Source organism: Hemibagrus wyckioides, linkage group LG13, assembly GCF_019097595.1.
Source record: "Hemibagrus wyckioides isolate EC202008001 linkage group LG13, SWU_Hwy_1.0, whole genome shotgun sequence".
NCBI lineage: Eukaryota > Metazoa > Chordata > Actinopteri > Siluriformes > Bagridae > Hemibagrus > Hemibagrus wyckioides.
In genome coordinates this window covers 11,741,925-11,814,013 of record NC_080722.1, presented here as the reverse complement: position 1 = coordinate 11,814,013, position 72,089 = coordinate 11,741,925, and the positions used below count along the sequence as shown (strand labels likewise).

At 37.8% G+C, this 72,089-nt stretch overlaps 3 protein-coding genes across 4 annotated transcripts in view; 2 read left to right on the top strand and 1 right to left on the bottom strand.

The window, feature by feature from the left end:
• Positions 1 to 17,700: 17,700 nt before the first annotated feature.
• map3k8 (mitogen-activated protein kinase kinase kinase 8) lies at positions 17,701 to 27,302 on the bottom strand. Its single transcript, XM_058406717.1, has 8 exons — positions 27,134 to 27,302; positions 25,809 to 26,165; positions 25,034 to 25,204; positions 23,896 to 24,157; positions 22,372 to 22,478; positions 21,454 to 21,606; positions 19,500 to 19,746; positions 17,701 to 19,417 (listed from the first exon to the last, which is right to left on the bottom strand). Exons 2-8 carry the CDS (start codon positions 26,136 to 26,138, stop codon positions 19,290 to 19,292), a joined length of 1,398 nt encoding a protein of 465 aa, XP_058262700.1. The 5' UTR covers positions 26,139 to 26,165; positions 27,134 to 27,302; the 3' UTR covers positions 17,701 to 19,289.
• A 381-nt stretch (positions 27,303 to 27,683) lies between these two features.
• Positions 27,684 to 35,575, top strand: mtpap (mitochondrial poly(A) polymerase). Its single transcript, XM_058407315.1, has 9 exons — positions 27,684 to 27,855; positions 28,288 to 28,454; positions 29,013 to 29,246; positions 29,498 to 29,722; positions 30,489 to 30,697; positions 32,539 to 32,765; positions 32,922 to 33,014; positions 34,389 to 34,462; positions 35,006 to 35,575. The coding sequence occupies exons 1-9, from the start codon at positions 27,702 to 27,704 to the stop codon at positions 35,375 to 35,377; spliced, it is 1,755 nt and encodes a 584-aa protein (XP_058263298.1). The 5' UTR covers positions 27,684 to 27,701; the 3' UTR covers positions 35,378 to 35,575.
• Positions 35,576 to 64,431: 28,856 nt separating this feature from the next.
• Positions 64,432 to 72,089, top strand: part of jcada (junctional cadherin 5 associated a) — a 19,813-nt gene continuing 12,155 nt past the window's right edge. Inside the window, exon 1 of one of the 2 annotated variants that reach the window (XM_058406347.1) lies at positions 64,432 to 64,622. The gene's annotated coding sequence lies outside the window, so the exon portion shown is untranslated. Of the gene's footprint in view, positions 64,623 to 64,773; positions 65,165 to 72,089 lie in introns of those variants that run through there. The other variant, XM_058406348.1, reaches the window with a different exon arrangement.

Genomic DNA, 72,089 nt, shown 5'->3' with positions numbered 1-72,089 from the left:
AGATAGAGGGAGTATAACAGACCACAAGAGGATAAAATCTAATGTGTGAGAAAGTCATTTGTAATGGTAGATTAAGACTACCATCATTTTTAAGTGGAACTGTTGTATAAATATCTATAATATTCGTCCCTTTTTGTGACACATTTCCCTGTACTGAAAAAAAAGGAAAACAAAGCTTATTCACTCAACACTCCCTTATAATGGAAGTGTATGAGAATTTGGCACAGTCAAAATGCATTTATGTGAAGCAAAAAACATTTTTAAATATTCTTCTTCACTTCATAGATTAATTAGACGCAACATGTGCAATGTATAGTGATAATAGGTTTAAAAATATTCCAACATATTAACGGATATCTGAAGGGTTAATCCATGACAAACCTTTTACATATATAAAAACTGTATAATGTCCAGTATCATTAAACAGCATAAATAGTGTATCTTCATGGACACACGATGAACATACATGACAAGTCCATAGAGTATTACACTCTATTACATCATATACAATAAAGTAAAAGTGTAATCAGTATGGTTGCCTGTGTTGTTCTTGTCAAAAAAGTTGCTTTTGTACTGAGAATTGGCATGAGTAAAGTCGATACAGAACACATATCGGACTCCTCTCTGCTCACAGCATGGCTCATAAGATGCATGTGGGCATGTCTATTTGTTCCTTGTGTATATTGAGGAAGAGAAGTGCAAATCAGCATGTGGGTGTGTTTGGTCTCTTTTTACTCTTTTGAGACCTGTGGAGAGTTTGACCTCTGCCCTTTCTTTTCTGTTCTCACTCTAGTGGCTAAATAAATAAGTGCAATCATCCTATGTTCAACCGGCTGCATGATCTTGACTAAGCTGTGGTGACAATTCTGGTGCAGATGAGCCCTTTTATACGATAAATAATTGGGGTTTATTAGGGATTAATCATTATATTAATTACTAACAATGATGTGATTTACATTCATTTTTAAGAATGCTTAAGAATGGTATATTCCTTGTGCTAAAATTATAAGGGAAACTACAACTGAAAGTTTATAATTAAGAAGTTCACTCATGTTTTGAGGATAATTGGGTCAGTTTCTGTGTTTTACATAGTGACAGTGCAGTAGGTTATGGGGTTAGAGCACTCTTCCAAACTTGTCGAGACACGTGGCAGAGAATCGATGGCTTAAAATGATGTTTTGACAGTGAAAGTGTGTGTAGGTTTCATCTGCTTAGATTGTTTGAAAAGACAAAACCTACACACACAAAGAGAATAACATGAGATTAAAAGCTGTAAATGACTGTGTATCGTAAGTAAAAATTTGAAAATGATTTAAAATGAAATGAAATACATCTAGATTTACTAGATTCCCACTCCATTTACAAGACCTTTGCCATGACCCTTAACCTGAGCAACTCCTAACCCAAACACGTCCTGGATTGAGTTTCATGTTTATTAGGCTAGGGAAGGGAGAGCGAGCGAGCGAGAGAGAGAGAGAGAGAGAGAGAGGAAGAGAGAGAGAACACAGAGAAAGGGAGGGAGGGAGAACACACAGATCAAACGTACTGTCCTAAATGTCCACAGTCACGACTGTGCTGTTTGAAGCTGTATGACTCGCTTGCTCAAGCTGCAGTACTCACTCACACACTCACTTCAAAGAGGGGGAAAGTCGTCTGCCTCTTACATCCTGCCAACACGCAGACCACCAGGGGAAGTGAGAGAGCGAGAGAAGAGAGAGGAAGAGAGAGATGGCAGCAGAGATTTGCCTGTCGGGGGCTTTTGAAAGGAAGAATGAATGGATCCTGTTCAGAGGCCACTGATAACGAGTGTAAGGGGCACCGGAGGGGGCAGCTGTGTTATAGGAAGGAGGAAGTCCGTTTTAGAAAATAGCCAAGTTGTGTTTGTGTGTGTTTGTGTATGTTTCTTTTTTTTGTGTGTGTGTGTGTAGTTTAATGCGAAATATTATAAATGCTAAAAAACCACTGCATTAGTTTGATCTACATCAGAGATGTGTTCATAAAGATGGCCAGCACATGAAAACTACAAAAAATATGTTTAGAAACATATTTCACTTAAGTGGGTAATTCCCATATAGATTTAAATATGTTCCCTAAATAAAATTATCATTTGGTAAAACAATAATTTTTATGTAAATTTAATCTAATAAAAAGTTATTGTACAAAGGCACTATCTATCTATCTATCTATCTATCTATCTATCTATCTATCTATCTATCTATCTATCTATCTATCTATCTATCTATCTATCTATCTATCTATCTATCTATCTAGTTGATGGATGCACCTCTATGGTTCATGAACACCATGAACAATATTTGGTGGAGAAAGGTGGAGGTGGAGAAAATCTTTACTGGTTACTTCTATGAAGCCTTCTCTGCTTCTTCACAGAACTGTAATAAATAAAGCTCAATGATGGCACAATTATTTGTCTGAATGAAATATTAATTATAAATATTGTTGTGTTGTAAAATATGAAAGTGTGTGTGTGTGTGTGTGTGTGTGTGTGGAGGGGTTGTGGTGTGGGGTGAATGATAGATTGTGGGGTTAGGAGGCTGTTTCCCATGAACATTTTTGCATTTTACGAATTATATTATAAGTCTAGTATCCACCATTCCTGGCCCCTTCTGTAGTCTTCTGCATATAGTCATCCCCTTCTAACTCTAACTCTCTCTCTCTCTCTCTCTCTCTCTCTCTTTCTCTTTCATTCTCTGCATGGTGGGATTTAATCTACTCTCACCCCTGGTGTCTTCAGAGAGATTATATCTAATAAGTCAGTTTCCTGCTGTTAGTAAGTCAGTCTGCATCAAATCTCGTTTTTTTCCTCTTCTTTTTTTCTCAGTCTATGAGGACAGATGACAAATGACAGAAGTAGAACTAAAAGAATTTATTAAACTTCTCTGAAAGTCACAAAGCTTTTTTTTTAAATACTGTTCTTGGGTATTGGTCATAATAATAAATTGATGAGCATTTTCCTTTGCAAATTATTTTGGCTGAATTTTTTCTTTAGATTTTAGTACCATCCTAAATGTCCTTTGTCATTATTGTGCTGCTTGGAGCTATCTTCATGTTGCAGCATGGACAGAGAGAGAGAGAGAGAGAGAGAGAGAGAGAGAGAGAGCGGAAGTGGAAAAAAAAAAAGGAAAAATGGTCTTCTGTACAAGGAGTGGCATCTCAAACCCCATTCTGTTCAGTTAAACGAGTCTCCAGGAGTCTTCTCATCCTGTTTCCATCCCTCTGCTCCTAACTCCCATTACCGTTCACAACTCCCCCTCTCTCTCTCAACCTCTCTTCAGCCCTCTGCTTTATCCTGTTGTCCGGGCAACACAGACTGTAGGGAACTTTGGTTAAGAAGTGGTCCCTCGTTGACGGACATTACTTGGGTTGGGCCTGGACTTTTAGATTCCTCTGAGCTAAAAAAAAGACCATAAACACACTCACATATAACAAACTTACCTACACTGGCACACAGAATGACATAACTTCAACAAAAGTCCCTTTAATGGTATCAAATGTTGCTTCAGGCTTGGAAAAAGAGACCAATAACTGGAGCGTAGAAGTATTCATAACAGAACATCATTGAAAAGAAGAACAAACAATGTGCTTAAATGAACACTTTAGAAAAAAGAAAATCAGCACTGGTAAACAGAAGTTGAAAAGTCACATCACCAACTTCATTAATTCCAGAGCTAGATTTCAAAATGCATAGAAAAAAGCTTCATGTAGTACCCTAGAGGTGTTTCCCATTTGTTACTCATAAAAATCAAGTTGGTTGAAAAGAAATATCAAAACTATGATCTCTTATTTTAATTCTTTCTGACAGATTTGAAGTTCCACTACTAGTGTGTTGTGTTCTGCTCAGATCTCAGCTCAGAAATACAGAAATGTATTAACTACATAAATGTATTTCCTAATCATATCAAATACTTCAATATTTGCTGTGTGAAAGCATGGTCAGTGAAATAAAAATGCCTTGGTAGCTTGTTTGCTTCTCTTCTACACATTTACTTTGCATTTGGAGAATACATGCAATGCACACATATACATCCTGTACAGAGAGACATTTTCTAGTGGGTTGCTGTTTGTAGTTCTTCCCAGTTTGAGGTTAGTATTTGTGTAAAAGCCTATGTATACTAACCCGACTAACAGCTTCTGAATGTTAAACATTCCCGAGGCTTCCGGCTTTCCGTCTCTTGATCAAAAGTCGCATTAATATGCCATGTTTTTTTTATTTAGAGTTTGACCTTCCTGTCTGATTTTATCACCTGACTCCTATGAAGCACCTTTGTGTCTCGGCGTGCCCCTCCTGCAGGCTTCAGGTGGTATCGTAAACGGTGCCGTCCACTTCTTGTCGGATGCCAGGCCCAGGATGTGGGGAACAAAGTTGACAGGAGGGAAGAAGGAAATAAAAGGATGCTAAGTGAATATGTGGAAGTGTGTAGGCCATTTTTTGGCTGGGATGGAAGTGTGTATCTGTGTGGCATCCCCGAGTTTCACACACTAAATCACACTAATAAATGGTGTCTGTGTTTATGTCTCTTCAATACACACCCACACACAAAAAAACACACAGCTAGGGGCAGTGAATAGCCACACACTTCATCCCTAAAGGTTTGTGTCTAGGAGAAAGAGAGGTTGCGTGTATGTATTTATGTGTGTGTGTGCGTGTGTGTGTGTGTTTAGTCAGTGAATGAAGAAGAAGACAGGCGCCACTGTTTATTGTGTGCATGTTTGAGGAGTGTCGCTAAAGTCTGAAAAGAGAATAAATGCCTTAGTGACACACACTGAATGCAGTGCAGTGTATTCTGCCCACATAAAGCCTCGCTCTCAGACGGGTATTCAAAAACCCTGCATTATGTATATGTGTGTCCACTTCTGTCAAAATCAGTTTGTAGATGGACATACAGCCTGTTATTGTGTGTGTGCGTGTGTGTGTGTGTGTGCGTGTGTGTGTGTGTGTGTGTGTGTTTTCTTTCAAGCAAACTTTCCTCAGTTTCAAAATTAAAACCATACACACACACTTCACACACACTAACACCTTCAATTAGTGACACACTGAACATTAGTGACACACTGAACAGCTACAAAATAACTTGATTATAATAAATAAATGCAATAAACCTAGAAAAAAAGTCATGATAAATAGAGTATGTATTCTAGAATGTTAGAGAATCTTACAATATATAGTAGCATATGCTGCACTTGAGATAAAGGATGTGCATTACACTTTGTTTAGTACATTGTTTATTACATATCTGGAATTGTTTAAGCACATTACTCCACCCCATCATTCTTCCCTTTCTTATAATTGTTTTATTTTAATTTAGAAATGAAGGAAATGTCATGTTTTTATAGCAGCACAGGACATCAAGTTTTTCTCCTTACTTGTAAGGCATTACAAGTAATATTCTCAGCACATTATAATATTTCTGGTAAGCCAGAGCTCTGTATACCCACTGAACCCTTTCCTCCCTGTCAGCACACTGTTTTAATTATTACTGTAATTTTCCTTCCATTTTTCTGAGGTTTGCTCCACTTCACTTGCTTTCCCACATGGTGCAGTGGCCAGTACAACATCCGCTGCAACACCAAGCTTCCATGGCTCATTTTCCACGACGTCTTTCCTCTGTTTTGCACCTGTGTGCATTTAACCAGACGTGGGATGTACTTTAGCCTAATTTATACACAAACACCATCTTAAAAATCATCCACTAACATAACTGAGAGAATCGTAAACAATAAACTCTGTGGTGATCTGTTTATGTGTATTCCAGCACATGAATAGGAATGTAACATTCTGGTCCATTTACAAACCCTAGGAGAAATACAGCATGTTTAAGCTTATATTATAAAGCAAAAACGTGGAAACACTGAAAGTTAACAGGAGTTATAATGTAATGTACATAATTGAATGTTTACAGTTATTTCATTAACACAATATTTTAAAGGTACTTACACAGAGACATCATAAATGATTCATAAGAGCTTTAATGAGCATGGGGATATTTTTGAAGACATACTCAATGATTTGTGATGAGTTTTATATCAAAACCTGTGTGATGAGACATTTTATGGAATATATTTCTTGTTTTTACATTAGTGAGTCATTAGAGAAAACATTTATTTAACTTTATAAGTCAACTGTTCTGTTGTTTTTAATTATTATACATTCTAAGAAACTTTAGAGGCCTTAGAGGTTGTTATCTCACAGCACATTCCTCTGCTCTAAAGTGTTCATCTCTCATCTACAAGAGTTGCATTAACGTTATATATATCTAGAGTGGGGGGGTATCGAGAACTTTACACAAGATACAGAAACCCTAGATGGCTGAAAACCTGGTATTAAGGCACAGAGATGGACGTGCTTTGGGAAAAATCAGCTTACTGTGTATTGTGAAGTTGTGCATTGTGAAATGGACAAAAGATCTGATTTTGAATCAAATTTCTCCTCAAATCCAAGCTGCCCCTTTAATATAAGAGACTAGGATGTGTTTTAAAAACATGAAAAGCATGGAAACTTAATTTTGTAAGGAATGAGGTTTAGGAGACTTATAACACACACCCACACACACACACACACACACACACAACCGATCTTGTTTACATGCACCCGTCACTTAAAATATTTTGAACAACAATTTAACTATTATAACTAAAATAACTTTTTCTGCTGCTATCACTCACTGTCCCTAACCCCTGTTTCTTTTACACTCACCGCAACTAACACTGTTTTTTTGGCGTTGGCGTTATGAGTCTTGTTTGTCTGCACTGTCTCGTCATTCTCTGTTCTTATGTTGTATATTTAGTTTAAAATAATTCTGCACCTTGGAAGTATAGTTTAGCTCTATGTTTGTCCACGTCACCCTGTATTTTTGTTTTTGTTGTGTGTAGCACCTCTGGTCCAGGAGGAACGTTCTTTCATTTCACCGTGTACTGCATCAGCTATATATGGTTGAAGTGACAATAAAACTTCTTTGACTTTTGACTTTGACTTTTGAAATTTCATCATGGATAGAAGAAAACTTCGAGGGCAGTAGTAATTGCAGTCTGAAATGGGGTATGGCTGGTGTTTGTATAGGACAGATGGGGGATCAGCAGCAGTGTGGAGTGCTGCTCTAATCTGCCTCTTTCAGTAAACAGCATGTCAGAGTAATGGCTCTTAAAACAAATGAGTAGCCTGCCACTGTTGGGGCCCTCCAAAGTGCTTTAACACACACATCAGGCAAAAGAATGAGACAGATCAGAGAAGGGTTTCCTTTAAAGGGTTTCCTTTAGTTGTACTATTTTCAGCTATGAGGAATAAAACTGACTAGAAATTTCACACACACACACATTCAGGAATAAATTTCACACTAACAAAGCAATCATTAGTTTAAAGAGTCTGGCCTATGCACATGCTACCATTAACACACACACACATACACATACACATATTATTTTAAGGCTCTTGTCTGAGACAGTCAGACCACTATGAGGTGAAGGACCATCTTCCTGCATCCCATCTTAAATATATGTGTTGTTTTTGGTTGCATGTGTCTAGGGAGTAGAGGCAGACACAAGAGAGTCATAGAATCAGGATCGCCAGAACGATAAGGAAGTCAGCAGGAAGGAGACATCCCAGACCCCTCTAGCGCCCAGACTGATGGACTCCCCCAAAACACATATGCACACTATGATTTCCCGTGCAGCAACACACACACACACACACATTCCACTCCCCTCTCCCCACCCTTAAATGACAGAGGGACTTTTCATGGTGTGTTTCATTAAAAAGAGAAAAATAACTTCAGCAATATCCGATGGCTTGATAAGAGGGTTGAGAAGGGGCCAGGGCTTTGAGAGAGAGCAAGTGGGTTGCAGGCCATCTTGACTTAATTAGTCTATGTGCTCCATTTCACATAAAGTACCTCACAGCTTCTGTTCCTTGAGTTTAGACAGCCTAAAGTCAGCCGCTACCGTGGGCTTGATTAGCACTGACGCACAGCCACCGCAGTGTGAATGGTGTCGAGGACAATTTTTAACATGTAAATGCTTGTTATTCTTGCAAATGTTTACTATAAGAACAAGAAAAATATATATGATTTGTAAATATTCTGCATAAGCTGCACAGTGTATATGAGGTTAAAAGAGTGTAAATGCAGAGCAACTAGTTTTGCTAAAATAGTCAAATGATCTCACATTTATATTTCTGTGTAATTCAACTTGTCACTGGAAGCTTAAACATATGCTCTTTTGAAGAAACAGAAGCCTGTTAGACAATGGATGTTAAACAGAAGTCATGCCTCTGTGTGTGTGTGGTGTGTGTGTGTGTGTGTGTGTGTGTGAGAGAGAGAGAGAGAGAGAGAGAGAGAGAAAGAGAGAGAGAGAGAGAGAGAGAGAGAGAGACAAAGGGGGGGGTCAATCAGCTGGAATTAAGCAGTTAATGTTCTATACATTAGGATGAACATATAGGTCTGGACAGATAGGACAGGTTGGAGAGAAATGTATCAGTGTCTCACACTAACAGACGAAATCAGATCCAGAAAGAGAGGTTAAATGTTACTCTGACTCTGCTGTTAATCTTTGTCACTCTTCATTTCATCAAACTTGACACTTTTCTTTCCCTGCTCTGTTTTGCTATATGATTCTCATGTTTTAATTTTTTTGTCTACTCCTTAATGATATGCATGTTGTTATGAAATGCTTATTTAAGTTTTACCTTTTATTTAAACTTGATTTTCTGCTGTTGGATTTAAACTGCTGTCACTAACATGTTCGTATTTGTTTATAGAAATTTACACTTAAAAAATGTACACAAAATTAAATAGAATCATAATTAGTATATATTTGACAATTTTCTAAACATTAAAAAATTGTCCATTAATGTTTTTTTATTTGTATGTATATATTATTTAATAATAATAATAATAATAACAATGTCACACTTACAGCTAAAATATCCAAACCCATTTTCTTTGTTTAATTAAACATTGTATGTACATAACATTTTTAAAGGTTATAATTAACTATATTTATTTATTTGTTTGTTTGTTTGTTTGTGTTGTTCTGTGCTCACAGTTTGCCCTTTTGCCGTCACTGTTTGTTGTGATGTGCTTTACAGGTCTTGTTTCAAATATTTCCGTCCATCTTCCAAATGAAATTTGGACCGAAAGCCAAAGTTAAAATAGTTTAGCCCTGAGATAAGCGAAGAAGTGAGTGCAGGTGAGTGAGTGCATATGTTTTTTTAACACAGTTTACGAGTTCAAGAATTACTTAAGATGATCTCAACACTATGCTTCTGGAAAGAGAGCCAACTAAATTCAGTAAGAGTGGTTTTTTTTAGCTTGATCATATTAAAAGCAGTAATTGGAGCTGTCATCTTATCTCATACTATTTTTGAAATAGAATAAGATCTAAATTGAATTTCACATGAAATATTGAATTGTATATAGAAAGAATCAATAAAGTCAAAGGTCTCAACAACAGCAGCCAAACTTTAGATCTCAGCCAAGAATGTGATCTCAAGGTGGGAGACTTATAACAGTTTTTATTATATGATTATATTAAGGAAAGGTTTACAATAATACAGCTTCCCCATTACACCTAAAAGAAGAGAAAAGAAATAGAAAAGTTTTTATATTATATTATATTATATTATATTATATTATATTATATTATATTATATTATATTATATTATATTATATTATATTATATTATATTATATTATATTATATTATATTATATTATAGGCTAGGTAAAGGAAAAATCCACCCTGAATGCATATTGATATTTATAATTAACATGTGATATTCAGACATGTCCTGGCTTTATTTTTGGAGAAAAAAAAGTCGAAGGTTTTTGTTATTTCCTTGAGATGTTGCCTGAATTACATTTTGGATAAAAGTGTCTTGCATTACCTACAGTGCAAATCACCTGTGTGTTGATAGCTGATAGAAGCAGCAGTGGGAATTAGCTTGTGCTTCATCTTTAAAGAGTGCACTGCGGCAGCACTTTAGTCTCTCAGCTCATCAGTTGTATGCTCTGTTCAAACAAACTGCCTCAATCAAAGTCTGTGATATTTTGTTGCTCACTATCTAGTTGAGCTGAGTGGGAGGATGACCCCATCCCCTACTGACAACATCATTCACAAGAATTCTGTGTGATTGATCTACGAATGGAAAAACTGGACTGTTGTCCATTATATTTGATATTTTTTCTTGTAGCTGCAATAGCAATGCCCCTCTGTGATATCAGAGCAACACATCATACACCACAAATATTTGCATATAAGCATATTTATTATGTTAAGTGCCAGGTTTATAAGATCTGTCCACAGAAGACTATGCACATGAACCTTTTATGAAGGTTATTCAAACAGGTGCCAGCTGTCATAAAGACGTCACTTCTGATGTCGAGTTGATGTGTTCTTCACCTACATTAAATGTCATAACAGACTACAAATGAATGAAAACACTCTTCAGGCTGAATTCTGTTTCAGTTTTGTAAATATTTAATATATACGTTTGCCATATAGTCCTAAATGACTTATGTAGAGGTTATGTAGCCTAATTGACAACTAGCCTTAAATGAAAGGTTACATTTTATTTATAGTATGGACAGTACTTTAATTTTCAAAGAAAACTAGAAATATCTATAAAAAGATAAATAGAAAATATGTTTCTTTCATATATAAGAAAGGGATTAATTAATTGTTAGTTTCAAGTGTGTTCAAATGTAATATTTGACCTTTTTCCATAAATAGGTGCTTATTGTGTGTAACATTGCACAACATAGTAGTGTTGTGATCTGTGTAACTTTGAAAGTAAATCTTTCTCAAAAACATATTTTTACTGAAATTTTGTGCATAGTCTCCCGGACGCTCTCAGGCAGCTTAGTGTGTGTATGCCACCCTAATCACCGCGGTCTACATGTCTAACAGCTCGGATACACATGTCCAGTCAGGATATTCAGACAGGAGACTGTCCAGGCTGTGAGACGTCACCGCTGCTGGGAGAAACCCTGAGTAAAAGAACATAAACAAAGCTCAAGGCGGCACTTTGTAACTCAATACCTGTGGAATTCAGCTGGTAGACTTTTCGTCCTGTCATTAGCTTACTGCAGTGTCAGCAGAGACTGCATTAAAATACCTCCATTATTAAACATCAGACCCCAACTCTGGCCTGTCACAGAAAGAGACCTTTGTGAGCCTGGGTGTGTGTATGTGTGTACTGTATGTGTATGTATGTGAATAAAAGTGAGAGTAATGGATGACACTGAGTGTATCCTGTTTCTCAGGGATTTTGAAGGCAGCCATAATGTCAGTGGATGAATTGAGCTCCTATTTTTGCCAGGAAATCTTATGTCAATACATGTAGAGGAAAGGTAGTGGCCTGTGAAATCGTGTTTCTAAAGACCACCATGGTTCTGTCTTGTGTCAAACACACACACACACACACACACACAGTTTTAATGCTAAGGAAAAAGCATCTCAAATGTCTCTGTGGTTTACGGAACATGTACAGATATTCATCAAGCACTTCTTGTATTTAGTAAGTTTGCTGCTGAATGACATTGTTTCTTTTTCCTTAGGAGGTATTTTCTCCTGAAGAAGCTGATGTAATTGGATTTTCCATGCTGCTTAAACACCCTTGTCCAAGCCGTCTACACAAACCAGGTGCTACCAGATGCATTGCTGCTACACTATAAAATAAATCTGTAGCAGACTGGCTGCAAAACTCAAAAGCTAACACAGCTGTAAGGAAGAACTGACTTCCACTTAGTGTCAGCTCCTCAAAATAATATGTGCCTTAAAGGGTTATTGTAGACACGAATAAATGAACTGTCATTCAAATGAAAAGAAAACGATAGCTCAATTTGAGTGAGCTGTGAAAAGTGAGCTGAGATGCAATTTTAGGTTACACTATACTTTAAGAGCAGTGTTTATACAGCTACATGACACCTGCATAAGTACATTATGATATCTGACATAAATCTACATAAACATATATAAACGAGTCATCTGGCGTTAAGACTGCTTTCATCAAATGACAGATTTGGGGTAGGAATAAAGATGTGTTATGACATGTTCAATGCTTACATGAATCTGAAAGTCATGACAATTGATTTTAATGCACATCTGAGGTATCAGAATCAGATAACAGTAATGATGTGACATAGATTGCCAAATGGGGTTAAAATGATGCCTTGGTGTAAACGGTACTTTTGGAAACATCAACGAAAAAACAGTGTTATGACACTGTAATAAAAACTTAAAGACCTAATTCCTCTCTGTTTATTAAGCAACATGTGTTCCATATTGATGCTTATAGAATTCTAAATGCTTATGACAGTGTTATGACCCTGTAATTACAGAGCTATGTGCATTTTCTCTGACTTGATTAAAGTAACTGCAAGCACTTTATGAAATCATATGGAAATGCCAAAGCAAATCCCCGGGTTATATTTTCAACAGAAAGCTGTCTCTTGATTGAAGTGTTATGTCAGCTTGACATCAACTGACAAAAGCAATCTTTACTACAGCTGACATATGTCGGAATAAGCCATTATATATGCTTATGTAGTTTATGCCAGTTGTCAGGAAAGGTTGATGTAGGTTTCATGTAGCATGTAGTATGAACACTGCCTTTAAGTAAACTATCACTCAATGTGTTCTTTTTCCTCTTTTTACTGTGCTGTTTTTTATAACTATTAAGACATTTTACCCGTCCCAGAAGGAGTACATGTGGTCTTGCGGCCCTCATTTGTGCAAGCCTGCAAAGGCCACAGGACTGCATGAGCTCCTATTTCTCAATTTAGATTTAAAAAGGTGAGGCATCTACAAGACCTTAATTCACCCAATGGCAAAGTCCACATGATTGCAATCTCAATAGCGGTCTTGCATCCAGAACTCCATGTGATATTGGCTCCTATCACAGCAGATCTCAGTTTAGCGGAGAAAACAATGTAGAAAATATTGAAGGAAAAAAAGATTTTTTCCTCTCTCTTAAAAATGTGTGTTGTTTTCAATTATTTAACACATTACTTAATAGCCAGTGATGAAACTTTATTTACAGCCTCATCATTTGCACTATTATCCTAATCTGATTTTGCCCTTTTATTTGCTCTTGTGAAATTTCTATTTTGGTGCCATGAAGTCATGACAAAATAATTTTTTTTTAAAATGTCAGCGAATGTCATTTTTCTTAGAATAAAAAAAATGAAAAGTCACTGCACAAGCATTTAAGTCAGAAATGACACACAGATCACACAGTGACAATGCTTTGTCCCAATATCTTTTTTTTACACCAACACATCCATGAGGACTTGAGAATTAGTGAAGCACAGATATACCTTGTCAACCTGACCAAGTGCAGGGCTTAGAGTGTAATAGTATAATTTAAGAATGAACCAGCTCATGTGGATGCATGAATATAAATAGCCTTCAGGCTTTACCTTTGCGTTTTTAACAAAAGAACAAGTCCTTATTTCACTCTTGGAAAGAGATGAAAGTGTAGATTCAGTTGAGGATGTGTGTGCGTTCAAGTGTAGTTGTGACTGCAAGTGGATTTGCGTGTGTGTTGATGGCACAACCAGCATGCTGGCATTGTCTAGATGTTGCCTTTACCCATAGTGTGTGTTAGCTCAGTGAGTCAGGATATGACACACACTAGGCCATAACCCTCTTCAGCTTGGCAGTACCAGCCACGCTGGCAAGACTCACGTCTGGGCAGAGATCTGTGGATGCAGTATGATGCCCTAGAGGCAAACCTGGCTCTTTTTGCAATCACACACACACACACACACAGAGAGAGAGAGAGAGAGAGAGAGAGAGAAAGACCAGGCCCAGAACATTTTAGCTGGAGGCAAAGAAAATAATAATATGAAGTATGATTCATTTATTCAGAACATGAACATAGTGTGCACTGGCTCTGCTTTAATAAAGCCCATGTCTGGACTCTGGGCAGAAACATGCCCTGCTGTGAGGGTCTAGGATAAATTTCCTTCATTACATCTTAAATTCAAGCAATATAAAAGACAGACCAAATGGCAAAAGCTGGAGACTAAATGACAGGACCAGTACTAAAATTCAAGCAGGCACTTTCATTTAGAAACACTTAGAAGTCTTATTATAAGCTGAATAATAAAACAAAATCCAAATTGAACTCAACAATCCAGTCAAGTGAAAAAATCATAGAATATCTAGTAAGAGAAGCATAAAAGACACATACATGCAGGTGATGAGTGAGCAGAGCCCTGACTCCTATCATTAGTGACAAACAGGACACTGAAGCTTGCATGTCTTAGTTTTAGTTGGTTTGTTTGTAAAATAGGCATGTATGTCTTATGTAAAGTAATAACTGCATTCTGGTGGCTCTCTTGTTTGTACAGTCTGGAGATTAGGAGCCTGTGTGTCTCTGGCTAACTGCTCATTGAAAAAAGGACTATTGTACATAGGAGCTTACAATAACATCAGTGGTGCCATGCCACAGGCTATCTGTCTGTGCATAAGGATATTCAGTCATAAGCAGAAAGAGAAAAAAAAAAGGAAAAGAAAAACGAGTGAGGCAGATTAATGTCCAGATAACAATGTGGAATAAACAAAATATTTGTCATGAAGAGGATAAAGATGAGATACTGCTGAGCGTATTTCAGTCTCTCAGCCCGAGGCTGTTAATAAGGACAGTCAAGTTGAAACTGTTTTCTGGTGCTGTTTTAATGTTGTTTAGAAGTTCTTAGTATAGCAATTCAGACTATACTGTATAGATATAGATGGCCTGCTGCTAAGGATGGCCTCATATGGACAATGAAATATCATCGTGAGATTACTGTGGATGCTTCCACATGCAAATCACAAAGATGGCTGTAGATGCTGTTCCTTTGATAGCCTTAAGACTGGAATTACTACGAACAGTCTGCACTGGAGTCAGTTTGCAAATCACTGAGCAGTTGATAACTCAACCACCACAGACTTCAAGCTAAAACTAGAATGAATTCAGAAATGACTGTGATGCTCATACTTATAGGATTCTCAGAAGTTCCTGTTAACACAACTGCACTTTTTGACTATATGGTACACAGCTAGAGGAGGGAAATTATTATGATTTATAATCACACTATTTGAGGTCACACAGGTAAAGATGGGTTCCTTTTTGAATCTGGTTCTTTCCTTTTTTCTTCAATCTGTGTTGCTCATTAGAGAATTTTTTTTTAAATTAAATACAGATCATTAAAGTAGATGATTTAATTACAAGTTTATATCCGGGATTTATATATTTCTCTAAAGTATTATATAGTGTAATGTGTTTCTTTGACCATTAAGAGAGAGTTAGTGATTGAATAAAACCTGTCCTGTACTGCCCACTGCTGGCTGCAGGGTTTACTCACTTTAAAGAGTTTCAATTCTGATTATTTGTATTCGTTTTTTCTGTCTTTTTCTGCCTTTCTTGTCCTGATTTGTTAAGTAATAATTAAAATTTACCTAATGGTCATTGAAAGATTGAAAGGTAAATTTTAGAAACAGAATCTTAGAGACTCTAAGTGCTGTTTGTGTTAACATATCCCGTACCGCCATCTGCTGGATGTCTAAATTAACATATTTAATCAATTATATATATAATAATATATAATATAATAATATATATATGAACTATTCTTGAGGCAGAAACAGTTCAGAGGCAATTACTATTTTTACCCGAAACAGAACTGCTTAATAGATTCAACTGTACAAATACAAAAGGCAAATACAAATGCAGATGTTCATATCAGTTTTAAAGTTCCTTTAGACGTGTGTGTGTGTGTGTGTGGCCTGTGGTCTGTATATACATAACAGCCAGGCTCAAGAACATTTTTTTTCTCGCAGGCTATATTCAGCTCGAACAATTAAAACATTCAAAACTATACCCTAACATTTATAATAATACACAGGACTGTACAATAGACATTTTACATTTGTAAACTGCACATTTGTAAATAACATATCTGTATATAGTGTATTATTATTTAATTTTCTCTCTCTCTCTCTCTCTCTCTATACAGGTATATATATATATATATATATATATATATATATATATATATATATATATATATATATATATATATATATATATATATATAAATAAAAGCCCTGCATTTGGTTTGATACTAAACTCTTGCAACAATTTCTCATAAGCTACCTCTAATCATGCTACAAGAAGTAAGATATGTGAAAAAAAAAAATAGGGAAAAAACCATGTGATTAATAAATGTCAAAGAGAGAGTGACAGTATTGAGGTGATAATGCAAAATGTGGAACTAATACAAGTGGAAAAGCCAAACATTTCGCAGTGGAGCAAAGTAGCTGATCTTATTAGGCATCAGGGCAAAGTATTAGGTAATGTTGTATCATCAGTTTCCTTGGAAAGAAATTAGCTTAGTGTGAAATTACAAATAGTGTACATTTTTTTGATTCATGTATTTCTGTTTTAGATTTATAGATTAATAGGAATGTGAGAAATAATCCTATATGTAATTTATCTTACTTAAAAAAAAGCAGTCAGAAGATGAGGGATTACTGTCTCACATTCGCACACTTTCATAGTTACCGTGACGCCAACGGAAGACTGATGTGCAACCCACATCCCTTCACGTTCTACTACTCAGTGTGAGTGTCTCCCTTCCTCTCTCTCTCTCTCTCTCTCTCTCTCTCTCTCTTATCGCCACTTTCTTTTTCTTTTTTTTTTAATTCTCTTTAAATACCTCTCTGTCTTTATTCCCAGGCTGTAGCTGTATAAAAAGCATATGCTACACATGACCAAAAAAATATCACAGCTGTAACAAAAATTTTGCTGTGAACTTTTTGAATATTTTTATCTTTACATAGAAACACAGTATATACAGTATTATGCTGTGGCTGAATTTTAATTTTCCTGCTTTGTTCCTGGGATAGACACTCCAGCTGTCTCCTGTATTTCTGAATAAATGAATGAATGAATACTCACACAACAGCTAAAAAAAATCCAGTTTATAAGCCTGCAACCAGGATCATAAATTGCTTTATAAATTTGTTTAAGCAAAAAAAAAAAAAAAGCAGATTTTCCTTGAATTTTCCATAGAAAACAAGAAAGATTTATATTTTGATATTAAACATTTTATTTTAAACATTTATAGTCTCTATATGTTTCTGTTTCTGTTCCTGTCCAGTGAAGCATGATACGTGAAAGAGGGACAAAGTGTTTGGATTGGAATTTTCAATACTTTTTGTGTGGAAGTAAAAGCACAACACTAGACAAGAATGTGTACTCTTTTGATGTAATGATGTAAGCTTGAGGTAGCAGTCACCAAATTACAGTCAATCTGTAAAGTAAATATTAGCAAAAGATTAGCGTTGAAGGGAAGTGCACATGCACAGCAGTGAGAGAATAGTCACATGGACTGGTTGAGTCATTTTTACGATGGGGAAACTTATGTTCTCATACATATGTATCATTTCATATAAATGTATTGCAGTAAGTCCCTTCTGCTGGAGCTGACAGGCAAAAACCTATCTTTGATAAGAACATTTGTAGTTTGGTAAGCTGTACAGGTCTGTGTAGTTTCCAGAATTGAATGACTTGAACATTTCTACAGAAGTGACTGTTTCCACTGAACTTCTGAAGTCTAAATGTTCAGATGCAATTACTGTTTTGACCTGAAACAGAACTGCTTAATAGATTCAACTGTACAAATTTATACAGAGGCAGACGTTCGGTTTTAAAGTTTATTTACTTCATAGACAATTAAAAAAATATAAACAAAAACATGTGATAACTTCAATAAAATGTATCAACAAGTTCATGTTCAATCTATATCCTTCTGCAGAATCTCAACACAGTGTACATTCATACCAGACTCATGGTGTCAGGAAAAGACCACGCACCAAAGCAAATAATGAAAAATAAAAGTACACCATCAGAAATGTTTAATTGGTACAGTATAGTGAATATATTTAACATTTCTGTGTATGATTAAATGAGGCTACAAAACTACCACAGATATGTGCCACTCTACAGCTGTGTTGTAATTCTTGGCTAAAGCATGTGATCCAATGTGACTGTTTGCACTGCAAGTACTCAGCAAAACACATTCCACAGGAACAAGTTAAAATTTTCCAGGAACATCTGAAAATGACAACAGTACTGAAAACACATACATGGGCAAACATCCAGTGTCCCACCAAGCAATAAGTATATAATGCTAAATTCTGTAATGCCGTGCATTGTATTGTAATGATTATAGTGTGCTCAACACAACAGACGTTCAATGCACATTAAGCACATACAGTAGACCAAGGGTGTTCAATTTTATCCACAATGGGCTAGTATACTATAGCTGCAGAGCTTCATTCCATCCAAATAGGAACCACATCTAATAACTGAATAAAGAATGAAAATATACTAATCAAGTATAGCTCCTAAATTGACTGGTAAGATAACCTGCAGCCACACAGGAAATACATTCCTTACACAGACAAAGGATTTGATCCAGCATATCCTATTGAAAGTTTGTGTAGAGTTGACTTCTAGAACATGGAGGATAGACAATTTTCTTGCCCAATCTTTTATACAGTTTTTTTTTCTGTCTTTTACTCTACCAAAGATTTTGTGGAGCATCAAACTAATTGTATAAAATTAATTAATAATTAAACAACAAACTCTTGAATGGTCTTAAAAAGGCCCAGCCTCAAAGGATGCAAAATGTGAAACAGATCAGCAACAGTGCAGAACCCAGCATTGCTAAAATGAGTGATAACACATTCCCCAATAAAAGTAAGTATCAAATCAGAATTTTCTTCCATACTGTTCATCCATGTCTCATCAATATAATCCACTTACATGCACATCTGAGTATCTTTGCTATAATGCAGCGCTATTAAACTTTTCCACTTTATAATCCTTTATAGACTTCATGGACCAGTTTCTCACTGTTTATTAATTGTGGATGATATATACACAATCACCAAAGTGAGAGAATTTTTTTGCTCTTTTTTCCTTTTTGTCATTAATAGCACTAATGGTAATAATGTAAGCATGCAAGATACAACTCTACTGACACTGCTATTCCAGTTTCTATACCAGACTGCAGACTGAATGAGCACATGTAATTTCCAGCTCATCATCAAGAAAATCAGCCTTTTTTAACTGATACTTGAGGTGACTGAATTGCCAGTGGTTATGAAGCACAGGTTCCATATGCATGCATGGTCTGCATGAACTGTAACTTCAGGACTTTGGTACCTTATACATGTCCTACAAGTCCCAACTAAGTGTACATTCAAAAAGTCCTCAAGGTTCTTCTAGCCGTACTCTGCAGTCGGTGGTCCACGGACAAAGTTGTAGTAGCCAGCTAGAGCGCCGAGGTCTATGTAGAGGGAACCTTTTCTTTTAAACGGCCCAGAATCTTCAGTGTTGAAGGTTGAGGAGTCTAAAATAAGAAGAGAAAAGGTGAAGGAATGCAAATAACTCGACTGACAGGATGTGCAAGTGTGCAATGTCTGTGTGTTTACCTTGTGTGCTATCAGTCATCTGACTGTGTTGGCGTATGAGTGGGTGTGTGCTGTCTCCAAGAGCAGAGTCCAGACTCCAGCAGCGAGGCTGGTCTTCTCGTGAAGGGTGGAGGGCCTCCTCATTCAGGAGGTCTGTGGCAGAACTCCTCCGCGACGGGACTCTCTCCAGAGCTCGCTCCAGGAGACCTCGCATAGCCGGACTACAGTCTTCTGATATGTCCTCCAAAGGAGGAGCCTGCTTATGGATCTGCACAGAGAGAAGTACATTCAAATTGATTATGAAAGGAAACAGCATTGTAGCTGCTGAACCTATTATAATGCATGTCGTTTCCATTTGCATGAAGATAGAGGAAAATTAAGGAACTGAAAACCATAATGCTGTGACAGTGTTGTACAGCAGTAAAGTCACTTTACCGAAACTCACTGTGTGGCCAGGTGTGATGACAAATCTGACATCATGGGTTAACATTATGTAAAGGAATATCACCACAAACTCTCGTGCCAAGATCAAGCGCAAGTCATGAAAGACTGACAAAAACTGCAGCAGAACTTCACAAAGTCACAAGCAGAACCAACAGCACTGATATCTGTCTGATTGCATTCACTACAACAGTGTCATGACAAAATACTGAGGTAAAATAAATTGCTCATCTACACTCCATGATGGTTCTGGTCTTTGGGCAAAATTGAGTTAGACAGATTATTTACCCAATTATACATAAAAGCTTGGAAATTTAAAACGTTTCAAATATCGTATTCACTTTGATCTTATTTACAGTCAAAGCTTTATGGCTACAGATCTTACAATTACACAGTCTGGATTATATTCCTATATATCAATCTTAAATATTCCATATAATATCAGACAAATAGAATGTTACCATGAAGTAGGAATTGCACATCTTATCCCAAAGCAACCCTTGGCTACAGCTCTTTTTCGTTGTTTTTAACAGCATGTATATGTTTAAATAAAACCCATTTTGATTAAGCAGAGAAAGTTCAAATGACCAAAACTACTGCCCTATGACTGAAACAGCAGATCCAAATAAGCCAGATTTTTTTTAAAACTTACAAATGCTTTCTTCAGAAACCTTTTACTGTAAAAGCATATGCAATGTGAAAAAAGAACCCACTAGGTCATGGAAAAGAGAACTAGTTCCAATGCAGAAATACAGATGACCCAGTGCCACTGAGAGCATTAAAGAGGAACAACCATAAACTGAAAAAAAAACTGAATTAGATTTGCCGAACTGCAAGAGAAGAGTGTAGGAGACAAAAAGTCATAACCTCCACCGGCAGGGTGTTTTTCGGTTTGTGTTATGTGGTTGTTATATGAAGGAGGCATATCTAACCACAATCACAAAATGCTTCCATACAGTCAAGGAAACAACTGACATACATCTACTGTACACAGTCAGATTCATGTATTTTTTAATGTGTGTAATTATTAACTGGTTATGGATTTATTTTGATGTGGGAGTCTACTGTTTTTTTCTCCCCTTCATTTAAACTAGTATTAGTGTTCGGCACTTAAAAGACAATACATAGTGGAAACACTGTAGACAGTGAAGCAGAAATCTAATATTAATTACAAATTCAATTCAATTTCATTTAAATAGTGTCTTTAACACCAGATATTGTAACACAGCAGTTTTACAGAAATTCACATGTAGATTTAGAGCTCTAACGAATAGGGCAACTGTGGCAAGCAAATAACCCCTGAACTGACATGAGGAAGAACCCCTAAGAGGAAACAGACTCAAAAGGGAGTCCCAGGCGAGTATCAACATGTCCCTGTGAACGAGCCGTTACCACAGAAATGATAACTTGTACAAAAATAACACCTCCGGACCAACCAGAATCAAGAATTCAACAGCACTGTGGCATAAAAATAAAAATGTCTATTATTGCAACTTGGCCTCAACGTAAAGCCCTTTATATGTAATATACTCACTATGTAGAGGTACGACGGGTATGCGGTGCGTGGGTATCTTCTCACCCACGGTGGGCTACCGGTCTGCATGTGAATAATGGTGGTGCCCAGGCTGTAGATGTCTGTCTTTGTGTTGTGTCCTCGACATAAAACCAGCTCCGGACTCATGTACATCTAAACAGGTAGAAAAAAAAGATAATACTCAGTGATTTAATTCTTCTATGCCATACACTTTGTAAAGTAACATAAATATTAGCTATGCTTTGCATGTCAATCAGAAAATCTCCCGACATTCTGTGGAGTTTTACAGGGATATTTTTGCAGATGATTACTTCCTTATGTTGAACAGAAGATTACAGAAAGATATATAACTTTTCCAGATAATTGCGTGAGGAACACATGAGCCTCATCTACTGTTGAGTAGCTCTGTTGTAAACTCATCCCTCAACATTTATCCTACTAAAATTATCACAGAAAAGAAATGAAGCGCTTAACACCAGCTGGGAATATAGGGAATTTTAGAGTCTGGCAGTCAGCATATTGCAAATCATCTGCACTGTGGACTTTCCAGGCAGGATCAAAACTGTGTGTGTGTGTGTGTCTGTCTGGGAGTTTCCCCACTAAGGAGTAAACAAGACATGAAGTTAATAGGGGTCGTGACACAGGTTTGCTAATTAAAGCTCATTTAAAAGTTGATGTTTCTTCAGAAAGAATATACAAATAAAATATTCGATGTCTAAAAACAATATCACAAACATTTTTTAAATAAAAATATTTGCTCAGTATGTGTGGGAGCTTCTCTAAAACTGTTGAAGTCCATTTCTTATATCTGATTTACAGTCACAATCATGAAATGAATCATATGTGAGTTTTTTCTTTTATTTGAGTGTAGTTTATGGCTGATCACCCACACACAAACACACTCATGCACACACTCACCTCAGTCCCTCTGAGGTCTCTAGGAGTGTACACATCTTCTGTCATCTGCACTGTTAGGCCAAAATCCACCAACACAGCTTTGGCAGACATCAGCACAATATTACTGGCTACAGGGAGGAAAAGAGAGAAAGAGGAAATGATAGAGATAAGTATAAAGATACACAGGTGATATGAGACTTGGATACGGTCACTGTAAAGCAAGAGCACAGCACTGAAAGATTATGCTCACAGAGACATAATTTCCTTTTTCCTATTATTTTGCTGGCACTGTGTAACAAGTTCACTCTCAAAACATCCTGCAAAATGGCGAACACCACAGTACAGAACACTATGTCCAATCACATGTATTACAACACTCTGTGTGCTCTCTCTCTCTCTCTCTCTCTCTCTCTCTATCTCTCGCGCGCGCTGGAATTTCCAGAAATCTAAAGGTCATGGGTTTTAGTTCTTTGTTTTCACTGGCATTCAGGCTGACTTTAAGGAAAGGGAATGCTGCTGGCCTTAGCTTGGTTACTTTACTATGACAGAGTTAGACTGTGCTTCTACATGGTTCAGAAAGTAAACTACAGAGTACAAAACAGCTAAGAAAACACAGCACCACTTCCTCCTAACACTGGCCTAGATTCCAGTTCCTGCTAATTTGCTACCTGGCCTTTACCAGACAGGGGTGTAATCTGATTTACCTGAAATACGCTTAGATGTTTCATAGGTATGCATATCCTGCTTTAAAACAAACTATGATTCATTGGAGATCTGTTTAGGTAAATGCATGACTTGCACATAACAAGAAAAGCAGTGTAGTTGTAGTTGGCAGAAGGAATAATTTGTGCACCCACAAGTTACTACTGCAAACCAGGTCACTTTTCTATAGACTTCTATTTACTATTAGTTGGTGATCTAATGCAATACAGAGTTATTCTGTTAACTATTAAGCTTTTCTGGGAATTACATCATTCTTTTTTTTTTTTTTTTAATGATGAGAAGTAATCAGCCATGCAGATTGCTCCAACAAAAATGCACTGCAAACACGGAGTCAGAATTGTTGACACCTTTAAAGCTAACTTACAGAAATATATGCATCTTTAAATTAATGCAAATTTTTGAAATGTAATGCAATGTTATTATATGTGCATGTTTCCAGATGCTTCAGTAGCTGCATTATGATTGTGCACCTCCAAAGTATTGCTAGAAAGCATGCATGCATATAATATTTGAGTAAAGTTCAAGCAACCAGTTTTTGTGTTACTTTATCTTGTAACTAAAAACAAACAGCTCACATGTGAGCACATCTTTGATGTATAGATCAGAAGAATATATAGAAACTGAGAGAGGCAGAAAGGAAGAGAGACCTGCTGGTGCAGAAGCAGAACTACTTATAGTTACGGTGCAGCAAATGTGAACAAAGGTTGACTGTCTGTGTTGGTACAATGCAACATTCATAATAATATCACTTATTCAAGCATACTGTATGTCTAGAGAAGCTTAAGACGCTAAATATCAGGAATGTAAGTGCATTAGACTCACGTTTGATGTCGTGGTGTATGATGTTGTGCGAGTGCAGATACTCCAACCCACGCAAAACCTGTTGTGTGACCCAAATGATCTCAAACTCTCTCATTGGACCACAGCTCTCTAGCTTTTCCAGAACCGAGCCTCCTTCTCCAGCCTCCATGAAGAGATACACACTCTTCTCCCACAGCAGAGCCCCGTACAGTTCAGCAATGTTCTCATGACTGAACCGAGCCTGGATCTCCACATCTGCTGGCTTGAAGTGCTCCAAAGGGATCTGGGTATGATTATGGAGATGGGCAAAAGTTTAAATATATAACAACCAATATATTCTTAGATGCATACCTGGGTTTGAAAGGTTATTAAGCTTAAGCTTGTAATTTATACAAAGCATGCAAATTGGTCATGGTAAGAGAGTGTGGAGAAACAATTGTAGTCTCAGACTTGGGGACTCTTACTCTCAGACAAGTGAAGAACTAACAGGAAGTGTTTCTGATTTCTCTGAAGTAGGTTCGCGAGTATGTTTATACTGTGCAGTGGTCAGGCTCGAATGGCATCTGTAGGATGCCTGTTTGAGCTGGTGAAGTTCCTGTCAGGTTTCTAGTTTCAGCATCTGTAGGTTTAATAATAATTATAAAAACCAACCAAAAACCACCAAAGAGCCTTTTAGGCAAATCAGGTCCTTTCCTATCACATTCTCTTCCTCTTAAGAAAACATTCTTTAATTGCGACAATGCAGTTGTTGCAGCATTCTGCCTTTCTGTTCCTCATGCCCTCGTGGTTCATGTGAATGTCTCATGAGGGCACACATGATTTTTAGACTGTTTTCCTTCTCTTGGTCTATTTTTGGCACGTCAGTTTGTACCTATATTTACCTACAGTTATGACCATATAACAGCTTTGTATCTACTAATAGACTCCCAGGAGCAGAATCAATGTAAAAAGTGACACATCACTATGTTTGCTACTTCATCACAACTATTTAAAACTGCAGCCAAACAGGATGAACAGTAATGAGCTGATGGGAAAACGTGGTCTTACTGCTGACAGGAAAAACAGTCTGTGCTTTTGCCTGGAAGACATTAACCAAATGGGAGGGAAGAAGAAAACTTTGGCAGACAGCACACAAATTCCTGGTACAGCAGGAACTCACCCGTTTGCATGCCATTCGCTTGCGTGTTTCGACGTCTTGTGCCAAGTGGACTTTCCCGAAAGAGCCTTTGGGAACGTGGCCTGAGCCTGGAGCCTTGTAGGTCAGCCTCCACGGAAATAGGAGCACGTCTAAATCAATGCGATAGCGGCCCTCCTTTATAACCATGTCTGTCTGTAAGGGTGCAGTGGGAAAGAGAGGTGAGATGTGAAGCTGCAATTAAAAACTCGTGGGAACATAAACTGCAACCATACAATCAATTCAAACTCTGAAATAAAGTCTACAAAGGCAATCAAAGAGCAGTACTAGTTTATAACACTATGTGCCAGGCACCAAAATGATTCACAAAAACTCAGAGGCTAACACTTTCGAGTGATGATCAGACAGGAAGTACTCCTTCCTGTATCACTTTTAGACATACATTGTGTCTGATATTGTATCTATTCATTAATCCCTTCCACTATAGTACATTATGGATGTTAGGGTACATTTCTCAGACACTGAATTATTGCATTATGGAATTTTTGGAGTGAAAGATCTCCAAAGGAGGAAGCAGAAGGATAGCTGCCTGTTTTCTTGAATGCTTTGCAGACAGGAATCCTATAGCAGCTCATGTGCATTTAAAAATAAATTTACTACTACAGTAACACCATTGTAGCAAGTCATAGATTCCATAGATATCCTTCACAAACCCCATTTTTCAAACCCTAATCCTAGAGTAGAATGCCAGACTATAAACTAAATGTAAAAATCTTCAGATTAAGATCCCATTCCTCACCTTGTTCAGCACTACCCCGAGCTCCTCCTCTAGCTTGAACAGTGTGGAGGCAGGTGTGTTGGACACCATGTTGACAAACGCCAGCAGGTCCGTCACATTGCCGTACCTCACTTTGTTCTGCACACGGGAAACCAGGTCAGGCGAGGCTCTGTCATCCGAGAGCTCGTTTTCATCCATATTATCTCCTGACAGACCCTCCACAAGTGACTCGCCTGACTCCTCTTCGTCCTCTCTGTCTGAGCAAAGCCTCTCCACAGCCTCGATGATGTCTCCAATATTCATGTGTGCCAAGAGTAGTTCAAAGCCAACATTTTGGTTCTTGAAATCCATGTTTTTGAAGGTAGAATGCTCTGAAGACTGAAAGACATGACAAGGGCATCTTTAATCAGTCAGTTAAGTGTATGAAATTAAAAAAAAAAAAAAAAAATTCAATAACACTTCTTCATGAAGTCAAAGCCAGGCAGATGTCTGACCTCAGACAGCTTATGCCAAACTCAGTGTGTCTGCACCTGTCTGTTGTTTGTTATACAAATAAGGGACTTTTTTCTTTTTTTAAGGAAACAGATGTGCAACTTGACTTTGTGAATAGATCTGGTTACTTTTTTAAGATCCTTTAGCAACTTAAGGATCCAAGTGCCAAACTTAGCAATGCACAATCGATTCATTTTCTATTCTGGTATAACTTTATTCTATTCAAAGCGCCTATAAGCAATTATTCATACCGATCAGTACATATACGGATCATGACGTCATCCTGCGGCCAGTAGCGACTTCAAAAAGCGTGCATTAGCCCCAGACACTCTGAAAATACTCTAATCTGACCTTCTACTGCTAAATGGTAGAAGGCAAAGTGTCCGAGTTGTTTGTTGATTGTTTTATAAATAAGGGGATTTTTGAAGGGGAAGGAAAAGCCCAAGGCAGAACAGTAGTCCCCTCACATGCAGTCAAAAGTACCGACTGTCAAAAGCGCGAAAATACAGCAGCACTTGGGGAAAACATTTTAACAGGTCAAAAATTACACAATCCTGTTATTTATAAATAAATACATAAAATCAGGTAGTGTTTGTAGCATAAATTTCGACAATGTTATGATATGAAATACACCAATATGTCAAGCACAAATGCCAAAAAAAGCACAGCAATAAAGCACAACAAAATCACTTACTGTTTGTTGAACGCAGTTATAATATATATATATATATATATATATATATATATATATATATATAGAGAGAGAGAGAGAGAGAGAGAGAGAGAGAGAGAGAGAGAGAATATATTGTTCTCGATTTTAGCGTGTGTATTTAATCAGTAAGTTTTCCACTCACCTCTACAGACGTTTAGATCACATGGAAGCTGTGCGTGTGTCGAGCTCCATTCTGTGAAATGACTGCAGTACTGCCCGTGATGGGGTAAATAAACCGTGGGCTTTCATTCCACTGGCCTTCTACATCACAGCCTCCCACATCTGCGGTTTCGGTTCTGCTTTTCAAACTCTCCGAGGTCAGTCTGTACTTTTATAAATTAGTACTAGCGCCATCTAATGGCTCTTTAATTTAATTGTATTTAATTTTGTATTTATTTTTTGCTACCCATGCAGCTTTATACTTTATAGTGAAAATATATATATATTCACTAGAGTTAATTTATCAGTGGCAATATATATATATATATATATATATATATATATATATATATATATATATATATATATATATTATTCTATGTCATTTAAGTATATATATATACATATATATATACATATATATATATATATATATATATATCCCGAAAACGAAACTTTAAGCACACGTACTTCGTGTGAAAAATATATCGAAAGCGCAAACGCGGTTGCCGTAGAAGCAGGAGTGCGCATGCGCCTCTTTCAGCCCAACAATGGCGGCCTGCTTTGGGATGTGTAGGTTACATATGAAAGGAGCAGAAAGACTCGTTAAATTGGGGCAAAAATCGGATTTACGAGCTCGGCGGATAATCACCACATCTACCTTTGCAACTAAAGCCCAGACAGTTAAAAAGACGGTACAAGCTGGTAAGACGAAATCACTTCATTTTCGTTCACCACAGAGGCAACCTCATGTTGTCAGGTTGATGGGCAAATGATCGTAATATAACATATTTTTAATACTATGTTTTAATTTTCTGCTAACTTTTCACTGAAATAGAGGTTTGCTTCATCTGTCTGTTGTGTCTTCTGAAGTTATTTAGCTTGCTTGTTATAAATGAGATGTGTACATTTACATTTAGTAGACGCCTTTATATGGAGAGACTTATTTATGTCAATTTTGACAATTTATGTCATTTTATACAACTGAGCAAGTGAGGGTTAAGGGCCTTGCTCAGGATCCCAGCAGTGGCAGCTTGGTGGATCTGGGATTCAAACTCACAACCTTTCGATCAGTATTCCAACACCAAGTCAATTTTTATGTCAAATTATTCATCCTTGAATTTTAATCTGATTTAGGTGTAGCAGCTGGAAAGGAATCATTTTCTGCTCTCCAAGAGGAACGACGAGAACAAGCTGAGAGGTCCGTCCTCATCAGCTGCCCTCCAAACATCAACCAGAAAAAGTTCTTAGACTACATCTCCAAACATGGACACATAGAGAATCATTTCTTCTATCAGTCTTATGTAAGTATCAGTGCAGATTCTGTAGGTTTTTTTTTTTTATTGTCTGCTTTCAGAGCTCTCACTCAGCCAGTCTCCCTGTCACGCTTTACTGCCTTGGGTGGGCTTCACAATACTACAGTCGAAAGCACAGCTTTGTATCCTTGTCAGACAAAATGAAAAAGACAAAGACATTCATTTTATTTCAACATAATTTGTGTGATAAGTTTAATAGTTTATCACAAATAACAAAAGTGACATAACAGTGTATGAAATGATAGCAATAATGAAAATCGAAATGATTTCAGTTTTGCAGTTTACATTATCCTGATGTAAACTTTCTCTAATAGCTGGCATGCTGTTTTCTCCATATTATGTCAGCTTTTGAGTGTCAGGTCTTTGGGTGTTTTGTTCTTGCCCTCTTTTCTTGACATATATTTGATTTCAAGTTTGGACACCATTAGCGTCATAGTAAACATTTGACGAATTACTTGCGTCATTATTTCCAAGTTATTTGAAAGTGCTCCTTAAAGAAGTTTATGAAGACTTAATTTGGATGAATGTTTGTACTTTGTTCTCCAGGGTATTTATGCCGTTGTGGAATTCTCTACAAAGGAGTGCATCAGTGCGCTGAAGGCAAACTGCACCATACCAAATGTCCAACATGAAGCAGCCGTACCTTTCAAATCCCGTCTCCTCTCACTGAAGTGGACAGGGCAAGGCAGCCAGTCAAATGCCTCAAACACATTGAAATTCCAAAAGCATTTACCTATTCCTATCAATGAGCTCACTCAGCATCTCTGCAAACAAGAGAGTGTAAGTTAACTTATTACAGTCCTACACTGTATGTGCTTTATGATGTTCATGTACAAATAAACATTTAGAAGAATTTATAATAGCATTATCAAGTGATACGTTATTACACACTATGACTGATATACCAGTTTACTCACTGTATTATATAAATGAACAGTGTTAGGTGGTAACTAAATATCCACTTTTAGCTGTCAGATATGTCTAAATATGTTTAGAGTTAAATCTGTTTTTCATCTCGCCATGTGTTCCAGATAGATCAGCAGCTGCAGTGTCTGACTGATCTCTATCAGCTGACTGACGAAAACATCAGTTTACGGTTCTTGGTCTGTTCACTGCTTAGAGACATCGCTGCTGCTTATTTCCCAGAATGCATCATCAGGCCTTTTGGCTCCACTATAAACAGCTTCGGAAAACTGGGCTGTGACCTGGACATGTTCCTGGATCTAGATGGCATCAGTGGGCTGAATCAGAGGAAGGTCAGTAGATATTTTTTCCACTTGGAGACCATTATGCCGTCTTTGAACTGCTGTTGCATCAGTCAGCTTTCAGCAAGAAGGAATTAGTGCCAATAATGAGTAATTCAATAATGACTTAAACCGCACTGACCTACTAGTTCCTCAAGAGATCTTGGTTGCTGCTGCAGAAAGGACATTATCAACAGTTATGTTTTTTACTGTCCAAGGTCACCCAAATGACGATGGGTTCCCCTTCTGAGCCTGGTTCCTCTCAAGGTTTCTTCCTCATATCATTTCGGGGAGTTTTTCCTTAGCACCATCAACTCAGGCTTGCTCTTTAGGGATAAAATTGTAACTTAACTTTAAACTTTGTAATTTTTCTATGTTTCCATACTTCTGCAAAGCTGCTTTGAGACAATGCCCATTGTTAAAGGTGCTATACTAATAAATTGAAATGAAAAATAATTAATTCTTGGAAGCCTTTAGAAGATGAGAACGCTTCATGTACATTATTCAAGCTATAGCATAAGCAAGAGATGCTGGTTGACATGCTTTTCAGCTTCGTATCACTCACAATGCGCACCATGTAGAATAAAAAAAAACTTCAGGTATACTGCTCAGTTACAGAAAATTAAAAGCGCCCTTTTCTTTAAATAAATCTTTAAATTAATTTTGACATGGCCGTTTAACAAGGATGAATTACATTAGCATTTAAGAATTAAAAATCATCCAACAAAGATAGATTTTAGATGTATATTTATGTAAAGTGCGTTCTTGACTCCTCCAGGGTTCTGGTCTGTCCCTTGAATATCAAGTAAAGCAGGGGACGTCAGAGCGGACGGTCACACAGAGCATCCTTTCTGTTATTGGCGAGTGTGTGGACCAGTTCGGCCCAGGCTGTGTGGGCGTTCAGAAAATCCTTAACGCTCGCTGCCCTCTTGTCCGATTCGCCCACCAGCCTTCCGGCTTTCAGTGTGACCTCACCGCAAATAACAGGTAAGATTAATAATAAATCCCATGACATTTAATGATTCATACAGAGCTTCTGGGGTGAAACTGACAGTTCAGATGGCTCATCTCACTCAAAGCAAATATTAGCACTATGTATGCACAGATACTGTGTTTATTTATGCATATGTTTGTTTATGAATAACTCAGTCATCCAAAGCATCTTTTAATACAGAAATATTCCCGGATTCACAGGATTTTTATAAAAGATTGTCAGAGGTGAAGTGTATATTTGCACTGAGCGTATTGCTTGTGCATTCTGAAAAGCAGCTAAGGAGAACGAGAAGTGAGAGTCCACGTAAAAAAAAAATGTACTCATAAACGACAGTGAAACTGCACTTTGACACAAAATAAAGTTGAGCTTAAAACTAAGGCACTGAGTAAAACTCAGTGTTGGTGGGGAAAGAGGAGGAGAGAGCCTTTTCTTAGGAATGCTGGGGGAGAAAAGGTGAAATGTTGAACGTCAGGCTTTTCTGTGCGTTGTGCTTATTTTCACTTCTATTTCCCTCACCCCCTTTTTGAAAGTCATAGATTCAAAGGTGACAACATACAGAAACTTGTGTGTTTTGTGGAGGCATGATGTATAAGTGGCCGAACTCTGATACCTCTGGGGGAAAACCCCGCCCTCTCACAAAAATCATGGAAAACATTTCAGCATAAATTCTAGCAGAAACCTGAACGTGTGAAGGAAATACTATGCGCTTTTCCTGCTCTTGATAACCTGTGAATGATTTCAAGAAACAGGAAGTCCTTGGTAAATACAAACTCTTATGTGTGTAAAAAAAAGAAAAAGAAAAAAGAATCGATTCAGCAGCTATCTTGCGTCAATGTCTCCCTCCCTTCCTCTGTCCTCCCTTCCTCTGTCTGAAAGTCTCTACTACTGGGTTTCCTTTCTGCGTCACTTTTTCCTTATCTAGAAATAGAGAAAGTCATGTGTTCTTAGATGTCTGGCTTGCAGAGACGTCAAATGCTTTAAACTATTAATTTGGCACAGCATATAGTTTTTTAGTTTTAATTGTATAAAAAAAACATATCGGTAAGAAGTGGATTGAAATACAGCTGCTAACATTTCACATACCCTGTAGGTGTGCAGTGTATCTATATGATATAAATGATGGAACCTTATACTAGTATTAAAAGACTGAGGCATTGGCTTTAAGAAATACACACTGCAGTACACTTGATATACACTTCAGTTCACTTTTGTCACTATATACAATGTGCATTATGCCTCTAATTAAGTGCATTATATATAATATACATTGTATTATGTATCTCAATATACATTTTAATAATAAGATCTTGTAAACTCTTGGTGTATATATTCTTTAAATTCCTTTTACAAGTGTTCTGTTAACAATATATATTTTTTTTGTATTATATACAATGACCAGTTGTTGATTAAACAGTTAAAGCTCTGGGTTGTTAATCAGAAGGTTGAGGGTTCAAGCTTAAAGGCTCTGCTCAAGGGCCCATCAGTGGCAGCTTCATGGTGCCTCACAGCTTCACTGATGGGCCCTTGAGCAGAGCTCTCTCTGCTCCCAGAGGTGCTGTGTCTAAACTGGGATATGCAAAGAAAAGAATTTTACTGTGCTGTAATGTATATGTGACAAAATAAATAAAGGCTGCTTCAAAGACAATAAAGCATCTCTTACTGGAATACAGAAATCACTATTCATGAATTCATTATGCTATACATCTTTATTGATTCAGTAAAAAAAGTAAGCAGATGGCAAGGACCACCATGAGAGTATCTAGAGTGAGCTAAAGATTTTTGTGAAGTAGCACTTTTCTGAAAATGAAAGTTGTCTGTCCACTTGTGTCCTTAGGGTGGCGATGAAGAGCTCTGAGTTGCTTTTTGTCTATGGGAAATTGGATGCACGTGTGCGACATCTGGTGTTCGCAATTCGATGCTGGGCTCGTGTGCACAGCATCACCAGCAGCATTCCTGGAGCCTGGATCACTAACTTCTCTCTTACAGTCCTTGTGCTGTTCTTCCTCCAGCGCAGGACGCAGCCATTACTGCCCACTCTGGACCAGCTCAGAGACCTGGCAGGTATACCGTCTACTATACACCATTTATTCACCTTGGTGAAGAAAAAAAGTTCTATATTATCCATTGTAGAGTATATTCTGCACAGACGTATTTAACATGCATATACATCACAAACTCACAACTTTGTATGTCTTGCTTTGTGTGTGTATTACATAGACCCTTCAGATCAGTGCATTATCGAGGGCAATGACTGCACGATCGTCAGTGACCTGAGCAAGATTAAACTACAGAAAAACTCAGATACACTAGGTAAGTAGACAATAAACTATTCAGGATTTCTACTTAATAAAGCAAAAGTTTCTGGACAACCATCACTTCCATAATTTTTTGTTGAACACCCTGTAGTCCTCTTTTTGCTGATTCACTCTTCTGGGAAGGCTTTCCACTACATTTTGGCTGTGGGGATTTGTGTTGATCTACTGTAGATGCAGGAGTATTAGTGAGATCAGCTTACTGATGGTTTGTGAGGAGGCCTGGGGTGCAATCAGAGTTCTTCCTACTCCTCGAGTTCATCCTTAAGGTGTTCATTGAGAATGAAGTCAGAAGCCTTGAGTTATTCAACATCAACCTTGAAAACCATGTGTTCATGGAGCTTTCTTTGTGCACAGGAGCACTGTCATGAAAGAAAACTAATTCTACGGCATATAAATACAGTGGAACCTCAGCATACAAATGCCCTCCCTTATGAATTTACACCTTAAAAATTTAAATTTTGCAAGAAATTTGATTTGGAATACGAATAAACTGAAATGGACGCAGACTAAGTTGCACCAGAAGCCGTTCAAACACTTGTTCGCATCATTGAAAAGCCAAGCAAAGCGAGTTTATGAATTTTTTTTTTTTCAGTCAGTAAAAGCTGTTTAGAAAGAGTCAACCCAGCGTTGCCTTCGGCATGCGTTCAAAAGCTACGCAATTTTTGTTGTGTTTTTTTTTTTTTTGTTGACAGATTGGTGGCGTGGGTTGTCTGTTCTATTTTTAGCCCAAGCTTGGTGGCATGATTTCATATCAAGAGCCTTGACATGGAATGCTTGGCTTGGGTCAGTTCTTTCTAAGCAACCATACAGTTTACCTACATACTTCTTATTTGTAATATTGGTAATAATTTTGGGTGGCTGAAATGGATTATTTGCATTTACATTGTTTCTTATGGGAAAATTCGTTTTGTAATACAAATATTCGCCTTAAGAACTCGCCTCCAGAACGACTTGGATTTGTATGCCGAAGTTCCACTGTATGTCCTGAACAACTGTGATGACTGTGGATAAACCACATATGGGTGTGTTGGTCAGGTGTCCACAAACTTTTGGCTGTATACTGTATGAAGGACTGTACATTTCTAATATGAAATTTGAAGGAAAAGACAGTTTCCTATCAGTTTGAAATGAAGTTCAGAATAATTATAATTGAAAATGTCTATCATTTGATGATCTTTTTAGCTGTTATTATACAGGCCTAAATGTATGTGAATATTAAATGTAAATGTACATAAATATAGACTTGCAGTGTGATGTTGCCAGGAAATATTAATATTAATAAGAACAAGTCAATTCAAGTCACGTGAAGAATAAAAGCTTCATATTGACCTGAAAAGAACACTAACTAGTTCTCATGTGTCCTCAACAGAGAAGCTGCTGCAGGAGTTCTTCGAATTTTATGGCAATTTTGCCTTTAGTTCCACGTCCATCAACATACGGAAGGTGCGTAACAAATAATGTATATTCCTGAGCGCACAGATTGCTGCTTGCTGGAGGCATCTGACTGAAAATAAGTAGTAACCTTAATGCATTAATGTGAAGCATTATAATCATACTTGGCTTTGCCTTTAAAACTCATAACACATCTCATGCATGACAGATGTGAGTGGGTAGGGGATAAATATTTTGAAACATTCACTTCCCGTGGCCACTCAGCACGCTGTATATTTCTATACCCATGCAGACACACACACACACACACACACACACACACACACTTGAGCTGATGTATTGAGGGGATGCTGCTGCAGCTGTAAAATGCAGACCTTGGCCTCTAAATGTGCCGCTTCTGGGGAATCTATCACCAAGGCACTGGTCATTTATCAATTTTTATCTTTCTGTCCACTCTGTTTTACTGAGTCATCTTCCATAAAGTCTCAGCTGTGTAGGTGAAGAACTGCTGCAAGCTCAGGACCTCACAGTTATTTTAGTTCAGGAAAAAAATTGGAAGTTGCTCATATTAATTTTTAAATGTATTCTTTCCAGGGAAAAGAGCAGAACAAACCCGAATCGACCCCTTTGCACATCCAGAACCCATTTGAAACTGGTTTAAACGTTAGCAAAAACGTGAACTCTACACAGCTGGAGCGATTCGTGGCACTCTGTCGCGAGAGCGCCTGGTTCCTTGAGCAGAAAGAGGTGCACAAACGGAGTGCTGGTCAATCAGCAGATGTGATCCCACCTTGGGGACTGGCTGCCCTCCTGTTGCCTTCTGTGGCTCAGTCAGCAGGGGTGAAGGGTCGCAGGAAGAAGAAGCATCAACCGGCGAGCGAGAGGATAAGGTCTTTGCTGGAGTCAATAAAGAGCAACAGTGGAGGAGCAGGTGTGAAACAGAATGCTGTTAATAGCCACCACTAGGGGACAGCATGCTTCTGGACTTTAATGAGGCTTGCCTGTGGGTATGAAACAACCGTTTCACAAATTCAAAGCATCCCAGTCAGGCTGTGGTGAGTCCAGTCTGAAGAATCAGCTCCACTGTCTGATGGTTTTACCACAGCCCAGCCAGTTTGAACCACAATAACAAAACAACGGCACATTCATAAAAAAAAACAAAAACACTACAGTGTTTCCCTTAAGGTATTTTGGGCTATTTTAGGTTTTTGTAAACAAGAAGCCTGATAGTTTGTTGTTCGTTTGAGTCTGATGGATAGCTGACAGTGGAGATTCACTCACTGTGCTCAGATTAAAGAGATCACGGCACTCTAGTGAACCAGACAGGCAGCATTGTGGTATAAAGCCATATGGCGTCTGAATGAATGTGTGTTCTGTGGTAATCTGGGCTTTATCCTCCAAGTTAGTGTACATAAACTACAAAGACATTTATCCTATATGCAAATATAATTAACTCCGTTTTATATGAGATTAAATGACTTTAACAAAATGTCTGCTTTGTGGTCATTTCAAAAGCTGTTTTCTTCATTGTCTTTAAAAAATAAGCCAGGAAAAATTCTATAGAGTGACATCACTGAGGATTTTGGGTGTCCTAAAGAATTTCAATGGATGAAAGAACTGAGGAATGAATTCTCACCATTAATCTTTTGTTTTTTGTTTGCTTGGTGATTCACTGCTTTGAAAAATGGTGAAGAATTGTCTGTAGATGAGTCTTTTGGACCACAACATGATTCCCAAGTTTATTTTTTATTATAGCAATGGCACAATACTCCTTTCTTCCTTGAAACCAATACAGATACTCAAACCCTTTTTTTTTTTTAAAACCTTCTATAAAAACTACAAGCTTTAAATTGTCACACAAAAATCACTGACACTTAAAATTTAATAAAGTGTAAATATAATAAAAGCCTTTGTAACAAAAGAAAAAGTAACAGCTGAGTGACTTTAGATGTAAGCATTTCCAGTTTCAAAAATGATTTTCTTTTCCAAAACTGGTTCCAGTTTTTGACATTTGATACGGTCTAATATAGATCCAATATCCAACACAATATTCCCTGATATCCAGTCTACCATTTTTTTTTCCTTCTATCGACCCGAGACAGATTCTGGGTATCAGACTGGTGTTCTCTCTATTTTATTATTTCCAATAAAATACCACGTCTTTAGAAACAATAAAGGATTCACTGCCAAATTTCATGTTTAATATATATCAGCATTTTAAATAAGTAGCTATTCATTGTCTAAAATATATGAATAAAACAGCAACAAAAAAAGCAGACGTTTAACATCCATTTATTGCTAACAGCCATAATTACAAAGAAAGTCTTTCAAACTAACCTAGAAATGGACAAAGATGACTATAACATGACTTGTACAAATACAAATGATGACACATGAGAGCAAGAGAGAGACCGAGACAGAGAAGTACCTTTATTAATCTCCTGTAGGGAAAATTCAAGTTGACACAGCAGCACAAGTAAGAGGAGTAACATCAAGGGAAATATACATCAAAAACAGTGTAAAATAAAAAATAATGGAAACTATAAAATAACTCCGTATTTATTATATGTAACTGTATCTACATATATACCTTAGCAATTAAAAAAATAATTTAATTAAAAGATCAGCTAGCTTAAATGCTTAAAATAGTAAAAAAAAATATCATGCTGACAGACCTACAGCAAATTCTAATTTATATAGTAAATTTTACAAAATTAATGGTAATTCATACAAAACAGTTCATTCTACTATTTTGTTACTATTATATTTGTGCTATTAATATCCGTCTCTCCTTCAGAATTTCTCAAAAATCTAATTTTACATAGTTTAAGAATATTAGTAATATTAGGTTTACACACCGATCAGCCATAACATTATGACCACCTGCCTAATATTGTGTCAGTCCCCCTTTTGCTGCCAAAACAGCCCTGACCCGTCATGCACTGTGTATTCTGACACCTTTCTATCAGAACCAGCATTAACTTCAGCAATTTGAGCAACAGTAGCTCGTCTGTTGGATTGGATCACACGGGCCAGCCTTCGTTCCCCACGTGCATCAATGAGGCTTGGTCGTCCATGACCCTGTCCACTGTTCACCACTGTTCCTTCCTTGGACCACTTTTGATAGATACTGACCACTGCAGACCGGGAACACCCCACAAGAGCTGCAGTTTTGAAGATGCTCTGATCCAGTCGTCTAGCCATCACAATTTGGCCCTTCATCAAACTCGCTCAAATCCTTACACTTGCCCATTTTTCCTGCTTCTAACACATCAACTTTGAGGACAAAATGTTCACTTGCTGCCTAATATATCCCACCCACTAACAGGTGCCATGACGAGGAGATAATCATTGTTGTTCACTTCACCTGTCAGTAGTCATAATGTTATGCCTGGTCGGTGTATATTCTGGTGTTGAATAATTAATATCTTATGCTGATGTATCTTTCAGTTCTTTATAGAAGTTGCTGGCAATAGCGGCTTGTTTCCCACATTTCTCTCTGGTCCTCTGAATTGTCATTCCTCTTTATAAATACCTTATTTGAAATCCTGAGAATATTAAAGAATACTATAATGAGTTTGGGAATAAATATCGTGTTCATCAGCAGACTGTCTGTGATCAGATCTAGACACTAAATCTTCATAAACACAGAAATTTGGAGCACATTCAAGACTAAAATAGATGGTTTAATAGTCTATAGTGCGGATAGAGAGTGGGGTAATTAGGCAGTGATGAAAGAAGAGAACAAAACTAGAGAAGCTTTGTTCCCTGCTTAAGTGTAGGAGTGTGCTCCAAACATCTGCTTTTCCACCCCAAGCTTGTCAAGGTTAAGGGTCAAAGAATAAAGTTGAAAATGTCTCTCTTCAGCTCCTCTCATCTGGAGCACCACATGAGCAGTGAAGGAGTGCGAGCCAGTTATTGACTTTAACACCAACTGAAGAGTGACTTTGCACTTCAACTGACCTGGAAGGTGAGAAGAGAGACTGAGGTCCCTGAGAGACAGAGGCATGGAGAATGGTACGATTAGGGGGAAAAAGTTAAAATAATAATAAATTTGAAAAAATAGATGCTTTTTCCAGTAGAAAACTTAACATAAATGACTGATGTCATAATTTGCGTTCAATTCTGACGCCGAATCGATAACATCAGAGACAGATTTGTGTGTGTGTGTGTGTGTGTGTGTGTGTGGTTGTTTTGAAGTATATTTTACAAAGGTTCATTGGTTGCATAATAAGACTGAGAAGCATATGCTAACTATTATAAAGAAATGGTTAAAGAGGACCAAGCCTGGTTTGAGAGCAGCTTGAGGGCAAATCATACCATGTTTGATCATTACATGAAACCTCAGTTCAGTTTCTCCGACCATATTCACCACATCATGTCCTCTCTATTGTTACTGAGCCCTTAGCACATCACCAATCCAGCACTGTCTGAAACAATGCTGGAAAGAACATAAAGGACAAAACTTATGATTGCTGCACAGGACTTATGGGAAAACCTACGCTGAAAACAGTGGGTTTGTCCTGACTTTGATCTTTGCCTTTTAGGCCATCAGTCTGAGGAAGGAGAGGAACTCAGAGTTTATGAAAAAAAAAAATCTTTCTCTATTCTTGTCTTTAGTGCTCTCATGAGTCTGAAAGAATTTAGAAAGGTGGCTTGAGGGAAAAAACAAACATGGGATTCGCAGGAAAAACAGCATGTAATGAAAATGGCCTTTGCTTTTCCATCTTAGTGGGATTTTGGTCTAAACTTCAAATGTAAGCACTATGGAAGATTTTGCTGGTTAAATTGGGGCTCTGTGGGGTTTTTTTTTCTTTTCTTTTTTTCTTTTCTTTTTTTTGCCTGGCAAATGCTAAAAGTAGAGTATTTTGGGGTTTTTTTTCATTGTGTGTCAGCTGTATTTTCTATTTTACTGAGAAATTACTGTTTTATGTTTAAATAAATATATCAGGTGACATGCATTATACTGATATATTTGCGCTACTTTTAAATATCGAATGATTCTCTTTTCAAAGTTCTGCCTTTAGTAACTTCCTGTTTATCCTGAACACATTCCAGTTTGTAGAATCAATATTGTGTCCTTGCTCCATTATTAGTCCTTGCATGCTGATCTTTTCACATGCGTAGTGTTTAGTGTGGAGACGTCTTTTCGTGAGAGTCAAGACCTGAAAGTGTTTTTGAGGCTTTTCCTTCCTGGGAGGGTTGAGCCAGCCAGCCAGTAGCGATTAGCTCAGTAATCTGATGGAAAATCCAGCCTTGTTGTTTATAACAGGCTTTTCATTAGACACACACACACACACACACACATTGTCTTAGAGTTATAGCTAACACTGGACCACTCTGTGTACTCCAACGAGTGAAATTGCTTCAACTGTCTACATCAGCAAGGTATAATAGGAGCCTGGCACCGCTGCTATAACTCATAGGAATGATGCAGACATTCTGCTCTGTGCTGCTCTCTGTCTGTTAACAATGAGGAAGCAATGACAGCATCAACATGGCTTCTAGGCAGACCTGATTCACAAACACAGGACTTTCTTCTTTCAAATGCACAATGTGTGCAGTTGTATTGAGTAGTGGAAAAAAAAACAACTGAACCCTGATTACTCACATACAGAGCTTTCATGTCCTGTGATGTTGGTCTACAAGATACATGCAGGGTGTCTGGTCATAGGAACCAGGTCAAGGTCAAGTTGGCAAGGCAACGTCAACCACTCACCCACTTCTGATTAGAGCTTTTGTGGCTTACACATTGCTCTTTCTTTATGTTTAAGCTCACTTATCAAAGCTAGAGGAAGGAAGACGTGGGTTAAGAGAAACGGCCTAAAAGTCGTGGTATAAGGCAAGCAAACATGAAAGGGAGGTGGATACAAATATGGATCAAAATAATCATTCAGATCATTCAGACTTGGTGTGAAAACACGGTTCAGTTCAGCTACTGTGTGTGTGTGTGTGTGTGTGTGTGTACTTCCTTTCAGGTAAACTCTAGTAGAAGTTCTCTAAAACATCAAATATCATGTTACCCCAATCTTATTCAGTTTCCATTGTCTATTTGATTTATAGTCTTTCTTATAACAGTTAAAACTCCAGCATCTCCTGACCATGTTAATAAATCAAATAAATACAAATTAAAAATGTTTTGTTTAACCTGCTATAGTTTTGTGGGTCTTTTATGTTGTTAAATTGAGACTTTATGCTATGTGAAAATTGAAAATTGGTATATAAATACAGAATATGTTTTTTTCCAAATAAACCAACTTTGAAGGATTAATCTAAGTTTGACTGCATTACAAAACAAACCCGGTGCCAAAAATCTGCCCTACCCCTATTTAATGTCTGGCCAATGGCCATTATCCATTTAATGTCTTGCACTCATTCAAAAGGTGTTGTAATGTTTACAATGATATTATTAAAGGCATACAGTTAGTTCTCTGACCAATACCCTAAAATGGTTTTGTATAATTACATAGGACTGCAGCATAAATAGCATAAAAGATTACATCATTACAGTAAAAGTAGATTTTATTCTACATTCATAATTCATTCCCTATAGTTACAGTATCTTATTTCTAAAGGATACACCTTATAATTTACATCTTAAACATAACCACAATCCATGCATATATAATACATACATTGTCTGAATATAACTAATATGACATAAAAAATGACCAACCCAAAACCACTGTAAAAACCATAGCTTGTGACACGGGTGTGGTTATGTGTGTGTGTGTGTGTGTGCAGCCATGGAGGGTTCAGAATGAGTGTGTGGGGGCTGAGCAGCCAAGATGGAGAAAAAATATGAGTCTTCATAAAACCAGCTCATTTTTACTCACACTAGTCTTACAGTATGTACTTGTGTGTGTCTGAGGACTAACTGCCAACTGTTCTCATAAACTCAGGTTATATGGGCACTCATTCACATGCACAAAAATTTCCTTTTGAGCTTTCCTGCCTTTTATTTCTCTCTTCCACATCTTCAGGCAACACATTTAGTCAGCTGTGTAGGTTCTGCACAGTCCCTTCTGAGCTCATGTTACTTGTGGTTGTGGATCCGTAAGTAATGACACCCATTCCAGGAACTATAAAGAGGAGAATCTGTCTGTTAGAACCATTAGGATTGTAGTACTATGGTGGTAGTACTCCTTCTTCCTACTTTTATTAGTGAATGACCCAACTGTAGGCTTTAATTTCACCTTTCATGCTAAATTTCTTTTCTGTACTTTGAAAAGCATGAAGATGATTTCTTCCTAGTTTCCAACCTGTAACAATTCATCTTGGAGTGGGTGTGGGTGTGTGTGTGTGGGTGTGTGGGGGGTGTTTAAGAGAGAGAGAGAGAGAGAGAGAGAGAGAGAGAGTGAAAGAGAGAGAGAGTGAAAGAGAGAGAGAGAATGCATGTATGTACTTCATGTACAGAAGTGAGCAGGTTTTTAATGGCATTCTGCAGTATAAACATTTCACCTAAATGCTATATGCAAAAAGTGAGCTACTCCTGTAAGGCACAGAAAAATATGGAGTCAATGGAGGGTCTCTGAACTGTGAAGTTGAGGGTGAGGACAATAATAACTCCCATCGTCTCAGGCAGTGTGGATGCATACGTGGGTAGACACACACAAAGGCGAGCTCTGTCAGGTCTGGCCTTCATCAGAGATCCTCCCTACTGTCCCACACCAGTTATGTAAATTCCCAGCATTGTCAGTGTGTGGGGGGTTTGTCTACACTCCAGCTGTGGCTTGCAGCTCATCCTTTCTTGTAAACACAATTTCATCATTTCTGATGTATGTAATAGCCACTTATAGCTGTCTCTGTAACTCCTTTCTGTTGCATGCTTGCTAGAAACCGTAAGACAAATTACCACAAGGAGAGACTTGAGGCAATAAAAAGTGATCTTTTTTCAGGTTAGGGAATCATTCCTTCAAAAATCATAATTAGACACACTATTCTTCGCAGTGCCTTTGCACTCACTAACCACTTTATTAGGAACACCTGTACACCTGCTCATTGATACAGTTGTCCAATCTTTGACTTTGATGGCAGATTTGGTTTGAGTATTTTAGCTCCTGGGATTGATCTCCTGGGATTCATAGAACAGTAAAAAATGTCAGCAGCCTCATGTACTGGAGCATAAGGTTATGTCTTTAATCTACGTTTAAACTGGGAGACTGTCTCTGAGCCCTGAACACTGTCAGGAAGGCTATTCCAAAGTTTAGGAGCTTAATACGAAAACGCTCTACTTGGATGTTTCTTATGTTCTATAAAGCTGCTTTGAGACAATGCCCATTGTTAAAAGTGCTATACAAATAAAATTGAATTGAATCATGTAATTTGTGAATTAATTGTTAATGAATTTGTGTAGAAACATATAATAATAATAATAATAATAATAATAATAATAATTGTTATTATTATTATTATTTTAGTTATCTGAGGCACATATTAATATTAAAATCTATTAAGTGCATGGGTAATATAAATATTAAATGAACCCTTAAATGCCTGTGACGGCACCTAAACCAAGAAATACACCATGGAGTAGTCTTGCATACTATTTAATTAATAATGTAGGCACCTATTAGGCTTGAGAATTACTTAAAATTGCATTTTGTCAAAGAGATCCATGGCTTATCAAGAACAAAGTCATGATCGCAAATCCATAGTCCAGCAGTAAGAAAGAATGTTTTTGGTCATGTTTGAATTATAAATCAGCAGTTTGTAAATTATTGTTTTTATTTATTCAGTGACTGATTTTCAAAGCAGAAATACAAACAGCAGACCTTCAGATTTCGAACAGACAAATTTTAACGTATGTTTTGTTATTTTATTCAGGGCATTCACTAATCGTTGCTGAAATAAATTAAATAAATTACCAAAATTGGTGGAAAAAAATCCTGAGAATCCTGAAGGAAAGTAATCTGAAGGAAAGAAAATCTGAGATAAGTGGTAACTTGATTGTTTATTTGTTTGTATTCATTAATGTCTTCATTCACTCACTCATTCACTCATTTTCAGCAATGTGTGTCCTGTATCATTATCTAGTACAATGATTGATAATGTGCTGTTACGAGCTTGTTATTTGTTCATGATTTTCCTAATGACTCAGGATGCAGAGAGTGTGTGAGTAAAAAGCAGGAATGACTGAGAGGGTAAATGAGCAGGTGTGGGCTAATAAGGTCACAAGAACAACGAGGTCTTTAGTGCTGTCTGGAGCTGAAATAGCAGCACATCATTGCCAAAGGAAAAAAAGAAATTGGAAACATGTTTCATTGCCATGGGGAATGTAGCACTTCAAACAAAACCATGTCTGAAAATTCATCTCCGAAAGCATGTACTGTCTATCTACCTATCTGTCTGTCTGTCTGTCTGTCTGTCTATCTATCTATCTATCTATCTATCTATCTATCTATCTATCTATCTATCTATCTATCTATCTAGCTAGCTAGCTAGCTATCTAGCTATCTATTATTACAATATAATTATAATATAAAATGATGGCGCCATTCATTTATCCATTCACCATTGGTAACCACTTTCCCAGGGGCGAGACAAAAGGACTGGTTAGCTATTAGAAATATCACAGTCAGAATCAGAATAAAGTAGAATACAGTCAGAATACAGTAGAATCAAAACAACATGTAGTTAACCACTGCAGAAAAACATTAACACTTAAAAGCAGGTTTCAGTATGGCTTGATCTTGTTACACCGGTCTATCAGTGTCTCTCAAGCTATATAAATGTCTCTTCATTTTTCTTTCCTTATTTTAAAGGTTACAACATTCTATATACACTGCATACTGACATGATAATAAAAATGTCTAAGTTTGTCAAATCACATGTTTAAAATGCCACCCGTGTTGTTGACCTCTGTAAGGTCAAATATCTCACTCCATAAACATGTAGCCCCAGGTTTTTCCTATTTCTTCTTCAGGGCCTCTGCGGTTTTGTCTAATGGGTGTTTTCTACTTCCCTGTACCATAAAAGAGGTCACTCTCTCCTAGGAGAAAAGCACTTTGTTCAAAATTAGAGATATCCACTATATCCTCTGTGTTTCTGGAGTTCAGCTAGGAAAAAAGAAAGATATCATTTTCAGCAGGGTGAATATAATGCTACATAATTCAGTGTAATACATGTTAGTTAGATAAAATGCAAAATGCAAAATATGTCGCTGCCTTGTTGCCAACAGCTTCATCAGCTGGATGCTGGATGAATCAGCTGAAGCTTGAATGACATTTGATGTTGCTTTGACATTTAAAGGTTTAAACATTTCTAGGCATTTGCCTCTAGCAAAATTGAAATGCCAGAGTTGGTTCCTCTTTGCTAATAACATTACCAAGGGTCAAAGCTATGGTGTAATACTATGCTTTGTTCCACTGGTTTACACACACAAACAAATAAAAAAACCCTCATGTTTACTTGGAAACAAAATACAATGTTCATGAATCCAACAGTAACAAAGCATCTTCCTTCCCTTTTTGGTATTTTCTTAATGGTACTGCTCCAGATTCTTGTCTTAACATGGGGCTGAAGTGGTAAAAGATGTGGTAAAAAGTTTCCAGTGTTGCAGGATTTTTAAGAAAGAGTTTGACTTTGCACCTGTGTGCATGTGAATTGGCATCATCAGAAATTCGGGATTTAGAAATGTTTATCTACAGTTATTCCTGGCTCTGGGGGTAATAATCTACCTAATATCTAAGATGAGTAGTGGTAATTCTAACAGATTATTTTTTATTGGATCTGATTAATCAATGACCCAGTTAATTAAATCAACAGAGTTGATTTAAAGTCTTTGGATCTTAATGGGTATTGACTGATTGCTTAGATCCTTTAGAAGGAAAAAAGTTTGGAAAGTCTTGCTAGTCTTTATAACCTAAGAGCAAATATGATTTGTCTTGGGTGTGTGCTCCTACACATCTGTGTTTAGGTAGTCGGTGTGGATGAGAAGGTTGAACCTAGGAGCTGGAAGGGATCCAGAAGTTTCTTTCCGACCCCTCGGCAGCAGGTTCTAATTCCCCTCTGGTAGGCCAGGTTAGGCTGGAGAAAGTGGGCCAGATTTGTTTTCTTTTTATTAAACTGGCATTTGGGGTATTCACATCTGCACTCTTGAACACCCTTCTCTTCCCCCACATGGGCCACTGGATGGGGAGAACAAGCCAAGAAGTGAGAAGAGGTGCAAAGAATGAGAGGTAGAGTTAAAGGACATGCACTTCTCCATCCCCTGAGAAGCAGCTTCTTTCCCTCCCTGTCTGTCCTCTGTCCTTATCCTTTGATGTTTTCCATCAAAATTAATAATGCATCTCTGATTTCCACCCCTTCCTGACCCCCATCTTCGGATTTTCCCTTCAACATTTGTTTTAATACGTCCGTCGCTTTAGATATACCTTTCTCTCTCATTATCCACCCTTTCTCGAGTGCTCTCCTCATCTTTCTGCTATTCTTCTCTTGCCTCACTGTCAGAACCTTGGCACAAGATTCCACACATGCCTTTAATTTAGGAGGGAGGCAGCCCAGGAGTGCAGCTAGCTTACAGCTCAGGAATTTTCCACCCTCACCCCGATCAGCGCACATGCTTGCTGATGGAAGGAGGGAGAGAGCAAGAGGTGTGAAGCTACTGCCCAGTTTTTAGCCCACTCCTCTGACATGGCCTGTTTAATCAAGCAATATCGGATTCAAGAGGGAGAAGGACGCTATAAGGGAGCTATTCAGAAAAAGAGAGGAGTAAAAAGAAGGAGTATGGGGAATGGCTGAGACGGAGTTAGAGTGCAGAAAATGGTGCATTTAAAATGAATGAAAAATAAATATGAATAATTGCTCCTGGAAAAAAAAATGTATTACTCTTTTTCTGATCATTTACATGCATACAGGTAAAAAAAATCTAAAACATTTTTTTTGTCCCACCAATGCTTCAATAAAACAGGATAGAACATAGAACATACTGAACACCTTTACTAAAACACCTAAAAACTATTAACTCCACTCTTAAGTCCAATCTGATCCTATGAAAAAGAAATTGCATTTGTTCAAGGAAATGAGAGTACTATTTTTGGATTTCAGTAACTCATAAGAAAATGTACCCACCCTTAAGACTAACCATAACATTCCTAAATCTTTTCATAAGAGCTGTTATGAATTTGCAAGTCTAAGACCATGTTGCTTAACAGTGACCGGTTAAAAACACATCTGATTGTTGATATGGCGATAAAACGTGGAGATAATTCAGGTTATCGTGCAGTAAGGGAGTTAGATGAGCCAAAGTTAAGGAAATATTTTTTTGTATTTATTGTGCTCCTAAAATACCCAAAGGGACGATGAAAGAAAGGTTACTCGAGTGGGAGGAACTACAGGAGACTCTCCACATGTACTTACTCTGACTAGCATCATTCTTGCCTGTCTTCCTGTCACAATGTACTCACATATTCCCTGCTTGGAAAAGTTACGCCTCTCTTTTATTGTGAATGTACGAATATTTACTTCAGCTGTTTGGCTTTAGTGCTCTCTGCCTCATATTACTCATCTGCTAGTTGTCTGAGCCTGAATAATCTGAATTTAGCTGATGAAATGAAATCTTTCTTTTTCAGTCTGTGAGGTTGAATGGAGAGGTTCAGGACAGCTCTGGTGAGGAGTCCCAAAGAATTGAAATAGTAATTACAAAGGACTTTGTGAGAGGCTGGATTGTAGGCTAAACTAGGTCACTCTCTTGCTCTCTTTGCTCCCTTTAAAACTTTTTTTCTCTTCTGTATTTAGTCTGACTGGAAATGTTCTTTATTTGAAAGTAATTATCTAGGACTCTTGGGACTCTGGGACTCTGCCTTCTGTACCATGAAAAAGGATGCTGAAATGCTTGAAATGCTTCGTCTGTAACCCATTTAAAACTAACTTAAAGTTAAATGGCCTGTATCCAACTTGTAGTATTATCAGATAAATTATATGCTTGAGTCTATTGTTAAATTTCAGCTTTCGGTTCCTAGATACTGACTTTAACCACTGATTATTAACTTACATTATGATTGTTAACCTTTTTTTTTGTCAGTCAGCAGGATGCCATACAACAGTTTGTTCTGAAATTTCACCCGTAGACCTATTATAAATGAATCGCTTGGGGGAAATAAGAATGCTGTGGCATGTTGTTATTATATATATTATTGTGAAGAAAAACTACTTTGCAGTCTGTAAAGTTCTCTACTACAGTATAATGGATTTGAGGTGAAAAAGTTAATATGCCTTTAAACTGGATACTCTCCAGTTTGAATTAAATGCTTAGGTTTATCCAAGGTTTTTTTTTTGTACATGTTGTGCTATATAGATCCCATTTAATGGATCAGAAGTATTTTGACAGTTTCACTCAGCTTATTCTTTGTCAGCTATGCACCATTACTTTATGTACTAAGTGTAAAAAAATGTTTCAGTAGGTCATCTGGATGTTAACAAAAACAGAATGAAACAACCACAGGCATGTGAAGAGATAGGCTTTAAGGCTCCTCAAAGTTAACCATTGGAAACAATGTTAACAAGTAGGAATGAGCAATAGCAACAAATCTGGTCAGCCGTGAAGGCACACTATAGTAGAAAAACAGGTTTAACCCTTTACTAAACATTAACCTTTATTTTGACCTATGTCTTTTGGTTTGAGATACCTCCAAATATCAATAGCTTGAAACATCCTCTTTATTGAGTCACTGGAATGAATCCAGAGAAGACAGACAAATGTTTATCATTTAACTTGCCAGTCTGATTAAAGATTTATTATAATGTCACTTGTTTGCTGAAATATATTTATTCACTTAGTAACCTCTTGAACTTTGTGAGCTATTGGGTGACCCTTTCTTGTTAAATATGAGTTTATTTGAGGAATGGATAATCCGAGTGGTTGTTACTCTTAGGCAGGATATTTTTGAGAGAGCAGTGAGAACCAGTGCAGCCAGATATCACACAGCTCAGATTTGAATGAAGTTATGAAGTAACCCAACACTCTTAATGAAGATTTAAGATGTAAGATTCTGCAGCTAAGATTGCCCAGTTATGGTTTCATTTAAAATGTAATATGCCATAAGACAGCAACAAAATGACAACTTATCTAGCTGTTTTGGGTCCAATTACTTACGGCATGCCTCCTAGTTAGTTCCATTTCATTCTCTGTCATCAAGCCAATTCCTTCTCAACAGCCCAAGGAGCCAAAACATGGGTGTGTGCTGTGGAAACTCTCTCTCTCTCTCTCTCTCTCTCTCTCTCTCTCTCTCGCTCTCTTTCTCTCTGTCTCTCTGTCTCTCTCTCTTTCTATATCTGTGCAATAGTTTTATTTGCCACTAATGTGAAATCCTGCTTGTTTGTTCTATTTTCAGGCAGTGCCTTTGCCCTTGTTTTCAGAAACTCTTTATGGGTGGAAAGGACACTTAAGGGGTCATTCCAGACTGGTGCCATCCATCATCTGAGAGTTTCTGTACTTGCTTTTGTTCTCTCCTATGTAAATTCTATTCTGATATAATATTGTCATGTAGCCATATTCTCCATTTCTTGCCTCACACATTCATTTTGCTTCTTCCCTCTGGACTGTTATAATGAGAGTGTTCAGTTACTGGTGAACCGATTATTATAGCCTCTCTCTCTCTCTCTGTCTCTCTCTCTGTCTCTCTCAGTTCTCTCTCTCTCTTTTTTGCTTACACTGAAATAATAAAAGAGATGTAAAAGTCAAGTCTCTCTCTGTCTCTCTCTCTCTCTCTCTCTCTCTCAAGACAGAATGGACCAACATATAGATGTAAGACAGGGATAGGCAGAGGTTAATACACTGGTCAAATGGTTCTTAAGCACTTCAGGTTATATGTATGGTTTTGGTTGATATTGGGTCATGGGTCACATACTTCAGCAATGGCACACACTTCACACTCAAACAAAACCTAAAATAACAAATACAACATGATTTGAGTAAGGAATAAAATACAATGTGCAAAGCGACATTCTGTTATTGGAAAATAATCTGTCTGTCCTGAAGTCTCTCTCATGTTAGAAAACTTAGTGACTGTTAGTCTCCCTAACGTCATCCCTAATCAGAAATTGCTCTTTGTTACAGTAACAAGTTTTAGATTGTTTTTCTATCTATTAGAAAATCTTAGGTTTTGTGAAGGGTCCACCATACAAGGCCCTCATTTCAAATAATAACATATTATGACTGCATTATACATAATAAACCTGTGATTTTAATTAAAGCTGACACTAAAGTCTGAGCTTTGCTATTATAGAAAAATAAATAAACATCTTCTGACAATCATAGCCAAGAATTCAAACCTTGCATAATTCCTACGTCTTCCCCTGTGGAGTCTGTCTCCATGGAACTTTAATCAAGTTCTAGTTTGTAATTGATGTGGCTTTGTGATGGTGGGGTAGCCAGACTTGCTGAGGAGAAATCATTTGGTCTTTAGAGACCTGATTCCTTGTGACTAGATGATTATCTTGTGTCTGAGGGTGGGACCTCACTGGAAGTTCCAAGGAATATTCTACAAATGAGTGTCAATTTCTTCTTTTCCTGTGTATGGCTTTAGGTAGAACATCTGAACAAAAGGGTGGCAATAATACACAAATTTTGCTTTTTGGTGATAACAAAATGTGTATATTTGAATGCTAATAAGCCTGTTTGATGCAAATATGGTACCTAAGACAGTTAAGATGAAATTGAATAGTATAGTCTTCTGATCAGAATATGTATTACCTGAGCATCACTGAGATGGTATGTTGCTCTGGATACTTGTTTATATTTATAGTTTTCTGGCCTGTAGAATGGCCCCTGTTCAGTGATGATAAGGGCTCAGATATCTTACTTCTCTCTGCTTTTATCTCCAGGAATGCTGGGGCTATCAGGCAGCATTCCAACACTACGGTAACTGGGAATCGTTGGTCATGGGAGTTTTGGAGCTACTGGAAACGAGCTTGGTAACTTGGTTAAATGTCACTAACAAATTCCAAGGTTTAATAAGAAGGTTCACACAACAGCAGAAATTGGGACACTGGGCTGATTGGGACAAGACTAGGCTTTAGGGTGAGTAACCAGAGAATAACCTGGAAATGAGGTTTTTCATCCTTTTCCATTATTATTTCTATGATCATTGAGATGGGGTATGAGACACAGCTGAGGCATTTTTTACGATTTTTTACATCCTTGCAGGGTTTTCCGCTCCTAGATTTTTGCCATTAAATAAGTGTATTTTTTTCTTTCCTTATGGAAAATAACCGAATCTTGCAGATGGTCACTGTAATGAAAGAGAGAGCCGAGTAGAAACAGAGGTCGTTCAGGCAGTGTTGGTGGTCTGGCTGCAGCATGGCTTGCAGACTTTATGGGGCAGTCGAGTCGACCTGCAGGAGGATGTAGCGTGGTTAGCAGAGCTGCTCACACAGAAACCTGGCATTAAAGTGGGCATTAAAGAGGCCTGCTGCTGGAATCCTTCTCATAATGGAGACCACCTTACACAGCTATAGCTACAAAAATACAGTATATATTCTATGAGCACTTGTATGGTCATACTGGTTGCAAGAGTAAACATATGCACAATTTTGTACATGTTTAAATACCAATTTTCCATCTTTGGTCTGTTTGGAACTTTACATTTTTCACGACATTTTAGGATACAGTATTTAAATGAAGTTAAGCATGGAACTGAAAGATCAGCTATCGTTCTATTTGGATCACACTACTGAAAAACAGTCCAGGTGAAAGTTGTAAATTCCTGCAGCCTCGAACCAGTGTGTGTTTAAACCATGTGCTGGTTACTTTCAATGGCTACTGCTCTGTCTCTTATCTTTCCATGTGATCAGCTTTCATTCTCAGTTACATAAATCTACCCTGACCACAACAATTTTAACACTCCCATTCCCACACCACTATTTGTGTTTACTACGTATTCCTCCTTTTCTGAACACATTTTAATGCTTTGGAATGTATGTGGTCAGTTAAAATGATGTTGTGTCTACTCCAGCAGTTATAGATTTTACAGTAGTTAACTAAAATGCAGTTGATTAAAGTTGCACAGATAACCACAGAATAAATACTGCCTGAAGGTTTGTATAATGTGATTAATCTGCAATAAGAAAGGGCATGTTGTCTTTTGCCAAAATGTTCTCTAAATCCTTAAAAGTTACATACTGCAGCTTTAAGTGAAAACTGGAATATCTATCAATCCATTTTCTGTACCCCTTATCCTATTCAGGGTTGTGGGGAACCTGGAGTCTATCCCGGGGTAATCACGGCACAAGGCGGGGAACACCCTGGATAGGGTGTCAACCCATCACAAGGCACAATCACACACACACACACACACACACACACACACTCACACACCCATTCACACACAAAGGACAATTTAAAGATTCCAATCAGCCTCTTCGGACTGAGGGAGGAAACCCCCATAAGCACAGGGAGAATATGACTTTGAAAAAAACACAGGGCATGGATGAGAATCGAGCAACCAACCCAGGAGGTGCAAGGCAAATGCAAACCACTAAACCACAGTGCCTCCAAAACTAGATGAAAAAGGCAGACAATCTTTTTGTTTGCAGATTTACTTACACCAACATTTCAATATTCACTATATGAATTAGGCTCAATCTTTGAATCAGCGATAAGATTAACTTATAAAAGATTAACTTTTAAAATATTCTCTGTAACCTTAAAAAATATATAACTACATATTAAGATATCCCTAATCTATACTTAAAAAGTCCAAAGGAAAAAAGTTCCATTAAAGATTTCTTCCACCCGTACAAATAAGGTCCTTTCAAAAATACAATCTATTCTTACACTAAGAGGGTAAAATGTCACAATGGAGACAGAGACTCTTGCTTTGCTTTATTCTCGCTCTGTCTGTCTTTCTCTCTTGTTTACTTTGCCTTGCCTCACTGGAGGAGCCTTCAGGCCACAGACCACTATGTTGCACTTGGACTAAAGAACACTCTACCTCATTGCTTCCTCCCCCTCGAGCACACTCAAAACAATATTCAGAAACCCCTCCCTTCTCTGCTGTGGGTATATCATAGCAGCTAAAATAAGAATGCTTACTTTAACTCATATTCAGTTTACACTCATTGTAAAGGGCTTTACTTTGCTGACTTTATCAACAGATGACAAAACGATAAGGAATGCAGATAAAAACGCGCCGGTGGGCTGCTGAAATAAAAAACTGTTACAAACCGGAGCCAGGGATGTTGGTTGGCATGAGAGGAGTATAGACTTTGGAGGGTTTATTTAATGATATATGAAGTTTGGGTGTGATCCTAAGTAGGGATTACACTGATTACTCACTCAGAGTAATTCTAGGAAATGGAAAACAGTAGTTTTAAGGGAGGTGAAGAGGAGGCTAATTCTGGAAAATAACATACAGGACTGAATGATGTCTCACTGTATCTTAGTCAGTGCTATGGATATGTCTTCGTTTAGCAATCAACATAACAGTCAACAATTTTTAAAGATTTATTTTTTAAATTATGGAATTTTATCATTTACCTATTCCCTTCCACATCTTACGACTACAAGCTGCTGCTCATGCTACATCATGTGACAGCTGAACACACTCTGCTATGTGTCCTCTTCCACATACATGAGCTCATGGACACCTGTGATTGTCCAGTATCTCTCTGATCGACAAAGCAGACTAATGTCATCCCTTCCTCCCAGAGAGTACGGTCAGTTTTGTTATCTGGACCATGCTGGATGTGACCAAAAAAGATAAAATTAATTTCTGACATTGACCACATTTTAAACAGATAGTATTGTTGGTGTTTAAGACAATTATTTTACAATGTACTCTTGTAGGCTATTTTACATTTTCCCAGTATAGTTTAATTTTTTCAATTTGCTGTAATAAAAACTCAGTTTCTACATTTTTACTAAAACTTTCTTTCTAACTTTTTTTTTTTAACTAAATCTTTCTTTCTTTCTCAGTTATTTTTCCCTCATACTTTCCTTTCATGAACTAAACAGTAACAGTTTGAATTTTACACAAGGTTTAGTGTTTCGTCAGCTCAGTTTTTTTCCAGTGTTATAGGTAAATTTGTCAGTGAAAATGCACGGCCCAGTGCAAAGCAGCTGCGTGAATATAACACTATACCAACATGCACCATCAACCGACCAGATGTCCCGGAATTTGATCCTGGACTCTGTACACACAGCTGAGCCGCAGCCCTCCGAGCTGTGCAGAGCTTCCTAAGCTTCTCACTTATTTCCAAACTTTCCACTGATATAGACTGAATTATATGTCCCGTGTGTGCATCTGCATTGTACTTGGAGATTTTGAAATTCCAGATGTAGATTATCACTTTGCCTGTCATACAGAATAACTTCATCTAAACTGTCTCTATTCTTGCCGTATTTTCACTTAGCTCAAACCATCACCAGCTACAATGAGAGAGAAATGGAGAAGGATGTGCCACTGCCTGGTACTGAAGCTGAATGTGGATGACCTCATTCAGGTCCAGTGCTAATAATCATCTGAGTTTGCTAAATAAAGCAATTTGATACATAGTCATACACAGCTTTAGATTATCAAGAATATTACTGTAGAAATGTGCTCCTCTGTGTCTGAGCGTTTAATGTTATTTCACACTTCTAAGTGGGTGTGTATTTTACAGTCCAGTGATAGTTGGAGCACAGACCAGACTGTAAACATTACAGAGTCCTGCACTGACGTGTCAAAACACACAGCATAGCTTCCGTCAGTGACCCAGTAACCTTCTATTGAGTGAACAGACACTAGGAAAGTGTCAAAGTCTCTAATGTAGAAGTATGGCTAGAGCACACATGTTGAAACATGAAGAAATGTTGCCATACAGTATATTATGGCTTATTATTTGCAGTTCTGTATATTCTACACAAGCACTTGTTAGGAATAGTCTTATTTTTCAGTGACGTGGATGCCGAATACCATTCATTTTCAACAATTATTCTAATTGTGGAGTGGGATGCAAATAACTGCTGTGGCGACCTTTAAAATGTCCTAGAATTTTGCTGCTTGGGTTTAAGTTTATAGTTTTCTATAAAAAGTATTAAAGAAAAAAAAAGTATCAACTCAAAAAAACATCTGAACTTCTATTAATTTGTTGTTAAATAGGTACTTTTTAAAAGTGCATTATTCTGATATATATATATATATATATGGACTTAAGTAATCCATATGTAATGACAACAAAAAACAACAGTCAGTTGTTATTTTAAGACATGAAGGTCAGGTGTTCTGGAATAGTTCTTGCAAGAACAGTATTGTCAAGTACATTTGCAAAACACATCAAGCACCATGATGAAACTGGCTCACATGAAGACCATCCCAGTAAAGCAAGACCAAAACTTACCTCTGCTGCAGAGGGGAAGTTCATTTAGAGTTACCAGCCTCAGAAATCACCACTGGAAAGTCACTGGATATTAATCAGCTTTTTGCAAAAAAAAAACAAAAAATCAAGTACAACAACAACAACAATAATAATAATAATAATAATAATAATGATGATGATGTATCATGGTATACAATATCTTCCTCATTGCATACATCTAAATCATTGCACTCATTGTACATACTCTTTCTCTGAATACTGTTTACATATTTAATTATTTTCATGGTATACAATACCTTCTTCATTGCACCACCTATAATCATTTGCTCATTTGCACTCATTGTATTTACCTCCCTCTGTATACTGTCTATATACTGTTTATATATGCAAATTATTTATATATTTTTATATATTGTTTATATATGCAAATTATTTATCTGTTAAATACTGATTATATATGCTAATTATTTGCACTGCGAAAATGCACATGGTTAGATGCTAATTGTATTTCGTTGCCTTGTACCCACATGTGCAGTGACAATAAAGTTGAATCTAATCTAATCTAATCTAATCTAATCTAATCTAATGATGATGATAATAATAATAATGTATATTATGAAGTACGGATGAAATATTGTACATACTGTGCTGTGAATACACCAATTCAATATTGTCCTAGAATGCTAGAATGGTATTGGATTTGATTTAATCGTTCTAATTCAATACAAAAGCATATTTCATATTTTCTGGTATGATTATATGCTTTGCCAACTGACAAGACACAGCTTACACTTGTGAACATGCTAACAGTCAGCTTAGTTGATGTGAACTATATTCAATATTGAATATTAGCCGATACATGAAGCTTAAATATTGAAAAAAGAGAAAATTAAGATCAGAGCATTTTAGTTGTATATGTATATATATATATATACACTATATTGCCAAAAGTATTTGCTCACCCATCCAAATAATTAGAATCAGGTGTTCCAGTCACTTCCATGGCCACAGGTGTATAAAATCAAGCACCTAGGCATGCAGACTGTTTTTACAAACATTTGTAAAAGAACGGGTCGCTCTCAGGAGCTCAGTGAATTCCAGCGTGGAACTGTGATAGGATGCCACCTGTGCAACAAATCCAGTCGTGAAATTTCCTCGCTCCTAAATATTCCACAGTCAACTGTCAGCTGTATTATAAGAACGTGGAAGTGTTTGGGAACGACAGCAACTCAGCCACGAAGTGGTAGGCCACGTAAACTGACGGAGCAGGGTCAGCGGATGCTGAGGCACATAGTGCGAAGAGGTCGCCAACTTTCTGCAGAGTCAATCGCTACAGACCTCCAAACTTCATGTGGCCTTCAGATTAGCTCAAGAACAGTGCGCAGAGAGCTTCATGGAATGGGTTTCCATGGCCGAACAGCTGCATCCAAGCCATACATCACCAAGTGCAATGCAAAGCGTCGGATGCAGTGGTGTAAAGCACGCCGCCACTGGACTCTAGAGCAGTGGAGACGCGTTCTCTGGAGTGACGAATCGCGCTTCTCCATCTGGCAATCTGATGGATGAGTCTGGGTTTGGTGGTTGCCAGGAGAACGGTACTTGTCTGACTGCATTGTGCCAAGTGTAAAGTTTGGTGGAGGGGGGATTATGGTGTGGGGTTGTTTTTCAGGAGCTGGGCTTGGCCCCTTAGTTCCAGTGAAAGGAACTCTGAATGCTTCAGCATACCAAGACATTTTGGACAATTCCATGCTCCCAACTTTGTGGGAACAGTTTGGAGCTGGCCCCTTCCTCTTCCAACATGACTGTGCACCAGTGACCAAAGCAAGGTCCATAAAGACATGGATGACAGAGTCTGGTGTGGATTAACTTGACTGGCCTGCACAGAGTCCTGACCTCAACCCGATAGAACACCTTTGGGATGAATTAGAGCGGAGACTGAGAGCCAGGCCTTCTCGTCCAACATCAGTGTGTGACCTCACAAATGCGCTTCTGGAAGAATGGTCAAAAATTCCCATGAACACACTCCTAAACCTTGTGGACAGCCTTCCCAGAAGAGTTGAAGCTGTTATAGCTGCAAAGGGTGGACCGACGTCATATTGAACCCTATGGATTAGGAATGGGATGTCACTTAAGTTCATATGCGAGTCAAGGCAGGTGAGCGAATACTTTTGGCAATATAGTGTATATACATATGTATAAAATCTGAGCAATAAAATCCAGTGAAATTACAAAATGTTCATGGAGACATTCACTTAAATTTTCCAGGAATTCACTTTATATTTCTTATGCAGCTTGGATTGCCTCCCTCTCTCTGTTTCTCTGTTTTCTTTTCTCTCTCCCTATATCTTGGTCTCTCTTGATTAAAACGGGGAATCTCCTTTCTCAGTTCCCTCTCTGAAACAGTCTGACATCATAGTTGGCAGACAAAGGGTATGTGGTAATCATATTAAATTTGCCAAGATGTCTGATGTGTGTATGGAGAGCAGGAAAGCCCTGTTACTAGACTCAGTATTAACATCAGGCTTGGGTGACCCAAAAAGGAGACTCATTCGCACCTGGTATTGACCTTTCTTACGTGCTTTCTTCAGTATTTCACTTATTATCTGTGACTCTTGATAAATCTGACAAAAGCAACTGGTGACACTTCATCAGCCAAAAATAGTCCACTACCAAAACAAAGTGTATATTTGACCATTGGGTTGTTTTTCTTAAATAGATCTATTGGATGCTCAGATTGGGCAATGAAAGCTCTAGCCACTGGCAGGATGCAAGATATTTTGTGCCGTTTTGCATACCAACCACACAAACCCAAAGCAGCTCTTAAACAAAACAGAGGTAAAAAACCAAAGTAAAAAAACAAAATAAAAAGTAAATTGCAGTCACAAATTTAGGCACTGCTTAGCAGGAGCATCAGTGTTTATGAATAAAAAGTTCTAGTCAAATTGATCACAAGTAAAGAGCTGTTTCACCTCTGTTGATTGTCTTCTTGTATCTTTTTTGATCAGAATCTGATAGATAAATTTCTTTATTTACCATCAGGTTTATTACCAACAATAAAAGAAATAAAATTAAACCAACCAATTATACCAACAATAAAAGCTTCTTGACTTGACTAGACTTGTTTACAGACATACAGTAATCTGGCTATGCCACTGTGTACCAACGTGTTGCTTCGTCATTAAGGTTCATACATTAAGTTTACATTATGAGCACTGACAGGTGAAGTGAATTACACTGATTATCTCCTCATCATGGCACCTGTTAGTGGGTGGGATATATTAGGCAGCAACCGACCACTTGTCCTCAAAGTTGATGTGTTAGGAGCAGGAAAAATGGACAAGCGTAAGGATTTGAGCGAGTTTGACAAGGGCCAAATTGTGATGGCTAAACAATTAGATCGGAGCATCTCCAAAACTGCAGCTCTTGTGAGGTGTTCCCGGTCTGCAGTGGTCAGTATCTATCAAAAGTGGTCCAAGGAAGGAACAGTGGTGAACAGGAGACAGGGTCATGGGCGACCAAGGCTCATTGATGCACGTGAGGAGCGAAGGCAGGCCCGTGTGATCTGATCCAACAGACAAGCTACTGTCGCTCAAATTACTGAAGAAGTTAATGCTGGTTCTGATAGAAAGGTGTCAGAATACACAGTGCATGACGGGTCAGGGCTGTTTTGGAAGTAAATGGGGGACCAACACAATATTAGGCAGGTGGTCATAATGTTATACTTGTACCTGACAAATATCTATTCAATACTTTATTCAAAATTAAGTCCACATAAATGAGCAAATTTTAAATTATAACATGTAATCTAGTCTTTATGTGTAAACCCTGGACATTATGTATTAGAGTTTATGTAGGTCACTGTGGCTTTAATTTTATTTATGAATGGGACTATTGGTTAATTCAATGCTGATTACATAGCTTATCTGGGGTTCTTTCTTTCTTTCTTTCTTTCTTTCTTTCTTTCTTTCTTTCTGTCTTTCTTTCTTTCTAAAATCCATTAATACAAGTGTTTGTACATGTAATTTGTGCTGGGTAATGTCAAGTAAGAAACCATGAAGTAAAGTGTTACCAATAATATATCTTCATTAACATTGCAATTTACAGTAGTGAACATGTTCATGGTTCAAGATTGAAGTCCATGTAATGAACCAGCGTTCCTCACAATCCAAATAACGTTCTTGCTCTCATGAGTGGTTAGCACTACAAATAATCCAGTAATATATTAGTTAATGATGTGCACTGTATCATTTCTAAAGGCTTAGAGAATTGTTTCACTTATTTAAAACCTACATAAGAAGAAGCAATTTAAAAAAAATCCTATGAACTATAAGTGAAATCCTAATAAAAGACCATTTCTATTTCATATAAATGTCTCAAATCAAATTAAGTGGTACCAGCTGCATTCAGGTTCAGCTCCATTTTCACATCATAAAATAAACATTGAATGTGGGTTAAGTGTGCACAACCCATCCTGAATTGCTACAGAATGCTTGGCTATACGTAGCAGCTCGCTCTATGAGATTGTGGGCCTGAACATCAAAGTGAATCAGCTTGAATCACCCTACTACATGTAGGCAGCAGTTCAGAAGTCAGTTCAGAGGTGAGACACCACTACATGATCCTCATGTGTTAAACGCAGTACCCCTTCCTCATCATCCCCCTCCCTGCCATGCTTCTTCTTCCTTTACCATAACCAGATGCCCCAGCTGGGGCAGAAGTTTAAGCACATCTCATTCTCTTGGTCTCTAATGCTCGACCCCTCCCCACCCCTCAGCCTCTGCTCCACCCTACGCACATCTGTTCTGCGTTACTGTGGTTGCTTGCTCAGGAAAACACAGTTGCTTCAGGATTTGCTGTGGTCAAGGTGGAAGTGGAGGAGGAGAAGTGGATCATGGGAGGTCTGCTTGTCGCTTTAAGGGTATTTTCTTGCCATATAATGTGGTGGATGAGTATGTAAAACCACCATGGCACTACAAATATCCACTTTGTGAGTTTGTTGTATAACTCTGTGTGGGTGTGTGTTTGGAGGGTTGTTCGGACTGTTTGGGGTTTGCAGAGCCCTTTCATATTTTGACAGCATTCTGTTGAATCATTCATTAATTTAAAGCCTAATTTAATTGGGCTTTGTTCAGTTCCACTCTATTTATGTTTGTGGCTTAATTTAGAGATACTCAATGAATGTTTAATTTAGTTAAACAAAGAGGCTATTGTGGCTTGAATCAGACTCTTTCCTTTCTTCTTTACAGTTTTTTCCGGAGGAAAAACTGGAGAGATTAGATGCCATGGCTGGAAAATAGAGAGCAGTTTGAGCATTCCCTTTTGTTGTGATCAGATTTCTGACAGATTTGCTTTTCTCATTTACTGTTAAAAGTTTCTAAAAGTCTGGTAAACTTCTTCTTAATCAGTTGTCATGTCTCCTTAAAAATAGTTTTTTTGTTGTTGTTGTTTGTTTTTTAACATATTTCCTCATTGTTAATAATTTATAATACCCAAACAAACCCATCTCCAAAACAGTAAACATCCAACGTCAGTATGTTTGATAAGTTATGCTTCACTGTGCCAAAATTGTAAAAGTAATTAATCTAAAAATGAGCACTGGAGCAATCTTTTCTCTGTTCTGCAGGAGTCAGAAGAGGTTTTATTTCACTAACAATAACCATCAATATTCAAATCACTGCACTACAGAGTAAGCAAATACACTCAACCACAATATTTCAAAAATGTTCCCTTTTGTTGCTTGGTTTCATGTGTCAGCTACAATAAGTGTGGTGGTCATCAGATAGTTCAGGCCAGACAGGCCCGAGGAATGGGCCGATTCGTAGCACTGTTTGGTTATGGAGACATTTCCTGTTCTGGTGAGATGTATAGACCCAAGTGACCACAGGACAATGCAAGTGTTCTAAAATAGCTATACTAAATTGTAGGTTCAGGATAGACCAGCAGAGAAGAAAGCTTGAGTTCAGTCTTCAGTAACTATGTGTCTTTAAACACTAGTAGTTATTTCATCTGATTTCAGTTTGGCACTATTGTGAATGTGAGGGTCCTTAAAACGCCAGACATGTTTTCCAACTCAAGAAACCGCAGTCTGACTTTTTACTATTCATGGTTTTCGCATGATAGTATAACTGCATGGTTTATCAGAATATCATGTTATTGTGAAGTATAATGACTGGTGAATAATGCATCTGTGTCCACTGTTTAAAGTTCTGTGTGTGCGAGACTATTGTATATAGTAACCTGCATATAGATTGGTTTCCAAAGTCTTTCTGCCTTCCAAATATCTTTTACTCCTACCTAGTCTAGAGCAACAAAAACCTATTCTCAATTTCACATTAATTTTTGCTCCCAGTGTTGGTCTACTGGAGCTCATCAGGTTAGCAAATGGAAGCAGAGATATGCCATTATATTGCATCACACTCTTTCATGGTCCTATATTATGGCTGCAGGATGTGAAATAATCCAACTCCCACCCGGATGTGAATCAGAAACCTGAAGCATTAAACCACCTACCTGAATTCTACTCACATGATGTTAGGAGCAGATTAACATCTTGGCTATATTGCTGCATATCCTGTCTTATATCTTTACAAATCATGAATACAGAGATGTTCATTTAACACAGGCCAGTTTTTATAAACATAATGACCTACATGAATTAATCAGAGAACCATTTGCTGTTTGGCTGACTGGCACTGCATCGTGGTGTCTTTGTGATTTGGGATTCTTCAGTATACCTACTGTACTTCAGTATTTGGTGTAACCATCCATTTTGCATTTAAAATTGCACCAAAGCTATCTGGTACACTGTTGTGCTGTTATACTGTGTAAAGATGTTGTCTGGAAGGCTTACTACATTGGAGAACTTCCCATAGTCTATTTAAAAGACTTTAGCTTTTTCACTTGCTTCTGTCTCTTCAGGTTAAAAACAGCCTCTGTCACATTTTTATGATTTAGGTATAATGGTATGCTATTGAGTGGGCACAGTGGCTTAGTGGTTAGGATGTTTGCCTTGCACCACCATGGTTAGGGGTTTGTGTTCCCATGTTCTTTTTTGGGGTTTCCTCCTGCAGTCCATGTGTTGTTGTGTTGTGTCCTTGTAGACTGATTGGCATCTCTAATCTATCCATAGTGTGTGTGTATTTGTGTGAGTGGGCTCAATTGTGCCCTCCAGGGTGTACTCTGAGTCCCCTGGAATATGTTCCAGACTCCCTGTTACCCTGTGTAGGATGGTACAGAAGATGGATGGATGGTATGCTACATGTAGTTGGTTACAACTTTACATACAACTCTGTATATTTGAACTGAAAAGCAAAAGGCACCATAGCTTTGACATAAGACTATCAATTCAGAATTAAGGAAATAACCCCACACACTAAAATACAGACTGTAACCTTTGTGCCATAAACCCAAATGTTATTCTTACTTTTTATTGCTATTTCTTCATGTAAATTTCTATAATATATTTTACACATACTTACATATATATACACACACAAATACAAATGCTGGAGACAGAGTGGATACTACTTCAATATTCCACAATGTATGAGTGTTCTAAAGTTTGTTTATCTTAACTTAAGTAGCACAGGAGATGTGTGAGGTGAGGAAACAGACCTCCCTAATGGTTAGATTTACACCAGTTAGATAAGCACCTGATAGGTAATATGAAGTCAACTGGATTTATCACAAGCATTAAAGTGGTTGAGGTTCTATGACCCTAATCATCCACCCTACAGATGTGCAAATGTTGTGGTGTCTCTGAAAACATATCTAGTGAACACCAAAAACAAGCTCATCCCAACCCTGAACTAACTCCTTTTGTGATTCTTCCTTTGAATACTGAGGTGGGCTATGGACTGAGATTTGCCCACTAGATACAAACACCACACTTTCTGAGGAACATCTAACACAGATTTAGTTATATGTGCAACATCTGTGTCAATATTATGAAATCCATCAGCCTTTGTTCTTTTTAGAGCTCTCCTCCATCTGTGAACAGTCAGCCATGAAAACACTCAGGTATGTGGAGTTTTGGAGATTGTGTGGATTTCTTTGTGTGTGTGTGTGTGTGTGTGTGTGTGTGTATGTGATGATAGCAGGAACCACAGATCAAATAATCCTTTCATTTGAAAAGACATGGACAGATTAGACACATTCTAATTTCTTGTATTTGAATGATTATATGTTTATAGAAAGGAGCATTTCAGATTCTGGGTCCTGTGCAATGCAGTCACTGTGGGTCCAGATTCCATCTCTTGAAAATCTTTTTTGTCCAGGCTCCTGGACATCCCCTTCATCTATGTGCTCTGTGAGGAGTTAGATTTGGCAGGTGTGCATGGGAGTGGAGCTCTTGAGACTTCAGTTTATGTGAATGGCGAGCAGTGCTCAGCACTGGTGCTCGAGTTTGGTGAAAATGTAATACAATCTTGATGAAACTATTCTTATATATCACACTGGCAGGCCTATTTCATGTAAGCATATTTTTTATTACATTTGATGGCCAATTTGTGAAGCTATTACAGCTACTGTTTTGCCAACAGTCTGTTGCTAAATGCACCCATAAGGCATTGTATGTAGATTCAATTTCAAATCCAGTAGTGAGATATGGATGACCAGAAAATGGAAGTGCTCATTTACATGCGCAGTATCTTCATACCCTGCAGTGGGTCACTAAGCTCTCAGAAATAAAGGTACCAAAATGTACATTTCCTTGTTGCTGGGGTGGTACCATCAAGGTAACATCTTTTATACCTTTAGTATATATATTTATTTCTTTAATGGACCTTAAGAACCATTGATGTTCCTCTAAAATGCAGAAAGCCAATTAAAGGTACATCACATGCTCCTTCCACAGGGAAAGATGCATACTAATGACATATACTTAAAGGTACAATAACAATAAGACAGGGTTACGCTATCTTTACTCTCATTGGATACTTACCCTTCAGATGAAGTGCAGCTATACAGAAATGTATATGTTTACAAGAACCTTCTTGTTTACAGTGCTCCTATTTTGCCTATTGCACTGTTTTTCATATTATACAGAATGTATACTGATTGGCACTGTTTTGTCTATATTGTGTATTTTGTGTTCCTGTCCTGTCCTGTTTTGTTTTATATTGCCTATTTGTCTTGCACTCTTTGCACTAGGTTGCACACGTTGCACTTTGTGTCTCTAGGACAACTTACTTTTAGTCCTTAGCTCTGTGTTGTTTTGTAGATCTGTGTTGTTTTATGTTGTTTTATGTAGCACCAGTGTCCTGGAGAAGCCTTGTCTCATTTGACTGTGTACTGCATCAGCTATATACAGTCAAAATGACAAAAAAAAGCTTCTTGACTTGATGATGATGATCTGATAGGGTACTAAACTGTACATTTCCTTGTCACTGACATGATACCCTCTGTAATAAACCTTTTGTACCTAGACTATAGAAAGGTACAATAGGTACACGTGTACCTTAAAGCCAAAAGTTAAATGAATTCTGGTTTATTTATGTACCTTAAACATTTTAAGGCAGAAACTCTTCCACGTTTCCATGTGATGGATATATCAAGGGTAGACAAGGTGAAATAAGGTGCACTATTTTTCTGAGTGAAACACACACACGGAGAGAGAGAGAGAGAGAGAGAGAGAGAGAGAGAGAGTGTGTGTGTGTGTGTGGAGCAGCAGTAGGGGTGTGTTAGTGTTTCCGTCCTCTCCCTAGGCTAAAGTTTCTCTGCTACTTTGCAAGGAACCAATTTCGCCACATTTGGAGCACGCAGAGGGAGAGGGTGTACTCCTCTAACCACCTCTCTCTCTCTCTCTCTCACTGCGCGCGCGCGCGTGTGTGTGTATGTATCAGTGTCTCAGGACTAACAGGACTACAGCAGTCCAGCTGAGCGCTAGAAACTAAACTGCAAAGCCTAATCTCAGGTACGTGACCCGTTATATGCTACATTACGCTGGCTGCTGTGCGCTACCGTGCTTGCTCTGTGTCTGATTTCATCTCGGGGAGAGTTATATTTATGCGCTGAGGGAGAGGACGCTGTAACCGTGTCGTGATGGTGGCGTTAGTGCAGGAAGGGGCGCGCGCGCAGCCAGCAGTCTCACACAGCAGCTGAATAATAAACGGACCTCGTGTTGAGGTTCTGTTTATTTTTGGGAGGCAGTTAGAATGAGCCAGTAAACATTTCGAAAGAATTTGTAATAGTGTGGTTATTGGGGCGGTGTTTGTGAGGATTGCACAACTTTCTGGGACACACACTAACACTGGATATTGCGGCCGTTAGTTGTGGATGTTTTCGGGCACGCGGACGATCAGGATTTCCTTTATATTAATTCAGGAACTAAGATAACGTCTTGTTTAAACTAAGTTATTTTATGAACATTGTGCAAGCCAGAATATATACAGAGAGTATAATCGAGAGTATCGAGATTTTGGGAGTTGGTCCCGTTTGGTCAAACACCATCTGTGGGTAAGTTAACTAAATGTCCCGGAAAGCAGTTGTGATGGTCGTGTGTTGACACCAGCTCCATTCTTCAAAAGGGAAAGCGTGTGTGTTGACAGCAAGGGAAACGTGTGTGTGTGTGTGTGTGTGTGTTTGAAACTCGGTGGGATGCGCCACTCTCTTTTAGTCTCTCATTTGGGGAAGTGTGAAGCCAACAAGCCATTATGTCCTAATGCCCGAGTGGAAATACGTGTTCAGAAGGGTTTCACTTATCCACCATCGACCTTTTTCTCTTTCCAAGGCTCTAAATAGACAGACCTGCAGTTAACGGTGCTCTCTGTGGCCCTGGAGACCAGTGCCATATGTCTAGAACTAGAGAGAACAGATTTAATGGACATGGAAAGCTCCTCCTCACTTTTCACCAAATCTTTAAACTGTCATAAGATGACCGGATCATTTCCTAAGCTGCCAGATCATCCCACAATATGTACGAATCCCTTAAACATACAGGACACTTTTGTGAGGCCAGATTTACGTTTACTTAAATTTTATTATTCGTTTCGTTATAGTTACTGAATGCTTTACAGTGTGCCCCTAAACAATATCGTGATACCGTTAAAAGTTCACATGTTCATCGTAAACCCTCTGTCACGTATACTTGCCCGCAGTGAACTCCAAATTTATGAAAGCTTTAAATGGTAAAATTGCTCATGTTCAACAGAATTTATGTGGACACATAGTTCACACCCTGAATGGTCAATGATAGTGACTCAGTGTCGTCTCTCAGCTGGGAGTAGAAATTTATCATACAGTAGGTGCAACATTGAGCAAATTGCGTAGAGCAGGAAGGAAAAAAAGCTGCAGAATCTGTGATGTGTCATGGTGAAATGCTGGGTTGGTTTGTTTTGGTTAATGGCCAATTTTTTAGATAATAACTAAAGTGACTGATGATTAAATGCCGTAGTTTTGCACAGAAAACTTATCTAGGAACTTATCTGACATTGTGGTTAGCGTGCATATTGCATGCTTTGTCAAAATGATTAATGCAAAGGCCAGTATTGCAGTATTATGCAGGCATACTATAGAGTCTGTAGGAGTGGAAGGAAGAGAATGCTTGACAAAGCCAGAAAGTCACTTGACTTGTGGGATATTAGGCCTACGTGGCAAGCAGAGTAGTGTTCGTTTCCTAACAGGAGCAAATTTCTATACTTAGTCACCCTAATGTGATTGTACTGTGAATAATACAGAAGCACATATACACAAGTATTTCTCATTTTTACTTTAATAGTCTACAAGATGCTGCTATAGAAGCACAGTGTGCTGTGTGCTGACAGTTGTTGTGTATCGCCTGTCAGTTTTTCATAGATGTTCATAGTTTTTCATAGACTTTTCATAGATGTCTTGTTTACGTGCTCCTTGTCATCTGGTAAATTTGCTAAAAGATTGCTGTGTGTATATAGATGACATCTGCTAGCTAAATCAATACCCCTTTCATCTAATGTCCTACAGCAGCAAACGTCCTTCCTCTTTATTAAAGATCAATGGATTGAGCGCTTGCGTCTTCCTGCATTGCTGATGAAAAGACATTCATTCCTCATCCCAAATGAGTTTTATGTTTGTACTTGATGCTCAACCCATGCTTTCTGAGTGTCTGCTAAATATCATTATCTAATTCTGCTGAAGTTGAGTTGTTCTATGAATGTCACAAGGACCAAATTCACTGAGCTTCCTGAGATTTTTCATATACTTTTAGAAAATAGTTTCTGCCTGAGGATTGCTAAAAAAAATCTCTTATTGTTAACATCTATGACATGCTTTAAATTCACAATCTGTGCATGTTATTATGCATAAATCTATACGATGTAAACATTTTTGCATAATAAAATAATTTTGAGTATACTTCAGAAAAGTTGTGAATACCTGTGATTCACATAGTGCCATGCAACAGATTAAGTTCATTTTATTGTTAAAGTTTTCTGTTTTATTTTTCTGGCCCAGAAATTGGCTCCCCCCCTCCATTCCATGACGCTGCTCTTTTTTTCTTAAAAGGAAACCGAATACAGCTATGCTTGATTTAAAACAAAAGTGGTGTTGTTGGTTAGAGTGAAGGTGAAATGTTTTCATTTGTGCAATTGTCATTTATCTATCCAGTGGCAGTAGGCTGAAAATGACATACTGCTCCTTTAACTTCCATAATTAGCCTATACAGTACTTAAAGCCATATCTGGTAGGTTTCATAACTTACATGACCCTGTCTGATTGAGGTTGCAAAACTGATAGGTATTCATTACAATAATATAAATGAAATCATATAAAATAGTGTAAAAAATCACAGACCCTGAGCTTGCTTTGAACTTGAAATTAAGAAACTAGCCAATAACAGGTTTCTATAGATAATAAAGCTTGGTTCTGTGTTATATTGACTCCGTAACTGTAAAGTCTGTCCATCATAGCTCAGTTCCCATTTTGCTGCTGACTTTACATTACAGTCCCAAGAGCATGTGTGCTATTAGCTGCCCAGTTCTCACCCTTTAGTTCAGTTAGTCACAAAAACAAGCAGAGATAGTGGCAGTATTGTGTGAGAGACAGTGTAGTCCCTCAGGGAGGCTGTGAGAGAAGGGAAAAGTAGGGGGAAGCAGTAGGAGAAGCTGGAGTGTGTCTGTGTTTGTGTGTGTTCCTTTTTTTTGTGTGTGTGCCAAAGAATTGGGTAATTGACTTGCAGTGTGTCTGTTTATGCGTATGCCCTAAGCACACTTTGCTCATTGTTATCATTGCTCTGAGTGTGGAGTGTGAGAGCACAGTGCCCTCTAAGTGAGAGTGTGTCCTGAGCTGTAGCTGCATCGGAAATGACTGGTCAAACATCACCGAAACCACTGCAAAGATATTCCATGACTCATTGTTTTTCAATGAGTTCAACAGATCTGTGCGGATTCAGAAGAGCTGTCTACATTTATTCACAGCCTCGATAAATAACTTATAGTGCTTATGTAATCAGCAAGATTACACTGCAAGTACAGCTTAGGTTTTGCATTTATGTGAAATGTGTGCATGATTCTAATTATAATTACAATACAGTAATTTTATTTTAATAAAAATTGACGTATGCTGTGTTGTGCTAGTTGCACAGCATAGAAGCTGCAAAGTACATTTTAGCAGCATGTGGAGTGTTCTGGGAATTCCCATCCCATGTCACCATGGCTGACGTTCTGGCAAAAGACAAAAAAATAAAAGAAGGTGAGTTTAACATACTTTGACACCCCTGTTTTAAGAAATCAAACATATTTTAGCGAAATGAATGTTTTTTATTTACTCATGTGTTCACGCGGGATATCTCCCTTGCAGTGATAATATCAGGGAAGAAGCCAGTTTCACAAATGTAGCCATTGCTTAAAGATGTCTTAAACCTTGCTAGCTAAGTGGGATAACCTCACACAGTGAATGAATGTCAAGTTTTGGTGAAATCATCAGATAGCCAGGTGCTTTATAGTGCAGCAGACATAAGACTCATCAATTTGGTATGTAATTCTATGCTGAAATTCACTTACTCTGCATTGGATGCGAAAGTCTTTAAATGAAAGTTTCACCTTTCCTTTTTCTCATTTTGGGATAAGCATATAAAATATAGTTATAGCTTGTGATAGAGATATATGGAAAAGTTTTTCTAGGCCACCACACCAAAATAAACTGCTTGTTAAGACAGAATGAGAAGTACAATGATAGTGCAATTTTCTCCCAATAAAAAAGGAATAAAAAACTGCAATTTTGGTTTAGGTGTCTAGACTATTTGCCAAGACGTTTCTATTCAAGCTATTAAAAGTCTCAGATCATGCAGGCGTGCATTTTCTGTTATTGTTGTTGTTGTCATTTTCTGACTGGATTGTTACTAGTAAGGAACTAGGAGGAAAGTTTCATCAAACTTTATCACCCTTTATCAAAACATACAGAAAGAGTAAGGTGTTTGCAGTTCTATTGAAATGTGCAGGAATAGCTTTTTTTCCCTCACTCAAATGTAGCCTTCAGTGGAAAAAAAGCTTTTTACAACTTTTAAAAGCCTGCTGGTTGTGATAGCATGCAAAGTGCAACCATATGTAGATTAGTATAAAGCTGGATTATTAGTCGCAATTAAAAGTGATGAAAGGTGAATGCCTGCTTTTGTTGCCTAATGATTTGACAGACTCATATACTAGAGGACTTAAAGCCATATGGAAGACACATGGATCGTAACGCTCACTTTCTCCTGTGTAATTTCTGCTCGTCGGATTAATTGCAATGACGTAATGGTGCCGCATGGGGGGAAAACCCTGATATGCCGTTGTGATGGTCAGAGATTTATTTCCTGAATGATGTTCCTCACATTCATCATCCAGAGCAATAGGATAATAGATAAATTGGTATACTGATATTGTGATCATTTTAAAAAATAACAATTATGGCCAGCGGCTATTTTCAGTCAAATCCTCAGTCGTTCTACGGCTGACATATTTAGCAGTGAGGCGTTTGTTTTAATGTCTCCTAAAACAGTAATTATCATAGTTTTTCTGTTTGCCCATTCTTTGATCTGAGTACGCTGAGCTGATAGACTTTGTCACTGACGTCTCGTGCTAGTTCAAACCCCTTGATGCATGCTAATTATGTACAGACATGCTGAGCAGGTCAAAAACAGCTTTGCACCGAGAAGCAAGTTGCAGAATAGGCTAAGCCATAAGTCAGGCTCAGTACTTTGATTTTTATAGGCACCAGCTCTGCTTACATCAAGATATATTGACCTGCGAGACCTGAATTCCACATTGATGCCAAAGCTTTCCCGTCTTCCAAGCGAGTACTTCCCTGTAAATGTTGCCCTATGTTTTTGTTGGATAAGATTGTTTAACTATGTCCTGTTTTACTTGAAATCAGTGTACACTGTGTGTGTGTGTGCGCGTGTTTATGTGTGTGTGTGTGTGAGCGAGAGAGAGACTGGGAGATGTCTCAAATGACCATGAAATTTCAGCCATTACTGATAGTTAATTGCAGACTCGGATACAGATAGAGATAAATACGTTGAGTAGATCTCTTTTGGCTTTGGGTTACAGCATACCTGCTGACTATGCAGCTGAAATAAGTTTTGAATCAACATACTCCACCCTTGGGGTTCCACATTTCATGCTGCTTTTAACTGTGAAATACAAATAATGACATATTGAGAATACACTAAAGGCTTAAACATTATTGTGAAATGACGGGATGGAGAACATGTGTGTTTCTGTGAAGCAGAAAGCTGGCGCTTTGGTTTGTAATGTGTTAATTCCACACTGAAAAAAGCGTGATTTCCTGTCTTAACAATCCTATGATAACAGATCCATTGTAATCAGGAAGCATTTCTGCAGTGCCCGAGTCGTCACCTTGCTTGTACTCCATTGTTGGAAAGCCCACTTTTAAGAAAAGCAAAACATTTGTAACCATGGATGAGTCCTAAACAAACCAAGAGTTGTGGGTTGCTTCAGCATTCACCCTGAAGGCATAGATTAGAGTGTCTTCGTGCATAAAGAAAGCCGGGGACAATTTGGCTGGCATTATCACACTGGGGCTGAGATGTTTGACTCTTCCAACATTAGATGTTGCACAGTTGGAAATGTGCAGGATTTGGTTCTGAGGGTGGGCTGTTATCTTCTGACAAAAGGCCTCTTTAATCTTTGCCTTTAGGTCAGCTTTTAGAAACCACTTTAAAAAGCAGTTCTGTCTGATGTTTTCAGTCAGCTCTGAAAGCCACCGATGGTTTGAGGCTTACAAAGAAAACACACCCTTGTCTTTTTATTTCAGGTTTTGATTTGGATATCCAAAGGACATTCAAGGTCAAGTGACATCAAAATGCTGTCTGAAATGATCGGAGAATAATATCAGTATTGCTTAAGTACTAAAAGTTCATTATTCATTATTTTTCATGTAACACCTTGTCAGATATGGACACAGTCCTTTTTAAGCAATTTTACAATAATTACATATGATAAAGTATAAATATAGATAGATAGATAGATAGATAGATAGATAGATAGATAGATAGATAGATAGATAGATAGATAGATAGATAGATAGATAGATAAAGTAATAAAATAGTAATTAATAAGTAGAAAATACTTTCTTGCAAATATGAAAAATAATAGTGACAAATTAAATAAATGAAATGAATAAAATGTATATTATCACATAAAATGATCTTTATGGAATATACTATAAATATGTGTTAATTCAACAGTTATTAATGTTTATGTTTATTACTTGATTTGTGTATAATGCAGTTATTATTACTTCTAGGCTCTCTGGAGCAACAGTAAATGAAAGACATGGAAGAGATGACACTCCTACTCTTGCACATAAGGCAGAGATTCTTAAGTGCCATTTGTGTAGCAATCTTACATTCAGATTCCTTGAGTAAGAGCTTTAACTTGGTCAGGACAGAGGTGGATCTGAAAGTATTCAGTAACACTAGGGAGGCAGGAATACACCCTGGATGACACACCAGTTCATCACACACTCAGTATGTGGGGTTTTCTTTGGAAGATGGAGGAAACCGGAGAACCCAGAGGAAACTCAGACAGACTGAGTGAGAACATATAAGTCAAACCAGACACCCTGGAGCTGTAAGGCCAACAGGTAAAATAATCCTGTTCTACTTTTATATTTTATCCTGAAATGAATACAGACTGAAAAATATTCTGGAAGGAAGAGAACAGGAAAAAATACAAATGATAAATCTCTGGAGAAAGAGCGCCAGATGTTGAAGTTTAGCACATGACTCTAACAAGACTCTGTTGTTGACTTTGACTCTGTCCCTGGGGACCCAGCCACAGCCACTGATTCTCAACATGCTACACTTCGCTGTAATTCTCATATCCTCAGGAAGAAGAGGTTGACCTGTCTGATATCAAGGAAACAATGAAGTGACTGTGGTCCAAACATAGTGCGTTACTGTGCA

What these genes read in the sequence shown, in the direction of transcription:
- map3k8 (XM_058406717.1), bottom strand. Translation starts at nt 26,138, where the DNA reads ATGGATTTCAAGAACCAAAATGTTGGCTTTGAACTACTCTTGGCACAC. An exon ending in AGCGAATGGCATGCAAACGG is followed by an intron (nt 24,158 to 25,033) that starts GTGAGTTCCTGC and finishes AATCATACCCAG; the next exon opens with ATCCCTTTGGAGCACTTCAA. An exon ending in GAGACCTCAGAGGGACTGAG is followed by an intron (nt 21,607 to 22,371) that starts GTGAGTGTGTGC and finishes CTACCTGTTTAG; the next exon opens with ATGTACATGAGTCCGGAGCT.
- mtpap (XM_058407315.1), top strand. Translation starts at nt 27,702, where the DNA reads ATGGCGGCCTGCTTTGGGATGTGTAGGTTACATATGAAAGGAGCAGAA. An exon ending in ATTTCTTCTATCAGTCTTAT is followed by an intron (nt 28,455 to 29,012) that starts GTAAGTATCAGT and finishes TTTGTTCTCCAG; the next exon opens with GGTATTTATGCCGTTGTGGA. An exon ending in GAAAAACTCAGATACACTAG is followed by an intron (nt 33,015 to 34,388) that starts GTAAGTAGACAA and finishes TGTCCTCAACAG; the next exon opens with AGAAGCTGCTGCAGGAGTTC.